Below are 72,089 nucleotides of genomic sequence, written 5' to 3'. Positions count from 1 at the left end.
CGGATCTGCTGAAGCATTTTTATGCTTGATTAGTGGTCTATCCAATGTAAACCATGAAGTTTGCTGAATAAAGTTTCTTATCAGGGTCATCACTTCTTCAATTTTAGCCGATTCCGGTCAAGTGGATAAGCGCCCAAAAACGTACTCCGAGTGAAGAGCGATCCTCACACTCGGGGGCTTAGCTGCGAACAAGATTCTCCTAAGTTAACAAACTCTTTTGAGTGGATTAAAACTATTCACACGGACACTTAGCTGCGAACCATTCTTCGCCTAAGTACAAAAACGTACTCGGAGTGAAGAGCGATCCTCACACTCGGGGGCTTAGCTGCGAACAAGATTCACCTAAGTTAACAAACTCTTCCGAGTTGATAAAAACTATTCACTCGGACGCTTAGTTGTGAACAAGTCTTCACCTAAGTACAAAAACGTACTCTGAGTGAAGAGAGATCCTCACACTCGGGGGCTTAGCTGCGAACAAGATTCGCCTAAGTTAACAAACTCTTCCGAGTGGATAAAAACTATTCACTCAGACGCTTAGCTATGAACCAGTCTTCGCCTAAGTACAAAAACGTACTCCGAGTGAAGGGTGATCCTCACACTCGGGGGCTTAGCTGCGAACAAGATTCGCCTAAGTTAACAAACTCTTCCGAGTGGATAAAAACTATTCACTCAGACGCTTAGCTGTGAACCAGACTTCGCCTAAGTACAAAATTGTACTCCGAGTGGAGAGCGATCCTCACACTCAGGGCCTTAGCTGCGAACAAGATTCGCCTAAGTTAACAAACTCTTCCGAGTAGATAAAAACTATTTACTCGGACGCTTAGGTGCAAACCAGTCTTCGCCTAAGTTAACAAACTCTTCCGAGTGGATAAAAACTATTCACTCGGGTGTTTAGCTGCGAACCAGTCTTCGCCTAAGTACAAAACATACTCTCAGTGAAGAAAAATCCTCGCACTCGGGAGCTTAGCTGAACACGATTCACCTAAGTAAAAATATAGTCCGAGTGAGAAAAAGATTTCACACTTGGAAACTTAGCGGCGAGCAAATCGCCTAAGTTAAAAACATTTTCCGAATGAATAGCGATCTATTCACTCGAAGGAAACCAAACAAATCTTGCAAGTATCAAAAGCAGATAGATTCAGAAGAGCTCAGCACCGATCAAAATTATTTGTGCAGCCATAAAGTACTCGGGATCAACACCCAAACGAAGTTTAAGAGATATATCGACCACTCGGCATACCGAGGCAAATTTAAAAGTTTTTAGGAATAACAGCAGTTTTCTCTTCAAGGACCTCCGGGACTTCCTGGCTCGACAAAGGTATCGAGATCGATTCCATCAGCCATACGAGTCGCAACACTGATGAAAGTCTCCATAAAATCTTCGAACTGGAGCTTCTCAATATTTCCTACTTGGAACATTTTCAGTTTCTCCTCCCTCGCCTCCTTAGAGTGGACCCTGACGAGAGAAAGAGTAACATCAGCCCCGCACCGAGCAGCGGATTTCTTCCATGCTTGGACTCTCTCAGGAACCCGACCCAGGCGCTCCATCACAGCTTCCAGATCGACGAGGAATGTATCTGCATGCCATAGCTCTTTGTCGATTCCTCCCACAGCAGCTCGCAGTCGAGTGAAGTATCCTTGAACTTTCATGAGGCGGAAGTTGAGGCGATACATGTTTACGGCCAAGTCATGAGGAACAGGAAACTTGATGGGGTCCAAGTATGGCTCCACCTCGAAGGTCTCTTTCTCGAAGTCAGTACAGAATTATGTGGAAGAAGAAAAATGAAGCATCGGCTGCATGTCATTCGACGAAAAATGTAAAGACTCACTCGGCAGAGAGAACATACCAATGAGGGACGCAAGCATCTTCGCTAGGAAATCTTTTACAAAACTTTCTATGGCATTTCCCCTCTTTGCCATAGAGTTAAGCTTCTTTGCTCACTCATCTCTTTCTTTCTTCATTTTTTCATTTTCTGCCATCAACTTATCAAAGTCCGCAAGCTTCAGTTCACCAGCTTCAGACTTCTCCTTCACCTTAGCAAGGACTAGATCCTTGTCTTCCAGCACCTTTTTCATTGCATCACGCTCCAGCTTCAGTTTGTTCTTCTCAGATTCCATGTGGGTATACTGCGACCCAATCTCGCAAGCCTTCTAAAAAAATCCGAGTGGAAAAGTAAGTTTCATTCGACACAATTGTTTTTCTACTTCCGAGTGGAAAAACACAAGTCATTCGACACAATCATTGTTCTACTTTCGAGTGGAGAAATACAAGTCATTCGACACAATTATTTTTCTACTTCTGAGCGGAAAAATAGAAGTCATTCGACAGTTGGATTAGCGGCTCGCCACACCCACCCAAGTTCTTAAGACTACTGCCCTTCGTAAACGATCGACACTAGTCTCGGGGACTACACCCAATGGGTGCACTTAGCGTGCCCCTACTGGATACAAAATTACTCGGTCAGACCAGTTTGCCCGGGTTGTGCATTTACTCATTCTCAATTAGACCATTGCCGAGGCAAGCACTCGACAACGATCTCGGGGACTACACCCAGTGGGTGCACTAAGAGTGCCCCCACTAGAATATAGAAACACTAGACCAGGTCCGACCTGCCCGAGTCAAAAATAGAGCATACATCTTAACTTCAGACTCCTGATGATGCAAGCATTCAACAGCAGTCTCAGGGACTACACCCAATGGGTTCACCAAGCGTGCCCCCACTGGAGTAAAGACAACCTACTATGCGGCAAACCCTGAGTGGGTGTAAAGCAATAAAGCAAGATTGACAAGATCGACAACATTCAATCGGATTGACAAACGAGATTCAATCGGAAAATAACTTACAGTGGAACTTACTCGGATGTTTGCTTCGAGTGTCGAGCTAGTGTCATACGCCTATTTGCTGGCCTAGAACACCTCCTTTGTGTGTTGCATCATCAGCTTGGCCTGGATCATCGCCTCTTTGGCAGCGCCAGTCTGCTCTTCCGGGACACGGTGCATGGAGAATGCAACTTATGAAGAAGTGGGCATCTCGACAGGGGTAGCATGGATTACCAAAGGCGCACTCTGCATAGTCGTCACGACAGTTGATCCAGTCGGAGGGGTCATCGCCACAACACCCAAACCGACTAGAGGAGCATTCAACACACGCGTCACAGGCATCCCCAGTGCAGATGTAACCGGATCAGCAAGAGTTTGTTCTGTAGTTGTATGTTGAGGCTCTCGATCGTCATCCAAGAAAATGACACCCGAAGCTGAAATGGTGATGGTCAAATCAATCCTGATCCAATATATAAAATGGAGTGAAGCTAATGTTTATCATACCTGGTCGAGGTGCGGGCTGATCTACTACGTCCAGGTCCATACAATCCTCTCCCGTCTCGACGGGAGTCGACACCGAAGTAGCAGCATTGGCAAACAAATTGCACTCGGTCCCCGGAAGTTTGAAAAGACACAATGATGACATGAAAAAGACAAACACTCACACTGAGGCAACTGGCACGGCGATTCTCATTCGCGGCAAAGTCTTCCGAAGTTTCGGCGCGTCAGGCTTTGGCTATTTTGCAGCCTTATCCGCACAGTCGGGTGCGACGGCTCGGTCCCGCTTCACACTTGTGCTGCTGGAAGCGACTATTCTACTCGGTGCAGCTGAGGGGTCATGGCGTTGCTTAGTTCGTGGTTCTCGGCGTGGAGGATATTGTTCTTCTTCCTCACTGTCTTCTGAAGCGTCTTCGCTCTCTTCGCTGTCATCCACATACTCACTATCGGCACTCCCACCTTCACTTTCTCCTCCAAGGTCGAACTGCTCCCCGTTGGGCACACGAGAGTGCAGGTTGGTCCATTCCCGCAAAGCACAAAGATAACAGAGTCAATCGGATGAATCTGCAGTCACTCGACGAAGGCATAAATACAATCAGAAAATATGTAACATACCAACTTCCACGGCTTATTCTCAGCAAAATATGGCGCGACTCGTCTAGATCTCACGGGGTTGTTGCAAGGACCAGTGATGCTTCTAATCCACTGGCTTACCGTCTCTTCATCGACATCCTCTGGATGCGACCGAGTGGAATCTTCAGAACCAAAGTAATGCCACATGGCATGGTCCCTTGCTTGAAGAGGCTGGATGCGCCGACTGAGAAACGTCTCCAGCAGGTCCAAACCAGTCACCCATTTCTAACCAAGTTAATCACTTCACGCGCCAACATCTCCACTTCTGCCTTTTCATCCTCGAATATAGTTAGTATCCTAGGAGCATTCGGATGATCTAAGGTGAAGGGGGGAAGGCTAGTCGACATGTTCGGAGATGCAATATCATTGCAGTAGAACCATGATGACTACCAGTTCCTAACCGATTGAGGGAGGGTCATCGGAGGATAAGTACTCCTATTCCTCTTCTGAATTCCTATGCCACCACACAACTGGATAACGTTGGTCCGAGTGTACCCAGGATTCGCTTTTTTCATTGTTTGGGATCGGGCAGTAAATATTTTCTTGAATAAACCCCAATGAGGAGGGCAGCCCAAGAAACACTCGCACAGAGTGATGAATACGGAAAGGTATGCAACAGTGTTGGGACAAAGATGATGAAGTTGAATCCCGAAATAGAAGAGGAAGTCGCGAAAGAAAGGGTGTGGAGGTAGAGAAAAACCTCGCTCGGCGTGAGTGAGGAGGAGAACCCGTTACCCCTCATGAGGTGCTGGTTCAAGCTCCTCCCCTGTAAGTCTCCATGATTTCTCCGCCACCATCCCGTGTTCAACGAGATCCAAGACATCCTCCTTCGTCACAGTGGACGGGAGAAAATCCCCCTGTATCCACCCTGGCGGCACTGTGGTCCGACCGGCTTTTCTCCCCTTGCTGCCCTTCTTGGCGCGCTCAAGCTTGGAGGTTTTGCCTTTCGTCATGGTTGTGGTGGCGAAGGGAAGATTGAGCAAGGCTGGCGAGACAAAGGAGGAGGAGAAGCAAGAAAAGATTGAGGCGCATTCGTAACCCTAGCCACGGCTGCATTTATATAAGAGACCGACTGAGCCATGATACGTCCATTTTGCATCATGCTTTTATGTTGATATTCATCGCTTTATGGGCTTTTATTGCACTTCATGATACAATACTTATGCCTTTTCTCTCTTATTTTATAAGGTTTACATGAAGAGGGAGAATGCCGGCAGCTGGAATTCTGGCCTGAAAAAGGAGCAAGTTTGAGATACCTATTCTTCGCAACTCCAAAAACAGTGAAAATCAACTAGGAATTATTTTGGAATTTATAAAAAATATTGGGCGGAATAAGTACCAGAGGGGTGCCACCAGGAGGCCACAAGCCTGCTAGGCGCGGCCTACCCCCCTGACCGCGCCTAGGGGGCTTGTGGGCTCCCTGTTGCCCCTCTGGCTCCCATCTTTTGCTATAAGGAGGGTTTCGTTCCAAAAAAATAAGGAGGAGGCTTTCGGGAGTAATCTCAGCCGCCATGAGGTGGAACTTGAGCACAACCAATCTAGAGCTCCGGCAGGGCCGTCCTGCCGGGGAAACTTCCCTCCCGAAGGGGGAAATCATCGCCATCGTCATCACCAACACTCCTCTCATCGGAGGGGACTCATCACCATCAACGTCTTCATCACCACCATCTCATCTCCAAACCCTAGTTCATCACTTGTAACCAATCTCCGTCTCGCGACTCCGACTGGTACTTGTAAGGTTGCTAGTATTGTTAATTACTCTTTGTAGTTGATGCTAGTTGGATTACTCGGTGGAAGATTATATGTTAAGATCCTTGATGCTATTCAATACCGCTCTGGTCATGAACATAATTATGCTTTGTGAGTAGTCACTTTTGTTCCTGAGGACATGGGATAAGTCTTGCTATAAGTAGTCATGTGAATTTGGTATTCGTTCGATATTTTGATGTGTTGTATGTTGTCTCTCCTCTAGTGGTGTTATGTGAACGTCGACTACATGACACTTCACCATTATTTGTGCCTAGAGGAAGGCATTGGAAAGTAATAAGTGGATGATGGGTTGCTAGAGTGACAGAAGCTTAAACCCTAGTTTATGTGTTGCTTCGTAAGGGGCTGATTTGGATCCACTAGTTTAATGATATGGTTAGACTTTGTCTTAATTCTTCTTTCGTAGTTGCGGATGCTTGCGAGAGGGGTTAATCATAAGTGGGATGTTTGTCCAAGTAAGGGCAGCACCCAAGCACCGGTCCACCCACATATCAAACTATCAAAGTAGCGAACACGAATCATATGAACATGATGAACTAGCTTGACAGAAATTCCCATGTGTCCTCGGGAGCGCTTTACCACCTATATGAGTTTGTCCAAGCTTGTCCCTTGCTACAAAAGGGATTGGGCCATCTTGCTGCACTTTTCTTACTATTGTTACTTTCTACTTGCTACGAATCATCTTATCACACAACTATCTGTTACCGATAATTTCAGTGCTTGCAGAGAATACCTTGCAGAAATCCAATTGTCAGATCCTTGTGCTCCTCGTTGGGTTCGACACTCTTACTTATCGAAAGGACTACGATAGATCCCTGCACTTGTGTGTCATCAAGCCACCGACTGATGGGACCTCTAGTTCTCAACATATCCCGATATCAATGGAGACGTGACGCGTGGCGATGATGACGGTGTAATAATCGAGGCGTTGTTGCTCCACTTGCCTAACAGTTGCGTCATCACCGCGAGGCACGCAGAAACCGAAATTCTGAATCCCGTAAGATTCGGACCTACCGCAGTGATTAGTCGTATCAAAAGATCCCGGTAGTCACTCGGAGTAAGCCCAAGCATCTGAAATCACTCGGGTGAACTTCATAACAGAATCGATCAAGGCGAATGACGAAGATTTCAGTCGACCCGAAGTTTTGTCAATCCCAGGAAAAGGACCAAGATCAGAACTCACGTCGACCTTTTCATCACTCGAACCCCGATCCATTCAGGGGCTAATGATGGGGATATGTACCTAGGGTAGGGTCACAGGCTTGACCTAAATTTCCTACCCAAGGGCACCTCATTATTAGGCCAAGGGTCAGACAGAAGATCCCGGCTGGATGCAGATGGTGCTTACAAGTCACTCGGTATGAAGGTACTCGGATTATATTTACATCCACTCGACAACCCGTTTACGCTCGGAAGGATTCCAGTCGGTATTGAAGATCAGAAGTCACCCACAAGTGCCAACGCACACACGTTCATCCAATGGTCTTTAGTAGCATTTATTGCCCACTTACGTTATCAGTAACATATTTCTTTAACTCATTTTGATCGAGCCCTTAGATGCTGAGGTATTGATGAGAGGTGGAGCACTCTATATAAGCCACCCCTCCCCTTTGGCACAAGGGTTCGCACCCCCTGTATTACACAAATCACACCACAAGAGCTCCCGAGCACCTGAGACGTAGGGTTGTTACCTCCAAGAGAGGGGCCTAAACTCATACATCTTGCGTACAATCTTATCGTAGCTAGGACTCTGCCCTCTCCATTCGTACCCTACACCTCTACTGTCAGGTTTATTCCCACGACAACGGGGACTGCGCAAAGTCTTGAAGGAGAAGCTTCTTGGACTTGCTTCACTTCAGCGCACGATCGCTCGCCGGAGATCGAGGATGCTGCAGCTGAAGGAGGGTGAGGAGAACATTGCCTACTTCCATCAGCAGTTGTGTCACCAGAAACGCAAGAATGCTATCTTGTCCCTGCAATCATACGGGCAAGTGCTTACTCCCCAATAAGAGATCTCTACAGCGGTGGAAAACTACTACTCCGTGTTATTGGGGGTGGCTGCTACCTCTTGAGCTTGCGTTGGTTTTCCCTTCAAGAGGAAAGGGTGATGTAGCAAAGTAGATAAGTATTTCCATCAGTTTGTTGAGAGCCAAGGTATCAATCTAGTAGGAGGAACAAGCGAGACTCTAATAGTAGTACCTACACAAATAATCAAACACTTGCGCCCAACGCTATAAAGGGGTTGTCAATCCCTTCAAAGTTATTTGCAAGGATGAGATCTAATAGAGATAGATATAAAATATTGATAGATCTGAAAGTAAAACTAAAGTAAATAAGTTGCAGCAAATTATTTTTGGTTTATAGATCTGAAAATATTATATGGAAAATAGACCCGGGGGCCATAGGTTTCACTAGAGGCTTCTCTCATAAAGGAACATAATACGGTGGGTGACCAAATTTCTGTCGAGCAATTGATAGAAAAGCAAATAATTATGAAGATATCCAAGGCAATGATTATGCATATAGGCATCACGTCTGTATCAAGCAGACCGAAATGATTCTACCACTACTACTATTACTCCACACATCGACCGACTCCTGCCTACACCTAGAGTATTGAGTTGATCAAGAATAGAGTAACGCATTAAGTAAGATGACGAGGGATAAACTCAGGCAATATGATGAAAACCCCATCTTTTTACCCTTGATGGCAACAATAAAATACGTGCCTCGCAACCCCTACTGTCACTAGGTGAGGACACCGCAAGATTGAACCCAAAGCTAATGACTTCTCCCATTGCCAGAATTACCAATCTAGTTGGCCAAACCAAACAAATAATTCAAAGAGACTTGCAAAGATACGAAATCATGCATATAAGAATTCAGAAGAGACTCAAATAATATTCATGGATAATCTGAAGATAAACTCCCAATTCATCGGATCTCGACAAACACACCGCAAAAGAGTATTACATCACATAGATCTCCATGAAGATCATGAAGAACATGGTATTGAACATCAAAGAGAGAGAAGAAGCCATCTAGCTACTAGCTATGGACCCATAGGTATGTGGTGAACTACTCACACATCATCGGAGGGGCAATGGAGTTGATGCAGATGCCCTCTGTGATCAATTCCCTCTCTTGCAGATTACCGAAAAAGGCTCCCAGATTGGATCTCTTGGGAACAAAGGCTCCCGGTAGCGTAAAATTATTTTTGTGGCTCTTTTCTGCGTTTCTGGAATATTTGGGATTTTATAGGCCAAGAATTAGGGTAAGGAGACCTGCATGGGGCCCACAAGCCAGGGGCGGGGCCACCCCCAGGGCGCGCCCTGCACTCTTGTGGCCTCCCGACAACTGCCTTGCCCCCTACTCCAAGTCCGTTGCGTGTCTTCTGGTCCAAGAAAAATCTTTTCAGAGATTTTATTCCGTTTGGACTCCGTTTAATATTCCTTATGTGCAATATTCAAAAAAATGGAGAAAACAGATCCTGGCACTAGGCTCTAGGTTAATAGGTTAGTCCCAAAAATAATATAAAACAGAATATTAATGCATATAAAACATACAAAACATATAATATAATAGCATGGAACAATCAAAAATCATAGATACATTGGAGACATATCTGTTGGATAACGTAGCATAAATTCAAAATTTTCCTACGCATATTCAGATCTTCCTATGGAGAGACCAGCAACGAGAGAAGGGGTAAGAGCATCTTCATACCTTTGAAGATCGCTAAGCGGAAGCGTTGCTAGAACGCGGTTGATGGAGTCGTACTCGCAGCGATTCCGATCTAGTGCCGAACTACGGCACCTCCGCGTTCAACACACGTGCAGCCCGGTGACGTCTCCCGCACCTTGATCCAGCAAGGAGGAGGAGGGAGAGGTTGGGGAAGAACTCCGGCAGCACGACGGCGTGGTGTCGATGGAGAGACGAGGTCTCCCGGCAGGGCTTCGCCAAGCACCGGCAGAGAGGAGGAGGAAGAAGGGCAGGGATGCGCCGAGGGAGAGGCAAAAGTCTGATTCCCAATGGCCAAAAGTGCCCACTATATATAGGGGGAGGGGAGAGGGGGTGCCACCCCTAGGGTTCCCACCCTAAGGGGTGCGGAAGCCCCCCAGATGGGAGGTGTGGCGGCCAGAGGGGGGAGGAGGGGGTGGCGCACCACCTGGTGGGCCTTAGGCCCACCTGGCTTAGGGTTTGCCCCCCCCCCCTTTCTCTCCCCTGTGCATTGGGCTGAGTGGGGAGGCGCACCAGCCCACCTAGGGGCTGGTTCCCACCCCCACTTGGCCCACCTTACCTCCCGGGGTCGTTGCCCCACTTGGGTGGTCCCCCGGGGCCACCTCCGGTGGTCCCCCGGGGCCACCTCCGGTGGTCCTGGTGGTCCCGGTACGTTACCGGTGATGCCCGAAACACTTCCGGTATCCAAAACCATCCGTCCTATATATCAATCTTTACCTCCGGACCATTCCAGAGCTCCTCGTGACGTCCGGGATCTCATCCGGGACTCCGAACAACTTTTGGTAACCTCGTATAACAATTCCCTATATCCCTAGCGTCACCGAACCTTAAGTGTGTAGACCCTACGGGTTCGGGAGACAGGCACACATGACCGAGACACCTCTCTGGCCAATAAGCATCAGCGGGATCTGGATAACCATGGTGGCTCCCACTTGCTCCACGATGATCTCATCGGATGAACCACGATGTCAAGGATTCAATCAATCCCGTATACGATTCCCTTTGTGTGTCGGTATAGAACTTTCCCGAGATTCGATCGTCGGTATACCTATACCTTGTTCAATCTCGTTACCAGTAAGTCTCTTTACTCGTTCCGTAGCACGTCATCGTGTGACTAACTCCTTAGTCACATTGAGCTCATGATGATTTTCTACCGAGTGGGCCCAGAGATACCTCTCCGTCAGACGGAGTGACAAATCCCGATCTCGATTCGTACCAACCCAACAGACACTTTCGGAGGTACCCGTAGTGCACCTTTATAGTCACCCAGTTACGTTGTGACGTTTGATACACCCAAAGCACTCCTACGGTATCCGAGAGTTGCACAATCTCACGGTCGAAGGAAAAGATACTTGACATTAGAAAAGCTTTAGCATACGAACAAAAAGATCTAGTGCTATGCTTAGGATTGGGTCTTGTCCATCACATCATTCTCCCAATGATGTGATCCCGTTATCATTGACATCTAATGCCCATGACCAGGAAACCATGATCATCTATTGACTAACGAGCTAGCCAACTAGAGGCTTGCTAGGGACACAGTGTGATCTATTTATTCACACATGTATTACTGTTTCCTGTTAATACAATTATAGCATGAACAATAGACGATTATCATGAACAAGGAAATATGATAATAACCATTTTATTATTGCCTCTAGGGCATATTTCCAATAGTCTCCCACTTGCACTAGAGTCAATAATCTAGTTACATTGTGATGTATCGAACACCCATAGCATTATGGTGTTGATCATGTTTTGCTCGTGGAAGAGGTTTAGTCAACGGGTCTGCAATATTCAGATCCGTGTGTACTTTACAAATATCTATCACTCCACTCTGGACATGGTCCTGTATGGAGTTGTAGCGGCGTTTGATGTGCTTCGTCTTCCGGTGAAACCTGGGCTCTTGGCTATGGCAATGGCTCCAGTGTTATCACAGAAGAGTGTCATTGGACCCGACGCGCTTGGAACCACTCCAAGGTCGGTGATGAGCTCCTTCATCCAAATTCCTTCATGAGCCGCTTCTGAAGCAGCTATGTACTCCGCTTCACATGTAGATGCTGCCACGACTTCTTGCTTGTTGCTGCACCAGCTCACTGCCCCACCATTCAACACATATACGTATCCGGTCTGTGACTTAGAGTCATCCGGATCTATGTCGAAGCTAGCGTCAACGTAACCCTTTACGACGAGCTCTTCGTCACCTCCATAAACGAGAAACATTTCCTTAGTCCTTTTCAGGTACTTAAGGATATTCTTGACCGCTGTCCAGTGTTCCATATCGGGATCACTTTGGTACCTCCCTACCAAACTTATGGCAAGGTTTATACCAGGTCTGGTACACAGCATGGCATATATTAGAGAGCCCACGGCTGAAGCGTAGGGGACAGAACTCATCTTCTCTCTATCTGCTGTCGTGGTCGGCGACTGAGTCTTACTCAATCTCATGCCTTGCAAAACTGGCAAGAACCCTTTCTTTGAGTTTTCCATATTGAACTTCTTCAATATCTTGTCAAGGTATGTACTTTGCGAAAGACCTATGAGGCGTCTCGATCTATCTCTATAGATCTTGATGCCTAATATGTATGCAGCTTCTCCAAGGTCCTTCATTAAAAACTCTTGTTCAAATAGGCCTTTATGCTCTCCAACATCTCTATAATATTCCCCATCAATAATATGTCATCCACATACAGTATGAGGAAAGCTACAGAGCTCCCACTCACTTTCTTGTACAGACAGGCTTCTCCGTAAACCTGTATGAACCCAAACGCTTTAATCACCTCATTAAAGCGAATGTTCTAACTCCGAGATGCTTGCACCAGCCCATAGATGGAGCGCTGGAGCTTGCACACTTTGTTAGCACCCTTAGGGTCCACAAAACCTTCTGGTTGCATCATATACAACTCTTCCTTAAGGTTCCCGTTAAGGAACGCTGTTTTGACGTCCATTTGCCAAATTTCATAATCATAAAAGGCGGCAATTGCTAACATGATTCGGACTGATTTCAGCTTCGCTACGGGAGAGAAAGTCTCTTCGTAGTCAACTCCTTGAATTTGTCGAAAACCCTTTGCGACAAGTCGAGCTTTGTAAACGGTTACATTACCATTTGCATCAGTCTTCTTCCTGAAGATCCATTTATTTTCTATGGCTCGCCGGTCATCGGGCAAGTCCACCAAAGTCCATACTTTGTTCTCATACATGGATCCTATCTCGGATTTCATAGCCTCAAGCCATTTGTTGGAATCCGAGCCCGCCATCGCTTCTTCATAGTTCGAAGGTTCACCGTTGTCTAACAACATGATTTCCATCACAGGGTTGCCGTACCACTCTGGTGCGGAGCGTGCCCTTGTGGACCTTCGTGGTTCAGTAGTAACTTGATCCAAAGCTTCATGATCATCATCATTAACTTCCTCTTCAGTCGGTGTAGGCGCCATAGGAACAACTTCCCGCGCTGCGCCACTATCCAATTCGAGAGGGGGTGTAATTACCTCATCAAGTTCTACCTTCCTCCCACTTACTTCTTTCGAGAGAAACTCTTTCTCTAGAAAGGATCCGTTCTTGGCAACAAAGGTTTTACCTTCGGATCTAAGATAGAAGGTATACCCAATAGTTTCCTTAGGGTATCCTATGAATACGCATTTCTCCGCTTTGGGTTCGAGCTTTTCTGGTTGAAGTTTCTTCACATAAGCATCGCAGCCCCACACTTTAAGAAACGACAACTTAGGTTTCTTTCCAAACCATAGTTCATACGGTGTCGTCTCAACGGATTTAGACGGTGCCCTATTTAAAGTGAATGCTCCAGTTTCTAATGCGTATCCCCAAAATGATAGCGGTCAGTCGGTAAGAGACATCATAGATTGTACCATATCTAATAAAGTGCGATTACGACGTTCAGACACTCCGTTGCGTTGCGGTGTGCCAGGCGGCGTCAGTTGTGAAACGATTCCACACTTCCTTAGGTGTGTGCCAAACTCGTGACTCAAATATTCTCCTCCACGATCAGATCGTAGACATTTAATTTTTCTGTCACGTTGATTCTCAACCTCACTATGAAATTCCTTGAACTTTTCAAACGCCTCAGATTTGTGCTTCATCAAGTAGATATACCCATACCTACTCAAATCATCGGTGAGAGTGAGAACATAACGATAACCACCGCGAGCTTCAACGTTCATTGGACCACACACATCAGTATGTATTATTTCCAATAAGTCGGTTGCTCTCTCCATTATTCCTGAGAATGGAGTCTTAGTCATCTTGCCCATGAGGCATGGTTCGCATGTGTCAAATGATTCAAAGTCAAGAGACTCTAATAGTCCATCAGTATGGAGCTTCTTCATGCGCTTAACGCCGATATGACCAAGGCGGCAGTGCCACAAGTATGTGGGACTATCATTATCAACTTTACATCTTTTGGTACTCACACTATGAATATGTGTAACATCATGATCGAGATTCATCAAGAATAAACCATTCACCAGCGGAGCATGACCATAAAACATATCACTCATATAAATAGAACAACCATTATTCTCTGACTTAAATGAGTAGCCATCTCGCATTAAGCAAGACCCTGATACAATGTTCATGCTTAAAGCTGGTACTAAATAACAATTATTAAGGTTTAAAACTAATCCCGATGGTAGACGTAGAGGTAGTGTGCCGACGGCGATCACATCGACCTTTGAACCATTCCCGGCGCGCATCGTCACCTCGTCCTTGGCCAGTCTCCGCTTATTCCGCAGTTCCTGCTTTGAGTTGCAAATGTGAGCAACAGCACCGGTATCAAATACCCAGGAGCTACTACGAGCGCTGGTAAGGTACACATCAATAACATGTATATCACATATACCTTTAACGTTGTCGGCCTTCTTGTCCGCTAAGTATTTGGGGCAGTTCCGCTTCCAGTGACCCTTTCCCTTGCAATAGAAGCACTCAGTCTCAGGCTTGGGTCCGTTCTTTTTCTTCTTCCCGGCATCTGGCTTACCGGGCGCGGCAATAGCTTTGCCGTCTTTCTTGAAGTTCTTCTTACCCTTGCCTTTCTTGAAACTAGTGGTCTTGTTGACCATCAACACTTGATGCTCTTTCTTGATTTCTACTTCTGCAGACTTGAGCATCGAGTACTACTCGGGAATGGTCTTCTCCATCCCTTGCATGTTGTAGTTAAGCACAAAGCCTTTGTAGCTTGGTGGGAGAGATTGGAGGATTCTGTCAATTATAGCATCATCCGGAAGTTCGACTCCAAGTGAAGTCAGACGATCGTGTAACCCAAACATTTTGAGTATGTGCTCACTGACATAACTGTTCTCCTCCATCTTAGAGCTAAAGAACTTGTCGGAGACTTCATATCTCTCGACACGGGCATGAGCTTGAAAAACTAGCTTCATCTCCTGGAACATCTCATATGCCCCGTGTTGCTCAAAACGCCTTTGGAGCCCCGTTTCTAAACTGTATAACATGCCACACCTAACCAGAGAGTAGTCATCACTCCGCGTTTGCCAGACGTTCAGAATGTCCTGGGCTGCTGCGGGAGCGGGAGGGTCACCTAGCGGCGCATCAAGGACATAAGCCTTTTTAGCTGCTTCAAGGATGAGCTTCAAGTTGCGAACCCAGTCCGCATAGTTGCTACCATCATCTTTCAGCTTGTTTTTCTCTAGGAATGCGTTGAAATTGAGGTTGACATTGGCCATCTACAATATTTATAAAGACAATTTTAGACTAAGTTCATGAAAATTAAGTTCATTTAATCAAATTAAGTATGAACTCCCACTTAAATCGACATCCCTCTAGTCATCTAAGTGATACATGATCCATGTTGACTAACCCGTGTCCGATCATCACGTGAGACGGACTAGTCACCATGGTGAGCAACTCCATGCTGATCGTATTCAACCATACGACTCATGTTCGACCTTTCGGTCTCTTGTATTCGAGGTCATGTATGTACATGCTAAGCTCGTCGAGTCAACCTAGGTGTTTCACGTGTGTAAATCTGGCTTACACCCGTTGTATGCGAACGTTAGAATCTATCACACCCGATCATCACGTGGTGCTTCGAGACAACGAACCTTCGCAACGGTGCACACTTAGGGGAATACGTTCTCGAAATTTTAAGAGGGATCATCTTATTATGCTACCGTCGTTCTAAGCAATAAGATGTAAAACATGATAAACATCACAATCAATCATATAGTGACATGATATGGCCATTATCATCTTTGCTCTTTCGATCTCCATCTTCAGGCATCGCATGATCATCATCGTCACCGGCGTGACACCATGATCTCCATCATCGTGTCTCCGTGAAGTCGTCACGCCAACTACTACTATCACTACTACTATAGCTAACTGCTAGCAATGAAGTAAAAGTAGTAAGCACATGGCGTTGCATCTCATACAATAAATTAAGACAACTCCTATGGCTCCTGCCGGTTGTCATACTCATCGACATGCAAGTCGTGAAACCTATTACAATAACATGATCATCTCATACATCATACATGCAACATCACAACTTTGGCCATATTACATCACATGTCAAACCCTGCAAAAACAAGTTAGACGTCCTCTAATTGTTGTTGCAAGTTTTACGTGGCTGATTTGGGTTTCTAGCAAGAACGCCTTCTTACCTATGTGACAGCCACAACGATGATATGCCAAAGCTATTTACCCTTCATAAGGACCCTTTTCATCAAATCCAATCCGACTAGAGTAGGAGAGACAGACACCCGCTAGCCACCTTTATGCACGGTGTGCATGTCTGTCGGTGGAACCAGTCTCACGTAAGCGTACGTGTAAAGTCGGTCCGGGCTGCTTCATCCCACAATACCGTCGGAAAAGAATAAGACTAGTAGCGGCAAGCAAATTGACAAATCATCGCCCACAACTTTTGTGTTCCACTCGTGCATAGAATCTATGCATAGAAAACCTGGCTCTGATACCACTGTTGGATAACGTAGCATAAATTCAAAATTTTCCTACGCATATTCAGATCTTCCTATGGAGAGACCAGCAACGAGAGAAGGGGTAAGAGCATCTTCATACCTTTGAAGATCGCTAAGCGGAAGCGTTGCTAGAACGCGGTTGATGGAGTCGTACTCGCAGCGATTCCGATCTAGTGCCGAACTACGGCACCTCCGCGTTCAACACACGTGCAGCCCGGTGACGTCTCCCGCACCTTGATCCAGCAAGGAGGAGGGAGAGGTTGGGGAAGAACTCCAGAAGCACGATGGTGTGGTGTCGATGGAGAGACGAGGTCTCCCGGCAGGGCTTCGCCAAGCACCGGCAGAGAGGAGGAGGAAGAAGGGTAGGGCTGCGCCGAGGGAGAGGCAAAAGTCTTATTCCCAATGGCCAAAAGTGCCCACTATATATAGGGGGAGGGGAGAGGGGGTGCCACCCCTAGGGTTCCCACCCTAGGGGTGCGGCAGCCCCCCAGATGGGAGGTGCTGCGGCCAGAGGGGGGAGTAGGGGGTGGCGCACCACCTGGTGGGCCTTAGGCCCACCTGGCTTAGGGTTTGCCCCCCCTTTTCTCTCCCCTGCGCATTGGGCTAAGTGGGGAGGCGCACAAGCCCACCTAGGGGCTGGTTCCCACCCCCACTTGGCCCACCTTACTTCCCGGGGTCGTTGCCCCCCTTCGGTGGTCCCCCGGGGCCACCTCCGGTGGTCCCGGTACGTTACCGGTGATGCCCGAAACACTTCCGGTATCCGAAACCATCCGTCCTATATATCAATCTTTACCTCCGGACCATTCCGGAGCTCCTCGTGACGTCCGGGATCTCATCCGGGACTCTGAACAACTTTCGGTAACCTCGTATAACAATTCCCTATAACCCTAGCGTCACCGAACCTTAAGTGTGTAGACCCTACGGGTTCGGGAGACAGGCACACATGACCGAGACACCTCTCTGTCCAATAACCATCAGCGGGGTCTGGATACCCATGGTGGCTCCCACTTGCTCCACGATGATCTCATCGGATGAACCACGCTGTCAAGGATTCAATCAATCCCGTATACGATTCCCTTTGTTTGTCGGTATAGAACTTGCCCGAGATTCGATCGTCGGTATACCTATACCTTGTTCAATCTCGTTATCGGTAAGTCTCTTTACTCGTTCCGTAGCACGTCATCATGTGACTAACTCCTTAGTCACATTGAGCTCATGATGATGTTCTACCGAGTGGGCCCAGAGATACCTCTCCGTCACACGGAGTGACAAATCCCGATCTTGATTCGTACCAACCCAACAGACACTTTCGAAGGTACCCGTAGTGCACCTTTATAGTCACCCAGTTACGTTGTGACGTTTGATACACCCAAAGCACTCCTACGGTATCCGGGAGTTTCACAATCTCACGGTCGAAGGAAAAGATACTTGACATTAGAAAAGCTTTAGCATACGAACAATACGATCTAGTGCTATGCTTAGGATTGGGTCTTGTCCATCACATCATTCTCCCAATGATGTGATCCCGTTATCAATGACATCTAATGCCCATGATCAGGAAACCATGATCATCTATTGACTAACAAGCTAGCCAACTAGAGGCTTGCTAGGGACACATTGTGATCTATTTATTCACACATGTATTACTGTTTCCTGTTAATACAATTATAGCATGAACAATAGACGATTATCATGAACAAGGAAATATGATAATAACCATTTTATTATTGCCTCTAGGGCATATTTCCAACAATATCAGTAGCCCCGAAGTGGGATTTTGCACTGGACATGGAGGCCCTAGGTCTTTCCATGTGTGATCTCACGCACTTTGAGGTCCCCTTCTCAAGCGAGGAGGTGGAGAAGATGGTGAAAGGTACGTCGCTCTATAAGGCACCGGGGCCGGATGGGTTCACGGGGCGTTTCTACGCATTTTGTTGGCATATCATTAAGGACGACCTTATGCGGGAATTGGAGCACTTCTTCCACGGAGATGAGCGTGGAATGGTCGCGGTTAACAAAGCGATTGTCTCCCTGTTACCTAAGAAGAGTGGGGCAATGGAGCTCAAAGACTACAGGTTTGTGAGCCTCATCCATGGCGCGATTAAGATCTTGGAGAAGGTGTTGGCAACGCGGTTGGATGCGGAGCTGTCGCATCTTGTAGGCAAACAACCAAAGCGCGTCTGTGAGCGGGAGATCTCTCCACAACAATTTCATGCTCGTGCAATGCACGACGCGCCGCCTCCATGTGCTGCGAGACCCTGCGGTACTACTAAAGCTGGACATATTGAAGGCGTTTGACACCATCCAGTGGCCTTTTCTTCTCGAGGTTTTGAAACAGATGGGCTTCGGTGCAAAATGGCTCCATGGATTTGTGGGATCCTAGCAACATTATCGACTAGGATTGCGGTCAACGGAGTGCCGGTAGAAGCCATCTTCAACTGTTGCGGCTTGCGACGAGGGGATCCAATATCCCCAATGATGTTCATCATGTGCATTGAGCCCCTCCACATGTTGTTCCACAAGGCAATGGCTTCCGGCATACTCAAGCCCCTAGCACGCTCGGGCCTCAAGCAGCGGCTATCAATGTTCGCGGATGACATCACGATATTCCTCAAACCCACTATGAGTGATCTAGCTGCTTATGATGCCATCCTTCACGTCTTTGGTGAGGCTTCCAGCCTCCAAGTCAGTATGACGAAGAGCGCGTCCCTACCCATCCGGTGCTCCCAGAAGGATCTAGTCCAAGTGTGCGCCACCCTTCGGTGTCCGAGCACCGCATTCCCATGCAAGTATCTTTGCCTCCCTCTCTCCATAAGGAAGCTCACGACAGTTCAGTGTCAGGGCCTCATGGATCAGCTTGCAGCACGTCTACCGCATTGGAAAGCGGCAACTATACCCAAGAGCAGTCGATAATTACTAGTACAATCCGTCCTCTCAGCAATGTCGGTCCACTCAATGTTGGCACTTGATCTGCCCTCGAAGACTCTGGCTGCCCTAATCAAGATTTGTCACGGGTTCTTTTGCGAAGGCAAGGCGGATGCGCGAGGAGGTGCGTGCGCGGTGGCCTAGGAGAGAGTGTGCACTCCTAGGTGGGCCAAAGGCCTAGGTATCCTTGACTTGTGATGGATGAATGTGGCCCTCTGGGCCAAGTAGCTCTGGTTGAGTAGGGCTGATCAAGATAAGCCTTGGTTAGAGTTTATGTTCTCTATACCAAAGGAGTCCAGGAAGATATTCCTAGTGGCGACACGAGCAATGGTCGGTGATGGGAGGAATACACTGTTATGGGAGGATCGATGGCTCAACGGCTATCGAATGCAGGAGCTTGCACCGTGAATCTATAAGAGGATTCCAACCAGAACATGGAGGTCGAGAACATTATATGAAGCAGTCACTATGGAGAGATGGGCCATAGATATTGAGCGAGCGCTAGGCGAGGACACCCTCGCGGAGTACTTGGAGGTCTAGCCAAGGGCTGCGGTGGTGCAACTGGATGAGCGGGCTGATCGCTTCATCTCGTCCTGGAAGAGCGGCGACACGTTTTCGGCCAAGTCTGCCAATGCGGCCAAATCCGCAAGCGAGAGGTCTCCCCAACCGCGTAATTCACATGGCACTCGCGGACCCCGCTTAGGTGCAGATTCTTCGCATGGCTTGTGATCATGAACCGGTGTTGGACTTCTGATAGATTGGCGCAAAGAGGGCTGCCGCACCAGGCCATGTGCCCTTTTTGCCACCAGCACGATGAGACGATCAACCCTCAACTCATCGAGTGCCCGCTCCCGAGGGAGGTATGGGCAAAGGTCTTCTTTGCCCTAGGAATACCGCACGGTGAGCCGTAGCCAGGGGAGACACTGCAGTGATGGTGCACTAGGCAAGATATGCACGGGCGCAGCATAGAGATGGTTTGGACCGTGTGCCTCCTCGCCATGTGGGAATTATGGAAGCATAGAAATGCCATTGTATTTGATGATGCGACGGCATGTCTGCAGCAGGTTTTGTGCCGGATCGCGAGTGGGAGTAGGGTGTGGATGCAGGCGGGCCTAATCCGAGGGAACCTAGAGGCGTTCTTTGGGGTGACGTTGGAGTGGGCACATAGCGAGTAGTCCGTGGAACGCATTTGAGGTGGAGGGAGTCGTAACGCCATGTAACACCTAATGTAATGAAACCGCGGAGGGCTCTTCCCCCTTTCCTTCTTTAATATATGATATGCACACTCGTGCGCATATGAGAAAAAACTTAACTAAAATTGTGGAGGGCGCTCCATAGTATCCCTCTCGTGCTCCAAATATGGAGCGTGGAAGGTTAGATATGTAGCTCCTTCCATAAATTATGGCAATTCTAACGGATATGACGACTCTTTTAGAATAAAATTCTGCACCTCTATCATAATACTGACAGTTATTATGCAGCTCAAGGGGCTTTTGATGATTATGCTACCCACACTCTAAAAACATATAAGCAGTTTTAACATGCTTCCTCTTGTCCTTTTTTTCCAAAAAACTATTTTTGTCCCACTATATATATAAAGCAACAATCCACAACAACACGATACAAACTCACACCAAGACAACACATGGACACGCCCAAAACATGATACATAAGTTTTTATCGCAGCAACATCATCCCTAGCACTACAAGAGCAATCACGGACAAAGCCCCATACGATGAATGAACCGTGGGCTTTAAGGCGGCGCCTTCAGGAAGGAAACAACACCAAAGTGTCGCCACCGCCCGATCCGGTGATTAGAGTTTCCCCTGGAGCAGCACGACGAGCGATGAGAGCTGCGATGACGCCTTCAAGAAGGGAACGCGATGACGCCTTCAAGAAGGGAACGAGCTTCATCGCCGCCAGTTCGTCCGAAGATAGAGCAGGTTTTCACACCGACCAACACTTACCGCGATTGATCGCCACATCATGTGTGCTACGCCGCCCACATGACCATGGCCATTGGGCGGCACCAAGCCACGGGCTCTTCCCATCAGCACCGCGCAACCACCTCACCCAAGATCTGCCGCTACCCCAACCAAAGACATGAGCGAAAAGGAGCCGCCTTTTCCACCCCTGGGCAACCCCCAACACCGAGACCCAAAGGCCGGCCAGACTGGCCTCCGTCGACTCGTCCTGCAGCATTGGGCGTGAGACGAGCGTGGTCCAGCGGCACTGTGTGCGAGACGAGGTCGGTCTTGCTGCACCATGCACGAGACGAGCTCGGTCCTACACACTAGGTCCTGCCACACCGGACGCGGGATGGGCGATGGACCACAGCCGGTAGCGACCCAACCCTTCGATAGAAGTAGTGCCTGAGAGACAAGGAGATAAAGCGAAGGTCGACATGGTCCAACCGCAGACGAGCCAACCCCGCAGTAGAAGTCGGCCATCACAGCGGGCAGAGCCTCGAGCCACCGTGTAGCGTCGTGCCACCCGGGAGGCCACCGCCCATGCGTCGGGCCTCCCCGCGCCGCCGCCCATGGCCGGAGCAGCAGCCAAGCCGGGCCGGTGCCCCAACCCGCGTGGCACGGCGAGGTCCAAGCATCGGAGCCACTAAGCACGCACCCGTGCGACCAGCCGTCGTTGCCAACCCTCAAGAGAGGAAGGGGAGAGATGCCATCCACACCCCCAAACCTGGCTGATCCAGATCGAGGAAGGAGAGGCCCAATCTCCCCACAAGCCCAAGCCACCACGGGGCCGCCACCACGCCACGCCCACATACCCAGACAATCCGTCGGCTGCCTCCCGCATCGCGCACAGCTGGCCCGGAGCCAAATCCTGTTGGATCTGGTCAGGAAACCATACGTGCGCACGCCACCACCTGAAGACACCACCAGCGCAGTCGCCATGCCACGTGCGAGCTGCAGGCCGATGCTGCGCCGTAGAGGCCAACCACCGACGTCGTCCCGCGCGCCCGTTGCTGCGCCGGAAGGCCCCGTGCTAGCCCGCTATCCCTACCCGAGCCGTCGTCCCGCGCCAACAGAGCACCGCGCACAAGGGAAACAGAGCCCCGTCTCCGCCTACGTTGGTTGGGCTTTGCCCGTCGGCTCCCTGCGGCGGCGGCGGGGGGGAGAGACGGGAAGGGAGGAGGAGGGGTCGTCGCTAGGGTTTGCATCTGGTCGCCTGTAGGGACGACACGGGAGGGGTGGAGGGAGGACTTTTCGCCTGTTTTCACATGAAAGGTAAGAGTGTATAATAAGATGTGAACCATATCAACTAGTTGCCTAATTAACTCTTACTTTTTTACCACAATGTAAAAAGATAAAGTAAGAGGCAACATGTTAAAATTTGCCAAAAACATATAGACCGGCTGGCCGACTCGTGTAAGGGGATAAGGGGTAGCGATGAGTGGTGACCATGGTGGGCTTGTTTAGATAATAGTATGTCAAGCTTCTTTACTAATTAAACATCAAAATTACAGCTTAATTCATCTAGCAAACATAGTTGGTCCCTCCTTGATTTTGTCCAAGCTTTGCCACTGTCACATACAACACTCTTTTCATATCACCATGCTAAGATAATCAAGACGAAACTTGAACAAATGAAAATGAAAATGTGGACCAAATTGAGGTTCACAACAATACTGTATAATCCTTGAAATTTAATAAACCAACTTCCCAAATAAATATATCGATATTTTTCCACCAAAAATCTGTCTGGGTTCAATGAACTTGATTTTATGGTGCTATTTGCAGGAAAGCAGACGACCACCGGTTGGTGATCACAATGTATCTCACAGGACAAACAAATACATGTCTCGAAGTTCTAAAACCAGGGTAAGCGACAAGATTCTCTCTTAAGCCAGATAAAGCAAATATGCAAGAATGTATGTGGACTCACATTGATATGGCAGTTTTTTAATTAAATAGATCCAGTTAATTTACTGTCAGTAGTTCAATCATAGAGAACCCTCTATCTAGCTAACCATGAATATACAATATCTTAGTGAAAGAGACGTGTGAATAATAAAATATATTCTGTCTCAGTCCTAAAAGTTGACAAAATTGCCAACTTACTATCACCTCATGTTGTCTATTCACCCGTTGTTTGCCTTTCAAAAAAGAAAATAATAATATTGCACAATTAACTATAACCCTGTGAAAAAAGAATCTAGTGAATATAGGCACAACTATACATGGGCATATGTCCGGCCAGGCTTCAGGCCGGACCAAAAAAAACCGATGCTGAAAACCCAGCCCGAGCCCGGCCCGGCCCAACTGTCGGGTTTAAATATTGGGCCCAAGCCCGACAAAGCCCGACAATGCCCGTTTGGCCTGGCCCGTTCACGACTTAATTTTTGTTTTCTATGGGCCAGAGCCAGGTCGGCCCGACTATAGGGCTTCATTTCTAGGCCCGTGCCCGACCCGATGGCATGGCTAGGCCCGGCCCAGCCTCGGATTTTTGTGTCGGGTCGGGTCGGGCCGTCCAGGCTAGGCTGTCCATGACCAGGTATAGGCACAACAAAGTAAACTGACTTCTTGGAGCGTAACAAAAGAAAAGAACATGGTATCCTCTCGCTTTCCACAAAATTTATGGAATCTCCAACTTTTGTTTACTAGAAAAATTATGGAATCTCCAACTTACTTTCCTTTACTGTTTCGAAAAATAAATCACTTTTTCTGTCTGTACTTACCATTTTAAAGGGATATAAAACCCATTAGCTAAATCCAGACTAAATAAAAATCTGAACACCGGCAATATATGGTCAGTACTAAGGGCAGATTTTCCCCCATTATGCATCCATTTGCAATGCCTATACACAAACTTCAATAATATTGCAATGGTGCCCAATCAGTGCGCCAACCTTGGTTTGGCCCGCATCACCCAGGGGTTGCCAGCTATCAAGGCTTCCTTTCCGCTCCGATATTTTGGGGCTCCCACTCTGGGTGTGGAAGTTGCAGCTTGTTGACCTGCAATTTCTTGTAGACAAGGTGGCAAGCAAATTGACAACTTATTAGGGCCAAAACATCACCACCATCGGGCGTGCAGCGTTTGTCAAGTTGGTGCTCGCTTCTCAAGTGATCTACTCCCTCCGTAAACTGATATAAAAGCATTTAGATCACTATTTTAGTTATCTAAACACTCTTATATTAGTTTACAGAGGGAGTACTTCATTACGCCCCTTGTCGTCCAACCTACGATCCTGCAGAACATTGACAAACTTAAGCGGACCTTCCTGTGGTCAGGGTCCGAAAAGACAACAGAAGCAAAATGCAAGGTCAATTGGGACATGGTTAGTCGTTTGCTTATGGTGGACATGGGGTCCTCAACACCAACAAGTTCGTACGGGGCCTGCGCTTGCGGTGGCCTTGGTACGAGTGGAAGGATCCCACAAAGTTGTGGATAGGGAGTGGGAACCCGTGCGACATGGAAGACCTTGAGTTCTTCTATGCTTGTACTACCGTTACGGTCGGGAATGGTGCAAGGACTCCATTATGAGACTCTCCTTGGCTTCTAGGCCGCAAGCCTAAGCATATCGCTCAGCTCATTTTTCAGTCCTCCTCCCGTTAGCGTTGGAAGGTACAGGAGGCCCTTAAGGAAAGCGTGTGGATCCTCAAAATCAAACCGCCTTCATTGGTTTCCATTGAGCATGTCACACAATTCTTTACCCTTTGGATGCTTTTACATGAGGTGCAGCTTGATGAGCGTTTGGAAGGTGTGGGCACCACCGGAAGTCAAGTTCTTTGTCTGGCTTGCACTTCAAGACAGGCTCTGGACGGCTGGCAGATTGGATAAGCGAGGATGCCCAAATTGTGGCCCTTGCCCCCTCACAGAAATGTGGTTCACATCTTTTCTTTAGATGTCGTTAATCTCTCAGGCTTTAGAACTTGGTGATTCAGAAAATTCGCATCCACGACCTCGACACATCCGCCTGGCACTTGTTCGACTCCGTTGAGGCGTGGTGGTCGAGCGTGAGCGTCGTGGGCATCGTCGACCGAAAAGCAAAGGCATCGATCACCATGTTAGTGTCATGGGTCATATGTAACGAGCGTAATGCAAGAGTGTTCTAGCAAAAGAGCGCACCTCCACAAATCTTGCTCAACCTCATTGTCGATGAGGCCAATCTTTGGATGAAAGCCGGGGCAAAGAAGCTAGGGTCTTTCTTATTGCGCGAATAAGGGCAAGACTTGTAAATTCTCGTACGAGAAAAACCTTCCTCCTCCCTCCCGAGGCGCTCCAACGGGTGCCCCCAGGAGGCAACCCTAGATCTGTCGCCTCCCCCTCCCCTCTTCCCCCCGCCGCCGCCTAGGAGCACGCGCGGGCAAAGCCCGTGAGTCACCAGCGGCGATGGGCCCCTTCGTCTCCTTGCTTGGCGGTGCGGCACGGGTCGGCCCTCACGATAGGGATGCAACGCTGGTGGTCGGGCGCGGCAGCTCATCGGCGCTCCGGCGCGGGCCGGCAACGAGGGCATGACGATGGTGCGACTGGCGGCTTGGTGGTGGTGCAGGCCGGCTCGCGTTTGACGGCGGCGACGACTCCATGCGTCTGGATCCACCTTTGGCGATGCGGGTCGCGGGCGGCTTTTCTCGCCATGGCGTGATGGTGTGAGGGCGGCGCGACAGCGATGGATGCGGGCGATCCCGTTTAGTCAGGCCCTTGCGACTCGATGGCGGCGCTTGACGCGGGAGGGCCTCCCTAGTGAACTACCTCGATTGCGGCGGCAGGTCGATCTGATCTCCCTCATCGGCTGGCACACGTTTGCGGATGGCCTCATGGAGAGTTGTGCCAGCTACCATGATGGGGCGACACGAGGGTGATCCTCCCCCCTTTTCCTCATGCTCGGCGGGGAGCTCGGTTGGAGGGATGGGTGGCCTTGATGTGGTCGCGTCACCTGTCGTCGATGCGTTGTCGGTCTGGATTCGTCCGCTCCCCTTTCTCCCTCATTCCTCGGCCACGGGCGGGTTGGTGCAGCTCTACCAATGGAGCGTCTGCGGGTATCTATATCGGTCGAGGGTCGTTGGTTGATCGAAAGCCGGGGCCTTTGTGCAGGTCTCGTGGATGTCTGCTTGTAGGGCGGTGGCTCTAGCGGTGGGAGGCGTGGCGTTTGTGGACGGAACCTGCGTCCCAGGTGCGGGCGAGCAACCATGGCCCCGCAGGTGGCGTGGTTGCGAATGGTTGATGGAGTTAGGGTGCGCTGGTAGGGGTGAGTGTCGGAGGTACACCATTTGGTGGCTGCAGCTGTGGTCCTCTGACTGACCGATGGTGGCTGCAGCCGTGGTCGTCATACCCTTCCTGAAGGCTCCGTCGCGGCGCTCCCCCTCATGGCGTCTTCCTCCGTGTGAAAACCTGATCTTCGTGGATCGGATGATGGCGGCTATCTTGGTCGTACCCTTCTTGGAGGCACCACTTTGAAGGCCTGGCTTCGTTGTTGTCTGACTCACCTCTCTATTGTTGTTGGTGAGGTTGTGTGTAAGTGCTCAGCACCTTTGTATCTTGCCTTGGGCATGTGTGTTGTGTGCGTTGTTCTCTCGGTTGTACTCAGTAATGGTTGTGCCTCCGTTTCAAAAAAAAAAAATAGTCTGCATACATCTATGGGTAAAGTCAAAACATCCAAAGCAACATGTTATCCCCTAAGAAAAACAAGTAAATTTGCTGATGCTTCAATTTTAATCATAATAGATAAAGAAAATATTGCGACTTCCTCAGTAATTTGTTGCCATGATTTCTCAAGCCAAATGCAACAAAAGTAGTTGCAAACTCCGCCGATCATCAAAAAACTGTCTCCAGAACATTATATGATGAATCTGAACAACTTCGATTTGATTAAATTTTGTGCTAATCAATGAGCTTATTTGTTATCCTTGAAGCTGCTTGCTGCTTAGAAAGGATTTCTGCTATCAGTTGTTTTTGGCCAAAGAATTGTGCATTTTTCAAAAGCAAGTTCCTTGATGATGAGTCCACGGAATAGCCTTGACCAGTCATCCAGTCCAAGAGGCATAACAATAGTTGCTTCTTATCAGGCTTCTGGATGTATCGCTGAATTGCTCTCCCAAAGATTTCCTGCATGTGGAACAATCATGTTCACCATTGGATTTTATATTAGTTTACGGAGGGAGTAGATTTTAGGAGAGGGGGAAGGAAACTGATGAACTCATATGTAAATCACACAGCTGAGATGTATGTCAGATTTAAGAATATCAAGTGTATGTATATACAAAGTTGCAAAATTGAAATTTTAGTTAACTTTCATCGTGTGATTTTTGGAGCACCCCCCTTGTCCTAGTCAGGTCTAAGATTTTACCAGTTTTCAGTTTCCAGCCATCCAGGGTTCAACTCCAAACTATACTTAGAAAGTACCAAGTACAAAACAGTCACCTGGCTTATACGCCATCCTGAATGGTTTAGGGCTTTCATAACATCGTTAATCAAATTTATGTTGCCAGAGATCATGAATTGTGTAGCAAATTTCTCTAAAGAGCGTGGAGATATCGACTCTCCATTGTCCTGTTAAATCAGCATTTTGTTAGTGAATATACACAAAATAAACAATAGAGATACCAGTAGTAAATGCCAAAAGCGTAGTACCTTGATAACTATATAGGCATCCTTCAGAAGTCCTGCTGGAACTAAGATGCCTAAAACCTTCTCATGAAGAGATTTACAAATTGTTCTCTTACTGTATCTCATCATATTATACACAGAAAACGCTTCAGAAGGAAAACCTGCTTCTCCTAGCTGTATCATTACCTCAGAACAAAGCTCCTGGACAAGGTTTATAGAAATTTTAGTTACTATACACTGCATCGCAACAAATATGTAATGCCCCACACTCGGTTCAGCAAGCATGTCATAATTCCAATAAACCGAAATTACCAAGAATGTAACAATTGGGTTTATCCAGAATGTAGCTTAGTAAAAATATACTCCCTCTGTACATAAATATAAGACGTTTTAGAGACTTGTGCCAAGATACAAGAACCAAAATACCTCATTCAATTGATGGCCCTTCGAATGCATATCTTCAATCGTCTTGTATGCTAGGTGATAGACCTTTGCCTTGCAGAAGTACCTTATTAAGGTATTAAATGTGATATCATCAGGTGATATATTCAACTCATCCATTTTCTTCAGCATTCTCATTACACTTTCTGTATCATATGTATTGCAGTAAGCACGAAGTGAAGTGTTAAGCATAACAAGATCATATGTGACATTCTGATCCTCAAATTCTTTTGCAAGCTTTTTTGCTTCTTCACGATAACCACCTCGATGTAATGCTGAAATCATGATACTAAATGCATAGCCATCTGCAGAAACCAGAGGATAAGGTCATCTGACAAGATCAAGAAAACGCAAATAGTAATAGCACCCCACTACGAGATACAGAAAGTCAGAGCCATGCAATCAAATGAATTTTACAAAAGATGTTGGCACATAATCAAAGGTGACTTGTTACCTATGGTTCAAGACTTATTCGACGGAAACTTGCAGCTATTCCATCTAAATTTTGAAACAGTAACACTGTTGCCAAAGAAGGAAAGGGCGGTGCGTATCGAACAATTTAGACCTATTTGCCTTCTGAATGTCAGCTTCAATTTTTTTACAAAGGTAGGAACGAATAGGCTAACGTAGATTGCACATGAGGTGGTGCAACCTAGTCAGACGGCTTTCATGCTGGGCAGAAACATACTAGAGGGTGTGGTAGTCCTTCATGAAACGCTGCATGAAATTCACTCGAAGAAACTAGATGGGGTTATCTTCAAGGTGGATTTCGAGAAGGCTTATGATAATGTCAAATGGCCTTTCCTACAACAGGCATTACGTATGAAGGGGTTCGATGAAATATGGAGGAGACATGTTGAATCCTTTGTACAAAAAGGGAGTGTTGGCATTAAAGTCAATGATGACATTGGCCATTTTTTTCAAACACTCAAAGGTCTCAGGCAGGGAGATCCAATGTCATTCATCCTATTTAACGTAGTTTCCGATATGTTGGCGATTCTAATAGGAAGGGCTAAACAGGAAGGCCAGGTAGGTGGACTGGTGTCGCATCTGGTGCAGGTGGACTGGTGCCGCATCTGGTGGATGGTGGTGTGTCTATCCTGCAATATGCTGATGATACTATCCTGTTTTTGGAACATGATGTAGCAAAAGCCAGAAATATGAAACTTATACTCTGCCTTTTTGAACAATTGTCAGGCTTGAAAATTAATTTTCAGAAGAGTGAGCTGTTTTGCTTTGGGAAAGCCAAAGAGGAACAAAATGTTTATAAACAATTGTTTGGATGTGAACTGGGGAGCCTACCGTTCAGTTATTTAGGCATACCTATTCATCATCGGAAGCTTTCCAACAGTGAGTGGAAATGCATCGAAGATCGATTTGAGAAAAAGCTAAGCTGCTCGAAGGGTAAGCTGCTATCATATGGAGGAAGATTAATTCTGATAAACTCGGTACTTACAAGTATGCCGATGTTCCTCCTGTCCTTCTTTGAGGTACCAGTGGGGGTACGCAAAAGGTTAGATTTTTATCGATCCAGATTCTTTTGGCAGAGTGATGATGATAGGAAGAAATACAGATTAGCTAAATGGGATATTATTTGTAGGCCCAAAGACCAAGGGGGTTTGGGAATTGAGAATTTAGAGGTAAAGAATAGATGTCTGCTGAGTAAATGGTTGTTCAGACTTTCTGTAGAGACAGAAGCTATGTGGGTACAAATTTTGCGTAATAAGTACCTACATTCTAAAACCTTAGCCCAGGTAAATGTCATGTCAGACCCAATGATTCACCATTCTGGAAAGGGTTGATGAGAGTAAGGTCAGCCTTTTTCCATAGAACTAAATTTATTATTGAAAATGGTGAGGGAACGAGATTCTAGGAGGATTCTTGGTTGGGGGAGCCGCCTCTAGCCATCCAATATCCAGCTCTCTATAATATTGTGCAACGCAAGGATGCGTACGTAGCCACAATTTTATAGTCAAATCCTCTAAATATCCAATTCCGACGATCACTGATTGGACATCCCTGGGAGGATTGGCTCCACCTTGTGAGGAGACTCATGGATGTCCAGTTGTCAGAAGAGTCTGATAGGGTGCATTGGAAGCTTACGAATAGCGGAATATTTACGGTCAAATCTGTTAGAGTATATATAATATAGCCATGTACCCCTTTGTATTTATCCCATTGTATAAGGGGTTCTCTGCATATAGTCCACACCTGTACATGTATATATATCGGCCTATGGCCTCATGGGAATACAAGTTGCTTTCCTAGCATGGTATTAGAGCTTTAGGTTATTTTTTTCGCACGCGCAACTCGTGTTGATCCAATCCCACGCCGCCGCCGTTTTCTCTCGGCCAACGTTTCTTCTCCTGCCCAGATCGAGCTCATCCCTCCCGCTCGGTTCCAGGTCTCCTCCCGCCCAGATCCAGGTCTCCTCCCGCTGGTGCCACCAGGATCCGCGCCGCCACCAAGGGACCGGCGACCCGCCGCCGCTGTCCGCGTCAGATCGGATCCGCTCCGCCACCAAGGGACCCGCCGCCTGCCGCCGCCGTCCGCGTCGGATCGGGCCCGATCTGCCACGCGTCCCCGTTCTGCCTTAGAACACGAAGACCTCCAGCCGCCACCGCCTTCGTTCCACAGCCCCTGCTGGATCCCACCGTCCCGTTCGATCCCGCAGATCCTCTGCCAGATCCTGTAGGCTCGATCCCGCGTCTCGCCGGATCTGCCAACCGCTGGTTCCCGTGATCCCTGCTATTTCCTAAAAAAATGTCTGCTGCATCAGGCTACGTTGTTGTTCCTCGTTGTCCGGTGATTTTTTATGGCACTAACTACACCGAGTTCATTGGCTTCATGCGCATTCACATGCGTGGCATCCGTCTATGGGGCGTTCTTTCTGGCGAGGTCCGTTGTCCGACACGTCCGTTGTCCGACACGTCCGTTGTCCGACACGTCCGGTTCCTCCTGTGGCCCCCACTCCGCCGACGCCACCGGTTCTTCCTGCGGATGCTAATCAGGCTGCGAAGGATGCAGTTAAGCTTGCTGATGAGGCTGTTGTTCGTACTTATGATGAGCAGGTTTTGATTTATAAGGAGGCTCTTCAGGCGTATCATGGTGCTCTGTCTGTTTACACCCAGTGGCTTGATGATGATGCTCGTGCTGCAGCTGTTCTCACTGCCAGTGTTCTGCCCCAGTTTGCCTCTGAGTTTCTGGGTCTTCCTACTGTCTTTGAGATGTGGACCCGTCTTCGTCAGCATTATGAGCCCTCTGGTGATGCCTTATACCTCTCTGTGGTTCGTCAGGAGCATGCTCTTCAGCAGGGTGACTCCACTGTTGATGATTTCTATGCACAGAGTTCTGCTATCTGGCGCCAGCTTGATTCTCTCCGCAATGCTGGTTGTCGTACTTGCCCATGTTGCCAGGCTGTACAGGCCAATTTGGAGTTTCATCATGTCTACGAGTTTTTGTTTCGGCTCCGTAAGGAGTTTGAGCCCCGACGTGCTCAGTTGTTTGCTCATGGCCGTATTTTTCTCATGGAGGCACTTTCTGAGATTCGTGCTGAGGAGACTCGCTTGCGTGGTGCTGGTTTACTAGAGATTCCCTTTGTGCTCGCTGCTCGTGCCCTTGCTACGCCACATTTTGCACCGACTTCGTCTCGCTCGAGTGCTCCGCCGCTCTTGTCCACTCCTCCTGGCGGCTCGGGCCGCCCCCGTCCACATTGCGGCTACTGCAACATGGATGGTCGTGTTGAGTCTCAGTGCTTCCGGAAAAAGAAACACCTGTATCAGGCGCGATCATCATCTTCAGGGACTTCGTCTACTACCTCGACATCTTCAGCCACCGCTTTGATTGAGCAGGATATTTTGAGACTTAAGCGTCTGCTTGCTGCTTCAGGTTCTTCCTCGACGGGTACTGTTGGTTATGTGATTGATGCTTCTTGCACTGAGCAACCACCTTCTACACAGTCAGGTACATCCCCATGGGTTCTGGACTCTGGAGCTTCTTTTCATATGTCTTCTCATTCTTCCACTCTGTCCTCTCTTCGATCGCTTGATTCTCATGTTTATGTCCTCACTGCTGATGGTACTCCTCTTTCTGTCGTTAGTAGAGGCCATTTTACCACTCCTTATTCTGTCCCTGATGTTGCACATGTTCCTGGACTTACCATGAATCTGTTTTCTGCTGGCCAACTTACTGATTCTGGTTGTCGCGTCATCCTTGACGTTGACTCTTGTTCTGTCCAGGACCGTCGCACGCACACTCTGGTTGGGGCTGGCCCTCGCCGCCGTGATTCTCAGGGTCTTTGGGAGTTAGACTGGCTTCATGTTCCTTCCGCTACCACCACTATCGCCAGTTCCTTCGCTTCGATCGCCTCTGCTACCGGTTCCTTCCAGCAGTGGCATCATCGACTAGGTCATCTTTGTGGTTCTCGTTTGTCGTCTTTAGTTCGTCGAGGTCTTCTGGGGTCTATCTCAGGAGATGTCTATTTAGAATGTCAAGGTTGTCGTCTTGGCAAGCAGATTCAGTTACCATATTCGCATAGTGAGTCAGTGTCTAAGCGTCCTTTTGATTTAGTCCATTCTGATGTATGGGGTCCGGCTCCCTTCGCTTCGAAAGGGGGTCATAAATACTATGTTATTTTCATAGATGATTTCTCTCGTAACACATGGCTTTATTTCATGACTTCTCGTAGTGAGGTGTTGTCTATTTATAAATGTTTTGCTGCCATGGTTCACACTCGGTTCTCTTCGCCCATTCGTGTGTTTCGTGCTGACTCCGCTGGCGAGTATATTTCTAAGATGTTGCGGGGTGTTCTTGCTGAGCAAGGGACTCTTTCTCAGTTCTCTTGTCCTGGTTCTCATGCTCAGAATGGCGTGGCTGAGCGAAAGCATCGTCATCTTCTTGAGACGGCTCGTGCATTGATGATTGTTGCCTCTCTCCCGCCTCATTTTTGGGCTGAGGTCGTCTCCACCTCCACCTATCTCATCAATCTACAACCTTCCGCTGCTCTACAGGGTGGTGTTCCTTTCGAGCGTCTTTTTGATTGTTCTCCTGATTATTCGATGCTTCGCTTGTTTGGTTGTGTTTGCTATGTTCTTCTTGCCCCTCGCGAACGCACCAAACTGATCGCTCAGTCTGTTGAGTGTGTCTTCTTAGGCTATAGTGATGAGCATAAGGGCTATCGTTGTTGGGATCCTATCGGTCGTCGGATGCGTATCTCTCGGGATGTGACTTTTGATGAGTCTCGTCCCTTCTACCCTCGCCCATCTTCCTCGACCTTTTCAGTGAAGGATATCTCTTTCCTCACTTTTCCTGATACACCTCTCACCCCCATCGAGCCTTTGTCTATTCGTTCTACTACCTCTGCTTCTCCAACTCTTGCCGATCTGCCACCACCATCTCCCACGGTTTCCTCTCCTAGCATGTCACCGGATTCTACACCTTCATCTCCGGTGACTTCTTCGTCTTCAGCCCCCGATTCTACCTTGTCGATCCCTCCTTGCATTGTTCCATCTTTTCCTCAGTGTTACACTCGTCGTTCACGTCATGTGGATGCCTCTACGGATGTGTCGTCATTCTCATCTCAGCCTCCCTATGCCTTGCGTTCTCGCCCTCGTCCGCCTGTTGATCGTCTTGGATTTCCCACCGTTGGTGCTGCTGTTCTTGAGCTGACTTCCTATCGTCAGGCTGTTTTTTTTTCGAGAAAGCGCAAAAGACTTTTGCGGTTCATTGTATTGAAAATAAGGGGTTTAGTACAATTCTCCTAGGAGGCACATTTACAAGGTGAACACATGCACACTAGTGGACATCCCATGTCTGTGGCAAGATGGCCCGAAGCCCCAAGGTGCCCGCTCTGGCCCATAGGTCGGCCTCTTCCTTAATCGTAGCCGCCAGGGAGGTAACCGACGGTGTTGCACCCTCAAACACGCATCCGTTGCAATGCTTCCAAATCATCCAAGGGACGAGCAAAGCAACGGAAGCCAATCCCTTGTGCATAGGCCTAGGGGTGTCGTGCCTTGCAGAGCACCACCAGTCGTGTAGAGTGGCATCGTTGTTGGGCAGCGGGCAAGAGAGGCGCAGCCATGAGAGGATCTCGTGCCACACTTCGCGGCTGAAAGGGCATTCCAGGAGAAGATGATGAATCGTCTCCGGAGCCTGATCGCAAAAAGGGCAGCGCTGTGGGTGCGGCAGGTTGCGCCTCGCGAGGCGGTCGGCCGTCCAGCACCGATCGAGGTTGGCAAGCCAGTGGAAGAAGTGCACCCGAGGCGGTGCCCAGCACTTCCAGGTAAGTTTCCAAGCCTGGCATCTCGCGGAGCCTTGAAAAGTGGCGAGGTATGCGGACTTGGCGGAGTACTCGCCGCTCGCGGTCCACTTCCATCGAATGTTGTCTGGTGCGTCAGTGAGGACAGTTTCGGCGATCATGTGCCAGAGGCGCAGGTATTCTCCAATCTCCGGGATGCCAATCATGCCGTGGATGTCCGCGGCCCATTGGTTCTCGTGAAGGCCGTCCGCAACAGTTCTTGATTTGCGACGCCCTTTGGGGATGAGATCAAAAAGGAGAGGCGCGATCTCTCGGATTGCACGTCTGTTGATCCATCGGTCCTCCCAGAACAGGGCGCGCTGGCCATTGCCGATAGCCATGGTGGTCGAGGCGAAGAAGAGCGCGCGCTCCTCGGGCGCGAAGTGCAGGTCTAGGCCGCTCCAGGCCCTGCCAGCATCGACTCGGCTGAGCCACTGCCACCGCATGCGAAGGGCGAGGCCAGTGCGCTCGAGGTCGTGGACGCCGAGGCCCCCAAACTGGATAGGCCGGCAGACGCGCCGCCAGTTGACATGACAATTGCCGCCGTGGGCCTCGGCGCGGCCTCGGAGTTTGATGGTCTTCTTTGGCGGCGCAAGCACAAGGAGCTGATGAATGGGAATCGCGTTCAAGACAGCCTTGGCGAAGGCAAGGCGGCCGGCTTTGTTCATTAGCCAGGCCTTCCAGGAGGGCAGCTTCCCAGCGACCTTATCGACGACGGGTTGCAGTTGGGCAGCCGTGGGGCGACGCGGCGTGAGCGGGATGCCCAAGTAAGTAAGCGGGAAGTCGACGATGGGGCAGCCCAGGTGCGCGACAACATGAGCAGCGTCCTCGGTGTCGCAGCGGATGAGGGCCGCAGCGCTCTTCTGGAAGTTCACGTGCAGGCCCGAGGCACGCCCAAAGAGCTGCAGAATCTCCTTCACCGCCGCGATATCGTCTGGCGATGGGTGGCATAGAAGAATTACGTCGTCGGCGTAGAGGGATATGGTGGGGATGGCACGGCGCGGATGCAGCTACTGCATGACTCGGAGCTCGACCGCGCGATGGAAGAGCCTGCCCAACGTATCCACAGCAAGGACGAAGAGCTGCGGGGAGACGGGGTCACCTTGGCGCAGTCCACGGCGATGCCAAATCGCTGGTCCAGGGTTGCCGTTGAGGAGAACCCTGGTGCTGGCCGACGACAGGAGAAGGGCGATCCAACCAAGGAAGCGGTTGTCGAAGCCATGGCATCGCAGCACCTCGAATAGGAAGGGCCACGAGACGGAGTCGAAAGCCCGTGCTAAGTCAAGTTTCAGAAGCACGCGAGGGGCACCCAGCTGATGCAATAGCCGTGCGGATTGACGCACTAGGATGAAGTTGTTGTGAAGACTTCGCTCGGGGATGAACGCGTTTTGGACGTTGCTGACGAGGTTGTTGAGCCTGGGGGCTAGGCGGATCGAAAGCAGCTTGGCCAGGACCTTGGCAACGATGTGAATTAGGCTTATGGGCCTATAATCCCCCAGGCCAGTGGCCTCGGCGCGCTTGGGGAGGAGCGTGATCAGTGCCTGGTTAAGGCAGCTAAACCCTCGTCCACGCAGCGCGTAAATCTGGTTGAAGAAGCATCGGAGGTCATGCTTGATGATCTGCCAGCAGGATCGGAGGAACTCCGCAGTGAAGCCGTCGGGGCCGGGCGCCTTGCGGGACGGCATGTTTTTGATGGCTTGCCAAATCTCATCTTCGCTGAATGGCGCGTCAAGATCTTCCAGGTTTGAGGGCTCGATGAATTGTGACAGGTTAATGGTGCAGTCACGCTGCATGTCCGTCCCAATCCGGCTATCAAAGTGCTCGAAAGTGGCCACGGCCATGCCGGCAGGATCGGTGATAGCGTCGCCGTCGACAGAGATGCCATGTAGCCGGTTCTTCTGCTTGCGGTATGCGCACTGGCGGTGGTAGAATGTCGTGTTCGCGTCGCCATCTCTGAGGGAGGCAATGCGAGCGCGCTGCCGGGCGATCGTCCGCTCGAGGGAGGCAAGGCCAAGGTAAGAGAGCTTGAGTTGACGACGCAGCCAGTCCTCCTGTGGTGATAGGGCCCGTTGCTCTTGCGCGGCGTCGAAACGGAGCAACAGCTCACGCGAGATCGCGAGCTGGTCTCGCACGTTGCCAACGGAGCGCGCGCTCAAGCTGGTGAGCTTGCGCGCTGTGGCCTGCATGCGCCGCATGAACCGCTGGAACGGGTCGGCATCATCCACCGAATGCCACGAGGCCGCTACGATCTCCGGGAAACCGGCGAGACGAGTCCAGTACTCCTCAAAGTGGAATCATCGACGCGTTGCTGGGAGTGGCGAGCAATCGAGCAAGAGGGGGGAGTGATCCGAGACGACCGAGGCCAGGCAACGCAAGTGGCATTCGCCGTGCCGCTCCTCCCAGTCCGTGGAGCACAGCACCCGATCAAGATGGACCAGGGTGGGCGGGTTCTGCTCGTTGGACCATGTAAAGCGCCGGCCGCTGAGATAAATCTCCTTGAGCGCGAGGTCGTTGAGAACGCAACGGAACCGCCCCATCATTCTCCGATTGAGATTGCCGTTGTTCTTGTCTTCGTCGCGATAGATCATATTGAAGTCCCCGTAGATGAGCCATGGCCCGGGGCATGCGTCGCGGACGTCGCGAATCTCCTGCAGGAAGGCTATCTTGGCGTTGTTGTCCTGGGGGCCATAGACGATAGATAGCCACCATGGCAAGCTCGTGCTACCAGTTGTGCGAACCCGGGCGGAGATGGTATTGGTGGTGAACATCGGGTCCGTGATCGTCACGTCCCGGCTCTTCCACGCCAGTAGTATCCCGCCACGGGTGCCGTTCGCTGGGAGATAAACGTATTCATCAAACTCAGAGCCCAACGTCTCAAGGACAGTCGACGAGTAGACGAATTCCATTTTAGTCTCTTGAAAGCAAGCGATCGAAGCGCTGGAAGTTACAACAAGCGAGCGAACTGCCGTACGTCTGGCACGGGCGTTGAGGCCCCGAACGTTCCAGTTGATGATTTTGAGGCCGTGATCCATTAGGCAGAGGTCGACAGATGGGCACGCGACGGCTCAGCTAGGCCTCGATCGGGCTGCCCGATATCACCGTGGTGACAGGCGTCGTGGACGGGTCGGCGGGCAGCGTGCGACCAACGAGCACGGCAATGGCCGTCAACACAGCATGCGAGAGGGGCGCAACAAAGACCCCATCATAAGCCTTCATGGCCTCGGCGGAGATCACCTGATCAGTGCCGATGATGCCGAGGGTGCGCAGTATCTGAACCTGCGCACGGCGCTCAGCGGTGGGTGGCACGCCGGGTTTGGTCTTCACAGCGGTGGCAGATCGTCCTCTGCGCGGCGAGAAGTTCAGGGGCTGTCGGCGACGTTTGCATCCGGGGTTGGGAAGGGCAGAGCAAGTTTGCTTAGTTGCCGCGGCGAGGAAGTCTCCAAGGGTCCAGGAGCTGACAGAGGCCGGCTGCCTGGCACGTCGCAGGGTGATTGGCGGCGTGGCAAAACGCCCTGCGCTACGCACGAGAGGCGCATGGGACGCAGGGGTGGATTGTGGCGTTGACGGGCTTGGTGAAGCGGGCGTGGGCCTTCGCAGAATGCTCCTGGGCTCCTGGGCCGCGGGGGAGGGGCAGCCCAAGTCAGCGTTTCCGATGGCAGCGGCAGGAGGGGAAGGCGCGGTGGAAGGCGCGATGCATGGTGTCCCACCACTCGCGTCCCACGATGGCGAGGAGAGGGGGCCATGCAGATCCGGCCGGGCCGCAGGGGTGGACGTGGGCACTGCATCCTGTGTAGTAGTGGCGGGCCGGCATGCAAAGCAGTAGGTGATAAATCAGCCACAGGAGCTGACGAGGGCGAAGCATCGCTTTGCCCCGACAGCGGATCAGCCTCGGGAGCCACAGGTGGTAAGGATGGGCCGTCCTGATCCCCAGACGCGAAGACATTGGACGTGGTGGGTCCATCGCCCGAGGGGGTGTCTCCCTGTGTGCTAGGCGACGCGCACGACCGGGGCTTTGCGGGCCCGGCTGCAGGAGGAGGGCGGGCGGGCGCCAATAGGCAGGTGCCAGCTGTCGGGGTGGCAAGGACCAACGGTGGGGTGGGCGACCCGGTCGGCCTGGGATCCGCTGCAGCTGCAGCTTTGGCCAGTGCCGCCTGAATCCTGGCGCGCTTTTTCGTTCCCCCACGCTTTCCTCTTTTGGCTTTGCGACGAGGCAGGTGGGTCCCAGCCTGGGGCCATGCATCCATGCATCTGGCACGGGATGGTACGGGCGGAGGCGCATGCACAGCCGCGGCGGCGCGGGGCACCGACCAGCCAGGGTCGACCGCCTCGCCATCGGCCCGTAGGCGGCCCCTGGAGCAAGTCCAGCCGGCAACGTCAACTGCCATGCCGTCGGCGCGTCCATCAGTGGCGGAGGTTGGTCGGCGACGTTTCCGGCCACGGCGGCGTTGCTGCCCGCGTCCACGACCCTGGCCTGCAGGGTCATGCATGCTGCCATGAGCCTCTCCATCTCCAGTGCCATCGCCATTGGTAGCATCATCAACCACCCTGGGAAGGGCAGCGGATCTCACCAGCCGGATGGAGATAGGATACTCCAGGGTGCGGACGGCCGGAGGCAGGTCAGGCCGGTCGGCGGGGACGTGCTCGACAATCTCCAGGATGGCATCTCGGCGAATGGAGGCCAGGTCTCGCACGCGCCCGGTGAGCCGGAATACGGCAAGGTCCGCGCGGGAGCGCGTGTATGGGTGCAGCCGCTCAACCCAACAGCCAGTCCCGAGGATGTGCTTGGCCGTGGACAGGTGCCACGCCTGCGCCGGGATGCCGCGGAGCTCGAGCTGCACAGAGTATGCAAAGCTCCCAGCAGTGGCATGGGCGAGTTTGCACCAGGGGCGGAGCAGCAGGGAGAAGCGGGCGGCGTTGATGAGGTGGTCGCGGGCCATCCGGCCCATGATCAGCCGCGAGGAGAAGATGATGAGGAAGTCCTCCGAGGCGTGCTTGTGTACGGTGAAGTCGCCGGGCTGCAGGTCGAACATAGCATGCAGGGAAGCCTCCACGTCGGCCGGAGTGACGGAGGGCCTGGTGCCGGTGATGGTGGCCACCATGCCACGCGCGAGCACCTCCTCCGCTTCCTCCATCTTCGATGGAACGAGCGATGGTGATACGCGCTGGCGCGGGGGCGGGCGGCTGGGGCGGTGCGGCGTTACGAGGCTGCGCGGCGTCGCGGGGGAGTCGAGGAGGAGGGTTGCGTGGCGGGGAGTTGGACACCTACCGGTGAACCGCCTGAGGCTGCGCATGGTGGTCGCCAGGCAGCCGCGTCTCGCAGCAGTTGGACTCGTGGCCGGAGATGAGACAGCGGCGGCAGCGCACGGGGTTGGTGCAGGCACGCACCCGGTGTCCGCCTTCCAGGCACCTGAAGCACGGGCCGGCGACCACCTCGGGCGACGGGCTGCGGCGGCGGCGCTGGGAAGGAGGGGTGGCCGCGCGACGCACGCGCGGGTGACGGTTCCTCCTCCGCGGCTGCTGGAATCCATCGGCGTCGAGTACAGGGCCTCCAGACGCACGGTGGACTTCCGAGCACGGTCCCAGGCGGGCGGCGGCAGGAACGCGGGCGGCCGGCGCGGTCGAGTGGAGCGGCACCAGGGCCGAGGAAGCAGGGGCCGGGCGCGGCGCGACCGGCGACGGGGGGCCGTGCGGGGCCGGCGGGGTGCTGGGGACCTCGCGGTAGGAGCGCGAGTCAGAGGATTCGCCGGCAGAGCCGCTCCAGCGGATGCGACCGTCGGGGCTGGAGTCGCCGGAGCGGGTGTCGGCGGAGGCCATGGCCGGAGGGAGGGGGAGGAGGGCTACCGGCGGGGATTCGACGGCGGCGAGGCTGGTGGGCTAGGCTAGGCTAGGGAGCGAGCGGGGAGCGGGGAGCGGGGAGCCATCCTCAGAGAGTACAATCAAAGTAGCCATGTTTTCCAGAAGTATCGCCAGGCTGTTGTTCATCCTGAATGGCAGTTTGCGATGGCAGAGGAGATTGCTGCTCTTGAACGCACTGGTACATGGGATCATGTTTCCCTTCCCCCTGGTGTCCGTCCCATCACTTTTAAGTGGGTCTACAAGGTTAAGACTCGCTCCGATGGTACTCTTGAGCGTTATAAAGCTCGTCTTGTGGCTCATGGCTTTCAGCGGGAGCACGGTCGTGATTACAACGCGACTTTCGCTACTGTGGCCCATATGACCACTATTCGTACACTTCTTACCGTGGCCTCTGCACGCCACTGGTCTGTATCTCAGCTTGATGTTAAGAATGCCTTTCTTAAGGGTGAGCTGCGTGAGGAGGTGTACATGCAGCCACCACCTGGGTATTCTGTTCCTCATGGCATGGTATGTCGTCTTCGTCGCTCTCTCTATGGCCTTAAGCAAGCCCCCCGCGCCTAGTTTGAGCGATTTGCCTCTGCTGGTTTTTCAGCCAGTGCTCATGATCCAACATTATTTGTCCACCTTTCTCCTCATGGTCGGACTCTTCTTCTTCTCTATGTTGATGACATGATCATCACTGGTGATGACCCCGAGTATATTGCCTTTGTAAAGGCCCGTCTTAGTGAGCAGTTTCTTATGTCTGATCTTGGACCTCTTCGTTACTTTCTTGGGGTTGAAGTCTCTTCTACCTCTGATGGCTTTTTTATATCTCAGGAAAAGTATATCCAGGATCTTCTTGCTCGTGCTGCTCTTACTGACGAGCGCATTGTTGAGACTCCCATGGAGCTCAATGTTCACCTTCGTGATACTGATGGTGACCCCCTGCCTGACCCGACGCGTTATCGTCATCTTATTGGCAGTCTTGTCTATCTACCTGTCACTCGTCCGAATATCTCTTATCCGGTTCATATTCTGAGTCAGTTTGTCTCCGCTCCCACCTCGGTTCACTATAGTCACCTCCTTCTTGTTCTCCGATATCTTCGGGACACGATCTCTCACCGTCTATTCTTTCCTCGCTCCAGTTCTTTACAGCTTCAGGCCTATTCGGATGCTACGTGGGCTAGTGATCCTTCAGATCGCCGTTCACTTTCTGCTTACTGTGTTTTTCTTGGTGGTTCTCTCATTGCCTGGAAGACGAAGAAACAGGCCGCAGTTTCACGTTCGAGTGCAGAGGTTGAGTTGCGAGCGATGGCTCTTTTGACGGCAAAGGTGACTTGGTTACAGTGGTTACTTCAGGATTTTGGTGTTTCTGTCACTACACCTACTATGCTCTTATCTGACAGTACAGGTGCTATCAGCATTGCGCGCAATCCTGTGAAGCATGAGCTCACCAAGCACATTGGTGTTGATGCTTTTTATGTGCGTGTTGGTGTGCAGGATCAGGTTATTGCTCTTCAGTATGTGCCTTCCGAGTTACAGTTGGCGGATTTTCTGACGAAGGCCCAGACTAGAGCGCAACATGGCTTCTATCTCTCCAAACTCAGTGTTGTTCGGAAACTATGTTGCACTCTAGTCTCGGAATACAGTTTACTATCTCTCCAACCTTTAGGGTTTAGCGCAACATGGCTTCTAAAAATAAAAAAATGCAATCAAATGAATAAGTTATAAGAGGCAGACAAAAGAAAATCAAATGCTTAAGACTGGCCAACACAGTTTACTAATCAGGATTCAGGGAACTGCATCGTTGCATTTAGAACGAGAAACTCATAGAGGTATTTCAGTAGGATGATATCATACCAGATTTGACACCTTTTTCTTTCATTTCATTAAACACCATTGTTGCTTCCCATATCTTTCCTGCTTTTGCAAGGGCATCAATCAATATGCAATATGCCATCTGTACACAGCATGCAATAAAGCATATTTTCGGTCAATTTATAGGACCATACAAACTTGGATATGAGCAGTGTTGTGTGTAAGACCACATGTTTTACCTCATCCTGTGCAAAGCCTGAGGCTTCCAATTCAGTTAGCAACTCCTTAGCCTTCTCAAACAGACCACCTTTAGAATATACCTTCAACAAAGTGGTCAGTATAACCTGCAAAGGCAATTTAATGAGAAATTAGATTGACATCCGTAGCAGCACCATTTTCTTGAGCATCCAAAGATAATTTCGAAATGTATAAGGTTCAATTGCATGAGTACAGCATTCAAACAGAGAAATAGATAGTAGGTACTCCCTCCAATTCACAAAAATCTGTTATTTTGGACATGGTTTTAAAGAGAGTTTGGATTGGAACATAGGAATATTAAAAAAAATTGGGAAAGCTACTACAATGACAATACTGTGGCAGAGATGTGATGCTATCATTGCAGGAGCACAGGCTGCACATGCCTATTTCTTGGACCAAGCCCACGGCAACCAAGAGTTATATCACATGGTATCATTATTTCTGTGCAAAAATGAGCTTGGACCCAATGTTTTTGTTCCCGTAAAATCAGAGGAATCCAATAAGGTTCCTCTGGCATGCTACAGTTCATCTGAGTAAATTCCTGTGAAGTAAATGGCACAACTAGATTAACTCCTATGGATTGGCTGTTCCCAGTGGCGGAGCCAGGAATGAAATGGAGGGTGTGCACATCTAAATTTTTTTTCCTACCTAATCCAAGTGTCACACAAAAGTTGGCAACAATATAATACATATAGCTCAAAAGTCAGACAACATTATAGTTCCCACATGTAGCAAATTTGCAACGTTGCAAATACAAAGTCTTACATGGATACAAATATGTAGCAAACTACTACACTAAGTAACTCTACGACGTTCCTTTGCCATGAAAGCTTCAACAATGTCGTCCTCGCTTACTTTCAAGAACACATCTCGTTCAATGAATGTCACTAAGCAATCATTCAGGAGATCATCACTCATACTATTTCTCAATTTATTTTTCACTAGATTCATTGCCGAGAATACTCTTTCAACACTCGCTGTGGCGACCGGTAAGATCAATACCAATTTGATAAGCATGTAGACCAAATCATAGAGAACATGTTTGTTTGTACAAACAAGCATAACAGATAGTTCACCAATAGTATGCACAGATCTGAACCTAGCATCTTGTCTCATATCATCTATAAAAGTAGCAAGTTGGAATTCTAGCCTTACCAAATCAATGCTTGATATGTCCTGAGGGTAGAATTCAGCAAGTTTCATTACCTTGAGTGCATCATAAGAAGCAAATGAATTGGCGGGATTCAAAGCAGACATGCAAATCAACAACTCCATATTAACCTCGTCAAACCTATTGTCAAGCTCTTGAATGATTTGATCAAGGATACCAAGATATACTTCTCTTCTATAACGATCATCATTTGTTTGCACTTCATAATACCGAGGTGATCTTCCATGAGGCACATAACTATCCTCCGGTGTAGGAACTTGAATGCCATGTTTGTTGCAAAACAATGTTACCTTTGCAAGAAATTCTTCCCAACCATGAGACCTCACATGCCGCATTTTATTCTTTGCCAAACTAACAAGTGCCATTGCATTAACAATATCTTGATCCCTCTTTTGCAATGACTGAGATAACTCATTAGTGTGGCCAAGAATAACAAGCATCACATGAAGATTGAAAACAAAGTCATATGATTCCAAGGCAAAAGTCACTGCACGTATTCTTGTCCACTCACCCCTTTGTGAAGGATCTTTTCCAATAGCATCAAGTACTTCTAGTATTGTGGGATACATGGTAACAATGTGCAAAATGGTTCGAAAATGAGAACCCCATCGAGTATCACCGGGTCTAGGTAATCCCATCTCTTGATTTAAACCACTTCCACTTTCAATTTCACCCATTTCAAGTGCTTCCAAAACCTTTTGAGCTCTAACATCTCGAAGCATGTCATGGCGCTTGCAAGAAACTCCAACAATATTAAGCAAGTAAGAAACATGATCAAAAAACCATTTACATGGTTCATTTCCCTTTGCCACGGCAATAAGAACCAATTGAAGTTGATGTGCAAAGCAATGAATGTAATAAGCAGAGGGTGACTCATTCATGATCAAAGTTTTCAACCCTTTTATCTCCCCTTTCATATTGCTAGCCCCGTCATATCCTTGCCCACGGATTTGAGTAAGAGACAAATGATGATCAATAAGCAAAGATTCAATTGCAGCTTTAAGTGACAAGGAAGTTGTGTTGGCAACATGAACAACACCAAGAAATCTCTCACACCCCTTTCCAACTTTATCAACATAACGTATGCAAATAGCAAGTTGCTCTTTGTGAGATGCATCACTAGACTCATCAGCTAGGATTGCATAGTGCTCATCACCAAGATCTTCAATAATTTGTTTTGTAGTTAGTACAGCACAACATTGAATAATCTGTTTTTGTATCGTTGGACTAGTCAATATGCAGTTTCCAGGAGCATTGTGCAAAACAATCTTATCAACTTCTTCATCATTTTCTGCAAGCCATTTTAGAAGTTCAAGAAAGTTCCCCCTATTACTAGATTCTTCACTCTCATCATGTCCACGAAATGCCAATCCTTGATTCAAAAGAAACCTCAAGCATCTAAGTGAATAGGTTAGCCTAGCCTTGTAAAGACGCATATCCTCTTTAGACACCCTCACAATGATATTATCAATTGCCATTTGAGGTGTCACAAATGAATTATACTTCTCTTGAGCTTGGTTGTGAATGCTACCAATACCACCTACATGCTTGTCCAATGCATCAGGTTTGTTCCAATTTCTCCAACCATTTTTAACAAAGGCATCACCCCTAGGCCCCCCATTAGTTTTCTCTTTGAACAAATAACACACAAAGCAATACGCCGCTTCCTTTGAGACACTATATTCTAGCCAACTATACTTTTCAAACCAAACAAAACTAAAGTGTCGGTTTTTACCATAGATTTTCCTAACTTCAAAAGCATGTCCATATGGACGACATGCTGTTTTTGCAATATATCTTCTCCGAACACTATCTTGATCATTAAAATCATACTCTGAAATAGGAGTTCTTTTCGCTGGATCACCTGAAAAGACATGTGCACTTGGTTGTTGAGGTGATGGAAGACTTGGCGTTGCCTCCTCGATTTCAGTATCCGAATGGATAGGAGATGGGGAATTAGGACACCCCGCATTTTCAATATCTTCCGTGTGATGTTCAGTAGCAATCTTCCTCACTTTCTCTTCATGTTTTTTAAAAAGATCCAGAATGGCACTTTTCCTCTTCATGTTCTGCTTTGCAAGTTGCAACTGCAAGTCTGCAATTATATCCAATCCAATGTGAATGTGTGATTATATCACTGGCTCCAATGAGAAATCCTACAGGCTAGAAAAAATATGTTCCCACTTCCCAGTGCTTACCACTTTACCAGACGACAGAGGAAGGGAGGGGCGACCGCAGCGACCGGCGGGAGCAGGGGCGCCGCGGGCGCGGCGACCGGCGGGAGGAGGGGCGACCGCAGCGACCGGCGGGAGCAGGGGCGTCGCGGGCGCGGCGACCGGCGGGAGGAGGGGCGTCCGCAGCGACCGGCGGGAGCAGGGGCGCCGCGGGCGCGGCGACCGGCGGGAGCAGGGGCGACCGCAGCGACCGGCGGGAGCAGGGGCGTCGCGGGCGCGGCGACCGGCGGGAGGAGGGGCGTCGCGGGCGCGGCGACCGGCGGGAGGAGGGAAGCCGCGGGCGCGGCGACCGTCGGGACTCGGGAGAAGGGGAGCCGCGGGCGCGGCGGGCGGCGGGAGGAGGGGAGCTGCGGCCTGCGGGCGCGGCGACCGGCGGCGGCGGGAGGAGGGGAGCTGCGGCCTGCGGGCGCGGCGGCCACGGGATGACGGGAGCTGCGGGCGCGGCGACCGGCGGGAGGAGCGGAGCTGCGGCCTGCGGGCGCGGCGACCGGCGGGAGGAGGGGAGCTGCGGCCTGCGGGCGCAGCGACCGGCGGCGGCGGGAGGAGGGGAGCTGCGGCGTGCGGGCGCGGGCGCGCGGCGGCCACGGGATGATGGGAGGAGGGGCGAGCAGGCGACGGGAGGGGAGCTGGCCAGCGACGGCTTGGTCAACTTTAATTTTTAATAAATAATAATAAAATATTTCAGATTCTGGGTGGGCCACGGCCCACCGTGCCTACACGCTGGATCCGCCAGTGGCTGTTCCCACACTTTTCCTCTGGAAAAACTCCATCCCGGCCGGGGCCTTAGTCAAACTTCAAATATTTGACTATCAATATCCTTTTAAGCATCGACATTGAATACTTGGAATGACATGTGTGGTCTTGTCTGAGTACTTCTGTAGTATCATAATCCATTGGGTTTTGTGAATACAAATTAGTGGTCATAGTAACATTTTGCAGACTGCCGACATACAAAATAACAACATTTTGTGGATGGGATTGGTCATAGAGAGGCTATATGTTAGAGTACGTGATGGGCCTGGGCCCATTAGTCTTAGGGTTTGCTTAGGGGTCAAGTAAGCCTTACTTGGGAGTCAAGTAAACCTCTCTATATATGGAGAGGAGATGTATCAATCTAATCAGGCAAGAATTAAGAAGGAAAACCCTTTTCCCTCTTGCCCGGCCGTGAGAAAGGACCCCCACGGCCGGCTCTCTCGCGCCCTCGCAGCTCTCTCTCTCCCGCTCAAACCCTAGCAACCATAACATCTGGTATCAGATTGCTCAGGCTCGATCATGTTCACCCTATCGCCGCCGCTTCCTGTCGCCCTCACCCCGGAGGAGATCGCCAGAGCAATCCGCGATCTCACCACCGCCGTCCAAGGGATCTGCCTCTTCCTGGCCGGTCCTTACGGACCGCCGCCGGCCGCGCCATCAGTCGCCGCCTACGGGCCGGCGCGGCTGCCGCCGCACCAGGCGGCCTCCGCCGCGATCGCCGGGCCGCGGCAGCCGACGATGCTGCTATCGTCGCCGCCACTCGACGTTAGGCTGCTGCAGCCGCCGCTGCCGCACCCCGTCTCCGGGCCGATCTATACGGCGGCCTGGGCGCCGCCGCACATCCAGTCGCCACCGGCGCCACCCCAACAGTACGGCGGGCCCTCCCGCTTCGCCGGTCCCGACGGTGCGCCATTCCACGGGGGGTCCTCCATGGTCACAGCACCGGCGGCGACCCCCGCACGGCCGCCGCCGCCGCCCTCGGCTGCGACCACGGCCCCGGTCATCACGTTCCAACATGGGATGCCCTACGACGGGACTGCGACGACCTCGTTCCCAGCAGCGCCACCGCCTTCCCAGGACAATCCCATCCAACAGATCAAGTTCCAGCCGTCGCCGGCACCGCTTCCGGCTTGGATCACAACCCACCACGTGTCGGCAGCGGTGAGGCTGCAGGCTGCTGCGCGCGGCCTCCTAGCGCGTCGGCATGTGCGGGAGATGCGTGATTTGCAGCTGCAGCTCCTCCAAGTTGCGCTTCGCGGTGCAACGCACCTCGATCTCGTCCGCTGCGTGGGGGATCTTGGGCATGCGGTTTCCCCCACGGGCGGCAGGCATGCTATTTTTTCCCACGGGCGACGACCTCCAAGTCTGCGACATTGACAGTCAGCCGGCGGGGAGAACACATGGTGTCACCGACAGGACCGCACCGCTTAGCACCACTGCATTCCGCCGTCGGCCGCCGCGAGGGCTCCCTTGGTCCCAATGGTGTCCTTGGGATCCAGGGGGCTGCAAACGGACAAGTTCGGCGCGCGGAGGAATCTCGCCTTATTGTTCGAAGTCAAAAATAAAGAGTCGGAGTCTCATTGGGTTAGCTTATTTCAGGTCAATACAATAGGCCGAGATGTAAAAGGCTTGTTTTTTAGGCGTTAGGGTTGTGTGGGGTCGAATCGTAGTTAGGTTGCAGCTCGAGGACGAGCTGCATGTCCAGGTGGGGTGTAGTGTTACAGTACGTGATGGGCCTGGGCCCGTTAGTCTTAGGGTTTACTTAGGGGTCAAGTAAGCCTTACTTGGGAGTCAAGTAAACCTCTCTATATATGGAGAGGAGATGTATCAATCTAATCAGGCAAGAATTAAGAAGGAAAACCCTTTTCCCTCTTGCCCGGCCGTGGGAAAGGACCCCCACGGCCGGCTCTCTCGCGCCCTCGCAGCTCTCTCTCTCCCGCTCAAACCCTAGCGACCATAACACTATATTATAGAAGATACATGAGCACTAGTGCCCTCACTTTTAAGTTTTAACCCAGGCCATCCAACTGGAAACCGTATTCAGCAGATCATATGGAAAGCAGCAAAAGAACATTTCAGCACCTAGATAGAGTATGCAGTAGACACTTCCTCCAAGTAATTCAAGAATAGACGCCGCAAAAATAGTGTTAGTTATGCATTTGCTACCAAGCAGATGGATGAACGCTGTTCACTGATATGCTACATGACAGAAGTTGTAAGTTATAATATAGTTACACAGGATACCTTAACAACGAAACACAAATGATGCAGCTGAAAAACCAAAGTTGCATAGAAGTCTAAAGCACCATGAACATGACCTCTGAAAGCTACACCCCTAAGTGTCACCTAGAATTTCTCAATATTGATGCAAAACAATTGTCCAACTTGTCATAGGGATGTGTCATGTCTACTGAAAAAACAGACTCAACATGGCAAGTTTAGAAATGAGACTGACAGGATAACGGACTTCAGCAGATCAGAAAGCAGATCATAAAATGATATAATAAGGGACAAGCAAAGAAAACAGACCTTATTTGGTGTTAAACCAGAAGACTTCAAATCTTTCATCAACAGCTCAGCTTTTTCATAATAAGAACTTACTGAATATGCGTTCAACAGGGAACTGTAGTGAAACAGATTAGGATTATGGCCTTCATCCTTCAATTTCTGGAAGTATACCTCAGCTTCCTTGCAGTAGTTATGAGATGCACATATTGCCAAGAGGGTACCATATATTACACTATCCATCTGAAGACCGCGTGAATTGAGCTCATTGATCAACTCCATTGCCTTAGCGTAGCCGTGCTTCAACTTCATGCACCCTGACAGCAGCTGGAGGGTGGATAGGAAAAAAGAATGTAAAAAGCTATTCATCCAAGCGAAAAGAGGTGGTGTGAAAGCCTAAAACAAATGCTAGTGTGGAAAGATGGGGTTCAATGTCCCATACAGTACTGTAGGTGAAGAGATCAGGTGATAGACCTCCTCGTATCATCTCATCATAAAGCTTGAAGGTGCTGTCGGACCTCCCGTTCTTCACCAAGCACCAGAGAAGAGAATTACAAACAGAAACGTTGACTCTGGTCGACTGGTCCTGGATGGAACCGTACACTTGCAGCGCTTTTGCAGCATTACGGCTCAGCCCCAGGTACTTGAAATAGCTGCTGTAAGACGCAATATTGAGCATCTCATGCTCCTGCATCCACCCGAAGACCTGAAACAAAGTTCAGAGTGACTCATGTCTACTGATGCTTGTTGGTATTTGATCTAAGGCCCAACGGGCTGTAGAGAAAAGAAAGAAAGAAAAATAAAGATAAAAGATAAACAGAAAGTAACGTGAAAGAGAGGGGCCACAGTCTAACGAACGTTTCCCTCGTCACAAAAGAAACGCCCTAATCGGGGGCACCCTAACCAACGTGGTTTTGGTCCCCTGTCGCCAGCGCACATAAAAGGGTGGGGAGCAGCCGGCACCTGCGTGCGAGATTGATTCACGTACGGTCCACTACAACTCCCTACATCCCTAAAACCCTAACCGATCTGGGGGAGCGCTGCACGACGGGAAGATCATCTCCAAGCTCTGCCCCTGTTCCAGGGCAGTGTCGGTGGCGCTCGGAGGGACGCCGCTACCCGGTACGACTGTCTGCTGCCCCGAGCCTGCATCACGCCTGCATCGAGCAGGCACGGGACTTCGCATCGACTACACCAATGGCCTCTTCCATTGGTGGTAAGAACCCCATCTTCCCTTCTGTTTTATCTTATCTTCAGGTGATCTAAATGACTGGGCTAATTGTTAAGTCTATCAATGGTATCTTGAGCCGGTTAAGCCTAGATTAGATCCCTAAGATTGATCTGCTTATGATTAAGTTCATGATTATTGGTGTCTTAATGCCACGGCACAGTGCTAATTATCCTAAGAATGATTAAATCACGTTCTGTTAATGTGTTTATGCCACGTTTCCGCTCTACGTTTTGATCTTTAGGCACTGTTTCCGAATCATGATTAAGAAAATAGAAGGAGGGGAGTCAAATGTTCCAAAGAAATCAAGCAATTTCCCCATTTTCGGAAACCCTAGATTTTTTCCCCATTTTTGTTCATGTCAAAATCCCAAATCAGAGGCAAAAAAATGGAATTTGGGACAAAATAGTTTCGGTCTCACCAAAATGACGCTGCGCCGGTGCTTCCTCTTATGGATTCCACCGTCGGCGACGCCGTCGTCTCTCCGGACGATGCGCGGAAAGCAATAGCCATCGATGGCTGCACCTATGGACGCGCGCGACGGCAGGGCTGCCTGCGCCCCGCAAGTCACAGCCGCCATCGTCTTCATGGTGCAAGAGAGCACCGGCAGCCGCCGGCGAACCTGCGTCACCGGAGCCACGCTCGACGGAGAAGCACGCGGAACGAAGTCCCCTGCACGCTGCCCCGGCGAGCGCAGCTGCCGCGTCGACCTCTCCGGCGTGCTTGCCGTCGCCGTCGCGGACGAGCTCCGCTCGGGAGTGAGGCAGATGGGGGGGGGGGGAGGGATTTGGGGGCTAGGGTTTCCCCCCGTCCCGGTTTTCCCTCAGCTGGGAGAAACCCGAGCCGCTGGCTCGATCGCACGGTCCAGCCGAAGCGGCGCCCAGACAGGCCTTCAGCCGCCTAACGAGCCGATTTCACGAACAGGCTTCGGCCAAAGTTGTTTTAGCCCACAGACAAGAAAAAACCTTCTGTTTATTTTTCTTTTTACGTTTTGTCTGCCGGGCTAGAAATTATAATGGGCCACAATAAGATTCTATGCATTTTCTTTTTTTATTCAATGCATTTCCTGAAGTTGTTCTAAAAAATGTTTTGCACTGTTATAAATAGAAAATTAACAGAAAAATAAGGTTGAAAAATCATGTCTTAGTTTTCTGAATAAAATGGAACGAACGAGAAATTTTATTTGGAAAAACTTTTATGAAAATAATGTTTGTGTCATTTATGGCATATTAATGTGATGTTTTTGTAATACAACCAACGTTGTTTTACAATTTTGATTCATAAATTTTTTTTAATTCCTTATTATTTTCTGCCCAACGGTGATATAATTCGGAATTAAATTTTGCATGAAAATTGATCAACCAACGTAGGTTTATTTTTCCTGCAATTTAATTTTAGTTATGATGTTATTTTCCTTTACTTGTGATATTTTGAAATCATGACAGCTTCCGGTCCTCGTGGTTTCGAAAACATCGAGCCACTAACGGGAAACAACTTGCAAACATGGAAGGACTCGTTGCTATTGCCCTTGGGTTGGCATGAGGTTGACCTCGCGCTTAGGGAAAGTAAACCAGAGGAACCTGCAAAGGGTGCAACTGGGTATGTTGAGCTTAAGAAAGCCTATGATACTAAAGTTGAGCAGTGGGAGAGGTCGAACGGAATGGCACTCCTAATTATGAACTTCTCCATCTCGACTGAGATTAAAGGGGCTATTCTCACTAAAGAAAATGCCGCCGAATATTTGAAATCAGTGGAAGAACAATTTAAGGGCTCAGAGAAAGTGTATGCTGATGAGCTTTTGCACAAGCTGCTTGCAAAATATAATGGGCACGGAAGTGTGAGGGAACACATATTAAGTATGAGCAATGTCGCGGCAAAGCTTAAAACCATGAAGTGTGACTTGAACGAAGAGCTTCTTGTGCTCCTTGGTTTTAGGTCACTACCCTCAGAGTTCAATCCATTCAAGATAAATTATAACTCTCTTGAAACTAAATGGAAACTACCTGAGCTCATTGCACATTGTGTTCACGAGGAAGAGAGAATGAGAAGTGAACAAAAGGATCAAGTTTTCCATGTTAACTCTCGAAAAAAGAAGCATGAGAATAATGCTCCTAGCAACAATGTGCTCAACAAAAAGCAGTTTTTCAAAAAGACTCCTCCAAAGCCTAAGCAATGCAATGAGGCAAGCTCTTCAAGTCCCGCTCCTCCAGCGGCTGCTCCACTCAATCTCAAAAATGCCGCTAGAGAAAGGATTTGCAACTTTTGCAAAGAGCCAGGTCATGTCAAGGCGGACTGTCCAGGTTTTCTTAAGTGGCTGAATAAAAATGGTAAGGATGAGATCACTCTCGTAGATGAATCTCTTTATGTTGATTTTTCTGAATCTACATGGTGGATTGGCTCAGGAGCAACTGGTCATGTCGCTAATTCCTTGCAGCGATTCCATACAAGCCATACCCTAAGAAGGGGTTCAAGAAGACTTAATGTCGCAAATGGGAAGGAGGCTGAAGTTGAAGTTGTGGGCTCCCTCACCTTGAAGTTGCACACTGGTTTCCTACTTCAGCTCAAGGACGTTATTTATGTACCTACATTGAGTAGGAATTTGATTTCAGTTTCATGTTTAGATGATTATGGTTTTCATTGCACCTTCGGGGAGAAACAATGTTTTTTAAAATATTGTAATAAGGATGTTGGTCTTGCCGTTCGACGAGGCAAACTTATATGTTGAATCTTTCCGAATATCCTATATGTGTGAATCTCTGTGAACTGAATGTGAATGAATGCAATCATGAAAAAAATGGGAGAAGTACCAATCCTTCTTCGAAATTGTGGCACCGTCGCTTAGGCCACATTTCGAGGGGGGGATGGAACGATTGATTAAAGTGGAAATACTTCCTCCACTAGATTTCTCTGACGCGGGCAATTGCATTGACTGCATTAAGGGAAAGTATGTAAAAACAATTAAGAAATGAGCAGTAAGAGCCACAAGGGTCCTTGAACTTATACATACTGATATATGTGAACCTTTTAACGTAAAATCTATGGATGGTTTTGATTCCTTCATTACCTTCATGGATGATTTCTCTCGCTATGGCTACATTTACCCTATATGTGATCGGTCTGAAGCTTTGGACAAATTTAAGATTTATAAAGCAGAGGTTGAAAACCAACTCGATCTAAAGATCAAAGTAGTACGGTCTGATCGCGAGGGAGAATATTATGGCAGGCATGCTCCTTATGGGCAAATTCCAGGACTGTTTGCTAAATATCTTGCTGAAAATGGAATTATTGCCCAATATTCAATGCCCGGTGAACCTCAGGAAAATGGTGTAGCTGAGCGTCGCAACCGCACTCTGATGGATATGGTGCGAAGCATGCTTAGTCATGCAAGCTTACCAGTAAGCCTTTGGATGGGGGCACTGAAAACAGCTGCACACTGTTAGAGTTATAATATAAGTCATGTACCCTTTTGTATTTATCCCAATATATAAGGGGTTTCCTGCATATAGTCCACCACCTGTACATGTATATATACTGGCCTATGGCCTCATGGGAATACAAGTTGCTTATTCCTAACATGGTATTAGAGCTAGGTTAACTTTTGCACGTCGCAACTCGTGCCGTTGATCTGCTCCGCGCAGCTGCTCTCCTCGTTCCCGTCTCCGCGCAGCTGCTCTCCTCGTTCAGCCGCGTCTCCCAGATCGGTCTCCAGAAGCTGCTCGATCCCTGCAAGCTGCGTCCGCGTCCTGGCGCCTCAATCCCGATCCGACGCGAGTCTGGACGTATATACGCCAAGTTCTTGGGCGACGCGAACTCGGCCGATCGATCGAGTTCCTGGCGCCTCAAATCCGATCCGGACTCCTGCAGGTCTTCATCACGCGGCGGATCCTCCCCTGATTCTTCCTGCTGTCCCGATCCTCCTGCTTTCCTGGCGCATCACGTGGCGGAGTGAACCAGCCGGCTGCTCAATATATTGCTGCCTGCTGGATCCGTTTTGACCAGCAGCCAGCCTCTGCGCCCGATTCGATCCCAGATCTCCACCGGCTCAATCCATTGCTACCAGATCCCGATCTCGTCGCCCCCCGCTGCTGAATTCGTCGGATTTCGCCGGATTCTCCTGTCTCGACGTGATCTCAAAAAAAAAAATTCTGCTGCATCCGGCTACGTTGCTGTTCCTCGTTGTCCGGTGATCTTTGATGGCACCAACTACACCGAGTTCATTGGCTTCATGCGCATTCACATGCGTGGCATCCGGCTATGGGGTTTTCTTTCCGGCGAGGTCTGCTGTCCGCCATGTCCGGTTCCTCCCGTGGCTCCCACTCCGCCGACCCCACCGGCTCTTCCTGCGAATGCTTCTCAGGCCGCAAAGGATGCGACTAAGCTTGCTGATGAGGCCGTTGTGAGTGCTTATGATGAGAAGGTCTTGGCTTATGAGGAGGCTCTTCAGGTGTATCATGGTGCTCTGTCCGTTTACACCCAGTGGCTTGATGATGATGCTCGTGCTGCCGCTGTTCTCACTGCTAGTGTTCTGCCTCAGTTTGCTTCTGAGTTTCTGGGCCTTCCTACTATATTTGAGATGTGGACCCGCCTTCGTCAGCGCTATGAGCCCTCTGGTGATGCCTTATACCTCTCTATGGTCCGTCAGGAGCATGCTCTTCAGCAGGGTGACTCTACTGTTGATGACTTCTATGCACAGAGTTCTGCTATCTGGCGCCAGCTTGATTCTCTCCGCAGTGCTGTTTGTCGTACTTGCCCCTGTTGCCAGGCTGTCCAGGCCGACTTGGAGTTTCATCGCGTCTACGAGTTCCTGTCTCGGCTCCGTAAGGAGTTTGAGCTCCGGCGTGCTCAGTTGTTTGCTCGTGGCCGTATTTCTCTCATGGAGGCGCTTTCTGAGATTCGTGCTGAGGAGACTCGCTTACGTGGTGCTGGTTTGCTGGAGGTTCCCTCGGTGCTCGCTGCTCGGACTTTTTCTACGCCACCTGCTGCACCGACCCCTTCTCGCTCGAGTGCTCCGCCGCTCTTGCCCACTCCTTCTGGCGGCTCAGGTCGCCCCCGTCCACATTGTAAGTACTGCAACAATGATGGTCATATTGAGTCCCACTGCTACACGAAGAAGAAACACTTGCGCAAGGCGCGGTCATCATCTACAGCGACTTCGTCATCTACCTCGACAGCTTCAGCCATCGCTTTGACTAAGCAGGATATTCTGAGACTTAAGCGTCTGCTCGCTGCTTCAGGTTCTTCCTCAACGGGTACTGTTGATTCTGTGACTGAGGCTTCCCGCACTGAGCAACCACCTTCTACACAGTCAGGTACATCCCCATGGGTTCTGGACTCTGGAGCTTCCTTTCATATGACTTCTAATTCTTCCACTCTGTCCTCTCTTCGATCGCTTGATTCTCCTGTTCATGTCCTCACCGCTGATGGTACTCCCCTTCCTGTCGTTAGTAGAGGCACTCTTACCACTCCTTCTTATTCTGTTCCTGATGTTGCTCATGTTCCTCGACTTACCATGAATTTGTTTTCCGCTGGTCAACTTGTTGATTCTGGTTGTCGTGTCATCCTTGACCTTGACTCTTGTTCTGTCCAGGACCGTGGCACGCACACTCTGGTTGGGGCTGGTCCTCGCCGCCGTGATTCTGAGGGTCTTTGGGAGTTGGACTGGCTTCATGTTCCTTCCGCTGCCCACTCTACCGCCAGTTCTTCCGCTTTGGTCGCCTCGGCTACTGGTTCTTTCCAGCAGTGGCATCATCGACTTGGTCATCTGTGTGGTTCTCGTTTGTCGTCGTTAGTTCGTCGAGGTCTTCTGGGGTCTGTCTCAGGAGATGCCTCCTTAGAGTGTCAGGGTTGTCGTCTTGGCAAGCAGATTCAGTTACCATATCCACACAGTGAGTCAGTGTCTAAGCGTCCTTTTGATTTAGTCCATTCCGATCTATGGGGTCCGGCTCCCTTCGCTTCGAAAGGGGGTCATAAATAAAATATTATTTTCATAGATGACTTCTCTCGTTACACATGGCTTTATTTCATGACTTCTCGTAGTGAGGTGTTGTCCATTTATAAGCGTTTTGCTGCCATGGTTCATACTCTCTCCCATTCGTGTGTTTCGTGCTGACTCCGCTGACGAGTATATCTCTAAGATGTTGCGTGGTGTTCTTGCTGAGCAAGGGACTCTCTCTCAATTCTCTTGTCCTGGTGCTCATGCTCAGAATGGCGTGGCTGAGCGCAAGCATCGTCATCTTCTTGAGACGGCTCGTGCATTGATGATTGCTGCCTCTCTCCCGCCTCATTTTTGGGCTGAGGCCGTCTACACCTCCACCTATCTCATCAATTTCCAGCCTTCCGCTGCTCTACAGGGTGGTGTTCCTTTCGAGCGTCTTTTTGATCGTTCTCCTGATTATTCGATGCTTCGGTTGTTTGGTTGTGTTTGCTATGTTCTTCTTTCCTCCCGCGAACGCACCAAACTGACCGCTCAGTCTGTTGAGTGTGTCTTCTTAGGCTATACTGATGAGCATAAGGGCTATCGTTGTTGGGATCCTATCGGTCGTCGGATGCGTATCTCTCGGGATGTGACTTTCGATGAGTCTCGTCCCTTCTACCCACGCCCATCTTCCTCGACCTTTTCAGTGGAGGATGTCTCTTTTCTCACTTTTCCTGACACACCTATCACACCTGTCGAGCCTTTGCCTATTCGTTCCGCTCCCTCTGCTTCTCCACCTCCAATCGATTTGTCGCCACCATCTTCCACGGTCTCCTCGTCTAGCATGTCACCGGAGTCTACACCTTCCTCTCCGGTGACTTCTTCGTCGTCACTCCCCGATTCTACCTTGGCGATTCCTCCTTCCATTATTCCATCTTTTCCTCAGTGTTACACTCGTCGTTCACGTTCTGTGGATGCCTCTGTGGATGTGTCGTCATCCTCATCTCAGCCAACTTATGGTTTGCGTTCTCGTCCTCGTCCGCCTGTTGATCGCTTTGGATTTTCCACCGCTGGTGTTGTTGTTCTTGAGCCGACTACTTATCATCAGGCTGTTGTTCATCCTGAATGGCAGTTTGCGATGGCAGAGGAGATTGCTGCTCTTGAACGCACTGGTACGTGGGATCTTGTTTCCCTTCCTCCCGGAGTTCGTCCCATCACTTATAAGTGGGCCTACAAGGTTAAGACTCGCTCTGATGGTTCTCTTGAGCGTCACAAAGCTCGTCTTGTGGCTCGTGGTTTTCAGCGGGAGCATGGTCGTGATTATGACGAGACTTTTGCTCCTGTGGCTCATATGACCACTGTTCGTACACTTCTTGCCGTGGCCTCTACACGCCACTGGTCTATCTCTCAGCTTGATGTTAAGAATGCTTTTCTTAATGGTGAGCTACGTGAGGAGGTGTACATGCAGCCACCACCTGGGTATTCTGTTCCTGATGGCATGGTATGTCATCTTCGTCGCTCTCTCTATGGCCTTAAGCAAGCCCCCCGTGCCTGGTTTGAGCGTTTTGCCTCTGTGGTGACTGCCGCTGGTTTTTCACCCAGTGTTCATGATCCAGCATTATTTATTCACCTTTCTCCTCGTGGTTGGACTCTTCTTCTTCTCTATGTTGATGATATGGTCATCACTGGGGATGACCCCCAGTATATTGCCTTTTCAAGGCCCGTCTTAGTGAGCAGTTCCTTATGTCTGATCTTGGACCTCTTCGCTACTTTCTTGGCATTGAAGTTTCTTCTACTTCTGATAGCTTCTTTATATCCCAGGAAAAGTATATCCAGGATCTTCTTGCTCGTGCTGCTCTTACTGATGAGCGCATTGTTGAGACTCCTATGGAGCTCAATGTTCACCTATGCGCTACTGATGGTGATCCCCTGCCTGACCCGACGCGTTATCGTCATCTTGTTGGCAGTCTTGTTTACCTGGCTGTCACTCGTCCGGATATCTCTTATCCGGTTCATATTCTGAGTCAGTTCGTCTCTGCTCCCACATCGGTTCACTATAGTCATCTCCTCCGTGTTCTTCGATATCTTCGGGGCACGATCTCTCACCGTCTATTCTTTCCTCGCTCCAGTTCTTTACAGCTTCAGGCCTATTCGGATGCTACGTGGGCTGGTGATCCTTCAGATCGCCGTTCACTTTCTGCTTACTGTGTTTTTCTTGGTGGTTCTCTCATTGCCTGGAAGACGAAGAAACAGATTGCAGTTTCCCGTTCGAGTGCAGAGGCTGAGTTGCGAGCGATGGCTCTTTTGACGGCAGAGGTGACTTGGTTACGGTGGTTACTTCAGGATTTTGGTGTTTCTGTCACTACACCGACTCTACTCTTATCTGACAGTACAGGTGCTATTAGCATTGCGCGCGACCCTGTGAAGCATGAGCTCACCAAGCATATTGGCGTTGATGCTTTCTATGTGCGTGTTGCTGTGCAGGATCAGGTTATTGCTCTTCAGTATGTGCCTTCCGAGTTACAGTTGGCGGATTTCCTGACGAAGGCCCAGACTAGAGCACAACATGGCTTTTATCTCTCCAAACTCAGTGTTGTTCATCCACCATGAGTTTGAGGGGGGGTGTTAGAGTTATAATATAAGTCATGTACCCTTTTGTATTTATCCCAATATATAAGGGGTTTCCTGCATATAGTCCACCACCTGTACATGTATATATACTGGCCTATGGCCTCATGGGAATACAAGTTGCTTATTCCTAACACACGCATCCTGAATCTTGCTCCAACTAAGTCAGCACCGAGCACACCTTATGAGATGTGGACGGGAAAGAAACCGAGCATGAATTACTTGCGTGTGTGGGGCTGCCCAGCTGAAGCTAAAGTATTCAATCCACAAATTAAGAAGTTGGACCCAAAGACAATTAGTTGTTTTTTCATTGGGTACCCTCATAGAGGAAAAGGATACCGTTTTTATTGCCCAGGTCACACCACCAAGTTTGTGGAAACCAGGCAAGCGGTATTTTTTGAGGATAATGAAGTCATTGAGGTTAGGGCAATTGATCTTGAGGAGAAGCGGGTGTATGTCCCATCCCCGACTATCCGAGAGAGCTTTATCCCTATGACTATCACGCACGAGACACCTGTTGGTGATCCCGAACCTGAAGTGGATCCTCAATCTGACGAGGAGCCTCAGCATAATGAAGATCCTCCTCATGATGAGGACTCCTAACCAAATGATGATCCTCAACCTTCTCGGGCAAGAAGAAATACGCATACTAATGAGCCCGTGAGAAGATCACAACGAGATAAGAAAAAGGTCATCTCCAATGATTATGTCACTTTCATGTGTGAGGATGAAAATGACATTGGGAAGGCACATGATCCGACCTCATATAAAGAAGCCACTAAAAGTGAAGACGCGTCCAAATGGATGGTTGCCATGGAAGATGAATTGAAGTCTGTGAGCTCGAATGATGTTTGGGACTTAGTAGAAGTTCCCGATGGAGCCAAAAGGGTAGGCTACAAATGGGTCTACAAAACCAAATATGACTCCAAAGGGAACGTTGAAAGGTTCAAAGCGAGACTTGTAGTAAAGGGTTTTACACAGAGAGAAGGGATCGATTATAAGGAAACCTTCTCGCCTGTGTCGGCAAAGGATTCTTTCAGAATAGTCATGGCACTTGTAGCTCATTATGATTTAGAGCTGCATCAAATGGATGTCAAGACGGCATTTTTGAATGGTGACTTAAAAGAAGAAGTCTACATGACTCAACCTGAAGGTTTTGTCATGGAAGGAAAAGAACATATGGCATGTCGTTTAAAGAAATCCATATATGGCTTGAGGCAAGCTCCAAGGCAGTGGTACCTAAAGTTCGACAAGGTTATTAGAACTTTCGGTTTTAAAGAAAATGAAGTGGACAACTGCATATATGTTAAATTCAAAGGCAGTAGGTTCACAAATATAGTCCTATATGTGGATGGCATTCTGTTGGCTTGCAGTGATGGAGATATGCCGCAAGAGATCAAGAGATTTTTGTCCTCAAATTTTGACATGAAGGATCTCGGTGAAGCCTCGTATGTCCTTGGCATTGAGATTCATCGAGATAGGTCCAACGGAACAATAGGACTATCACAGAAGGCATATTTTGAGAGAGTACTAAAGAAATACAATATGTATAAGTGCTCTTCCACACCTGCCCCCATAGTCAAGGGTGATAGGTTTGGGGCATTCCAATGTCCAAGGAACCAAAATGAAGCTGATCAGATGAAGACGGTTCCCTATGCTTCGGCTATCAGAAGCATCATGTATGCTCAAGTGTGTACACGCCCTGACTTAGCTTTCATAACCGGGATGCTTGGCAGATTCCAATCTAATCCAGGACAAGACCACTGGAAGGCCGCAAAGAAAGTCTTGCGTTATATGCAAGGTACTAAAAATTTCATGCTTACATATAAGAAGTCCGATAACCTGGAAGTTATTGGTTACTCAGACTCTGATCTTGCCGGGTGCATGGATAGCAAGAAATCCACGTCAGGTTATATATTCACACTCGCTGGTGGAGCCATATCGTGGAAAAGCTCCAAGCAAACGATAGTTGCCTCATCTACGATGCAGGCAGAGTTTATAGCATGTTTTGAGGCCACTGGGCAGGCTGTATGGCTAAAGAATTTCCTTCCCGGACTTAAGGTGGTTGACAGCATTTCCAAACCACTCACATTGTACTGCGATAATTAACCCATAGTTTTCTATGCCAATAACAACAAGTCAAGTGTTGCTGCCAGGCACATTGACCTAAAGAATCGTGTTGTTCAACATAGAATCCAGGATCAAACTATTAATGTTAAGCATATTAGTACGACACGTATGCTTGCTGATCCGCTCACTAAAGGCTTACCACCCAATATATTTCGTGAGCATGTAGCCGGCATGGGATTATTGGAAGCCTCTTAATTCTGGAGTTATGGGACCACTAATATAACCACTCCCCATTAAGTAATATGTATTCCGCTTCGAAATAGGATGAGTGCTATGAGTATGGCGGTTCAATGGCATTTCATTTGTCGTTGTAACACCCTACTCTGGTATATCATTCCTATGGAGAATGGACAAAAGTTAATGAGCCTAACGATCAAGGGGGAGAATGTTGGTATTTGATCTAAGGCCCAACGGGCTGCAGAGAAAAGAAAGAAAGAAAAATAAAGATAAAGGATAATCAGAAAGTAACGTGAAAGGGAGGGGGCACGGTCCAATAAACGTTTCCCTCGTCACAACAGAAGCGCCCTGATCGGGGGCACCCTAACCAACGTGGTTTTGGTCCCCTGTCGCTAGCGCACATAAAAGGGTGGGGAGCAGCCGGCACCTGCGTGCGAGATTGATTCACGTACGGTCCACTACTGCTCCCTACATCCCTAAAACCCTAACCGATCTAGGGGAGCGCTGCACGATGGGAAGATCATCTCCAAGCTCTCCCCCTGTTCCAGGACAGTGCAGGTGGCGCCCGGAGGGACGCCGCTACCTGCTACGACTGTCTGCCCCGAGCCTGCATCACGCCTGCATCGAGCAGGCACGGGACTTCGCATCGACTACACCAATGGCCTCTTCCATTGGTGGTAAGAACCCCATCTTCCCTTCTGTTTTATCTTATCTTCAGGTGATCTAAACGACTGGGCTAATTGTTAAGTCTATCAATGCTGGCATAATTCACGTTTGCCGACAACTGGAGTACCTTGGAAAGCACATCCCATCGCCTGATTTCTCCAAAGTGGCGCAAGATTACGTTGCAGTCCTGTGTCTGCAGCACATCCTCAAATCTGTAACAGAATTCGCAGGGTTTAGGTTCAACTCTGATTAGCAGTAGCCCATTTCTATTGCCCATAGTACGCAAGTGGGATAATTCAAATGGTACAGCAGCTGAGCTTAAAGTGGGGAATCACTACAACGACAGGAAACGAATGCTGCCGGTATGTGTACCTGGTTAGGGCGGCGACGGGTTCGGGAGCGGCCTTGACCTCAGCGACGGCGTTGCGCCGGGGGGACGGCCGCTGGGCTCTAGGGACTTTACGTGCTTCCAGTGCCTGATTGGCGGTGCGGGCAGAAGGGACGCTACGCGTGCGGGAGCAGGACGCCGCAGTCGCTGGCGGGGAGAGGAAGCGGGAGGTGGCTAGCGGCAAGGACGCGGCTTCCATCTCGCCTGAGTACGAGCGAGCAGAGCGGAGTGTCGTCTCGTTCGCCGGTACGGGAGGGTGGGATGTGTCCGTCCACACCAATATCGTCTGAGTTTCTCCATGGGCTCCATTCCTGGCGTCAACACTTTCGGCCCAGGAGTTTCCGTGGAATACTGCAGCCCTGGCTACACCCCCCAAAACAAAAGTATCTCAAATCGACTTATTGGTAGGAGAAAAATTCATTGTAGGTGTTCATAGTTTGTTTTAATGGTTACTTTAGTTTATATAGTTGTAAATATTTGAAATACGGTCTTCATAATTGTCCTAGGGGTTCACATACGGTCCATAATATAATTTTGTATATGTATTTGCTAATTGGGCTCTTGACTAGCCTCTCCACACGTGCGTTAACTGCTAACTCAGCTACGGTCAGTCGTACAGCTGCTATACACGAGGAATCGAGTGGTGCTTTTGCAAAATCACACGAATCACCAAAAATCACCCATTCTGGTGGGGATGTCGCGGATCACAAAATCACATGACTACGCCCCCACAGCCTTCACCTCCTCGCTCTACGCGTTCGGCATGGTGGGGACGCTCGTGGCGAACACCTCTAGTCGTCCGTCCGTCCACCGCACTCTGGTAGGGGCTTCTTCTTCTTCTTCACGTCCGATTTCAACAAAAAGGAAACCAAGAAACCAAAACAAAGATCACGGTCGTTGATCGTCGTTCCTCGCCGGCACCATCATCAGAAGCGCGCTTTCTCGAACCCGTGCACGTCGCTCACCCGGTTCATGGACTTGCGCACGATGGTCGCCTTTGCCTGATGCTCCGCTGTGCGCCATGCTGATGTTGGGGTCAGCGGCTCGCTCCCCATCCTCCTCCGCCCGACGATGCCCGCGGCGTGCCCGAGGGCGTCGCTGACGGGACGTGAGCGTCGTCGGCTGCTGCTGGCTGCGCCGCCACCGCATGTTGCTCACCTCCGTGTCCAGCCCGCCCAGCAGGTCATGTTGCTACTGCGTCGGCGGGGACTGCACCACCAGCCTCTATGCCGACGATAACAGATGTGTCACCGTCGAGAAGTCGCTCAGCTCCGCCAGCCGCCGCGACTCCGCCACGACGTGGGTGGCCACAAACAGGTCATGGTGCCCCTACTACGAGGAGGTGGCGGTGGAGCCACCGTCGCCGCCGTCGTCGTGGAGCAGGGAAACGAGCAGCGGATGATCGGCACCATGCACCATCTCCTACGATGTCGTGTTGCAGTAACCGCACCAGACGAACAACGAGTGCGGGTGGCCGTGTTGCACGCCCAGCAGCCCCCGTAGCTCCACCAGCAGCTCCCGCTCCTCCTCTGCGTACATCTCACCGAGCCGCACACTGACTCGTTGAGGACAGACCCGCCATTGTTGCCGGCGCCGCCAGCCCCATAGTACACCGCCATGATTTCCCCTGTTGGTAATATGCCCTAGAGGCAATGATAAAATAGTTATTATTATATTTCCTGTTTCAAGATAATCGTTTATTATCCATGCTATAATTGTATTGAATGAAAGCATAGATACATGTGTGGATATATAGACAAAACTACGTCCCTAGTAAGCCTCTAGTTGACTAGCCAGTTGATCAAGGATGGTTAAGGTTTTCTGACCATATGCAAGTGTTGTCAGTTGATGACTGGATCACATCATTAGGAGAATGATGTGATGGACAAGACCCAAACTATGAACGTAGCATGTGATCGTGTCATTTTGTTGCTATTGTTTTCTGCGTGTCAAGTATTCATTCCTATGACCATGAGATCATGTAACTCACTGACACCGGAGGAATACCTTGTGTGTATCAAACGTCGCAAACGTTAGTGGGTGACTATAAAGGTGCTCTACAGGTATCTCTGAAGGTGTCCGTTGAGTTAGCATGGATCAAGACTGGGATTTGTCACTCCGTGTGACGAAGAGGTATCTCAGGGCCCACTCGGTAATACAACATCACATATAAACCTTGCAAGCAATGTGACTCAAGTGTTAGTCACGGGATCTTGTATTACGGAACGAGTAAAGAGACTTGCCAGTAACGAGATTGAAATAGGTATAGAGATACCGACGATCAAATCTCGGGCAAGTAACGTACCGAAGGACAAAGGGAATGTTATACGGGATTATATGAATCCTTGGCATAGAGGTTCAACCGATAAGATCTTCGTAGAATATGTAGGATCCAATATGGACATCCAGGTCCCGTTATTGGATATTGACTGGGGAGTGTCCCAGGTCATGTCTACATAGTTCTCGAACCCGCAGGGTCTGCACACTTAAGGTTCGGTGAAATTTCGGTATAGTTGAGTTATAGGTGTTTGTGACCGAAGGTTGTTCGGAGTCCCGGATGAGATCACGGACATCACGAGGGTTTCTGGAATGGTCCGAAAAAGAAGATTGATATATAGGATGGTTTCATTTGGTCACCGAAAAGATTTCGGGCATTACCTGTAGTGTATCGGGAGTGACGAATGGGTTCGAGGTTTTCACCGGGAGGGGCCCACCCACCCGGAAGTGAGCCCAATAGTCCTAGGGTGGCGCACCGGCCCTTAGTGGGCTGGTGAGGCCAGCCAAAGTGGACTATGGTGCTAGAAGAAGAAAACCAAAAGAAAAAAAAAGAGGGAGGTGGGAAGGGAGAGGAGGACTCCTCCTTCCCTAAACCGAATTGGAGTTGGAGTCCTCCTCTCCACTTCGGTCGCCGCCCTTGGGGCTCCCTTGAGCCCCAAGGCTATCCCCTCCCCTCCTCCTATATATACTAGAGGGTTTTTGAGACACAAATTTGCCACGTGCAACTCAAACCTATACCTCCTAGTTCTTCCTCTAGATCGGATTTCTGAGGAGCTCGGGCGGAGCCCTGCAGGAATAGACCATCACCATCACTGGCGTGCCCTCACGCTGCCGGAGAACTCATCTACTTCGCCGTCTCTCTTTCTGGATCAAGAAGGCGGAGATCGCCATCGAGTTGTACATGTGCTAAACGCGGAGGTGTCGTCCGTTCGGTGCTAGATCAGGACGGATCGTGAGACAGATCGTGGGACGACGGTGATTTGAATCATGAAGCTGTACCACTACATCAACCGCGTTCCTTAACGCTTCCCTCTTAGTGATCTACAAGGGTATGTGTATCCGATCTCCCTTTCGTAGATGAACATCACCATGATAGGTCTTCGTGTGCATAGGAAATTTTTTGTTTCCCATGCAACGTTCCCCAAGAGTGGCATCATGAGCTAGGTTCATGCGTAGATGTAATCTCGAGTAGAACACAAAAGTTTTTGTGGGCGTTGATGTTTGATTTCCTGCCCTCCTTAGTATTTTCTCGATTCGGCGGTATTGTTGGATTGAAGCGGTCCCGGACTAACATTACTCGTACGCTTATGAGAGACAGGTTTCATCGACCAACATGCAACTCATTGCATAAAGATGACTTGCGGGTGTCGGTTTCTTCAACTTTAGTTGAATTGGATTTGACCGAGGCGGTCCTTGGAGAGAGGTTAAATAGAAATTTACACATCTCCATTGTGGTTTTTGCGTAAGTAAGATGCGATCATACTAGATAACCATAGCAGCCACGTAAAACATGCAACAACAAATTAGAGGACGTCTAACTTGTTTTTGCACGATATGCTTGTGATGTGATATGGCCAAAGACATGATGTGATATATTGGATGTATGAGATGATCATGTTGTAATAGTTAATATCGACTTGCACGTCGATGCTACGGCAACCGGTAGGAGCCATATGGTTGTCTTTAAACTAACGTTTGTGTTTGCAGATGCGTTTACTATATTGCTAGGTTGTAGCTTTAGTAGTAATAGCATAGATAGCACGACAACCTTGATGGCGGCACGATGATGGATACCATGGTGTGGCGTCGGTGACGATGAAGATCATGCTAGTGCTTTGGTGATGGAGATCAAGAAGCACAAGATCATGGTCATATCATGTCACTTATGAATTGCATGTGATGTTAATCTTTTTATGCACCTTATCTTGCTTAGAACAATGGTAGCATTATAAGGTGATCCCTCACTAAAATTTCAAGATAAAATTGTGTTCTCCCCGACTGTGCACCATTGCAACAGTTCGTCGTTTCGAGACACCACGTGATGATCGGGTGTGATAGACTCAACGTTCACATACAACGGGTGCAAAACAGTTGCACACGCGGAACACTCAGGTTAAACTTGACGAGCCTAGCATGTGCAGACATGGCCTCGGAACACAAGAGACCGAAAGGTCAAGCATGAATCGTATAGTTGATATGATTAGCATAGAGATGTTTACCACTGAAACTATACTCAACTCACGTGATGATCGGATTTGAGTTAGTGAATTTGGATCATGCCACACTCAAGTAACTAGAGGGATGTCTATTTGAGTGGGAGTTTATTAGTAATTTGACTAGTTAAACTCTAATTGTCTTGAACATAGTCTAAGTCCACTTTGCAATATTTTATGTTGTAGATCAATGGCTCACGCAGTAGCAACCCTGAATTTCAATACGTTCCTAGAGAAAGCTAAGCTAAAAGATGATGGTAGCAACTTTGTAGACTGGGCTCGTAATCTTAAGCTCATCCTACAAGTTGGGCAAAAGAATTATGTCCTTGATGCTGCGCTAGGAGATGAACTACCTTCTACGTCCGACCAAGATGTTTTGAACGCTTGGCAATCACGTAAGGAGGACTACTCAGTAGTTCAATGTGCAGTCTTGTATGGCTTGGAACCGGGACTTCAACGACGCTTTGAGCGTCATGGAGCATATGAGATGTTCCAGGAGTTGAAGTTTATCTTTCAGAAGAATGCCCAGATCGAGAGGTATGAGACCTCCGATAAATTCTATGCTTGCAAGATGGAGGAGAATTCGTCTGTCAGTGAACATGTGCTCAAAATGTCTTGGTACTCAAACCATCTAGCTGAGCTGGGGATTGAACTCCCGCAAGATGCTATCACTGACAGAATTCTTCAATCACTGCCACCTAGCTATAAGAGCTTTGTGTTGAACTATAACATGCAAGGAATGAACAAGTCACCCGACGAGTTATTCGCGATGCTGAAAGTCGCAGAGTCAGAACTCCGGAAAGAGCATCAAGTGTTGATGGTCAATAAGACCACTGGTTTCAAGAGAAACGACAAAGGCAAGAAGGGTAACTCCAAGAAGAGCGGCAAAACTGTTGGCAATTTGACGAAGAAACCCAAGGTTGGACCTAAGCCGGAAACAAAGTGATATTATTGCAAGGGGATGGGTCACTGGAAGCGCAACTGCACCAAGTATTTGGATGATAAGAAGGCGGCCAACGCTAAACCAGGTATATGTGATATGCATGTTATTGATGTGTACTTAACCAACTCTCGTAGTAGTGCCTGGGTATTTGATACCGGTTTTGTTGCTCATATTTGCAACTCGAAGCAGGGACTACAGAAGAAACGAAAGCTGGCAAAGGATGAAGTGATGATGCGCGTGGGAAATGGTTCCAAGGTTGATGCAATCGCCGTCGGCACAGTCTCACTTCCGTTACCATCAGGATTAGTTATGAACTTAAATAATTGTTATTTAGTGCCTGCGTTAAGCATGAACATTATATCTGGATCTTGTTTATTGCGAGACGATTACTCATTTAAGTCAGAGAATAATGGTTGTTCTATTTTTATGAGTAATATCTTTTATGGTCATGCACCCAATGTGAGGGGTTTGTTCATATTGAATCTTGATTTCACGACACACATATACATAACATTGAGACCAAAAGATGTAGAGTTAACAATGATAGCGCCACGTTTTTGTGGCACTGCCGCTTAGGTCATATTGGAGTAATGCGCATGAAGAAACTCCATACCGATGGGATTTTGGAGTCACTTGATTTTGGATCACTTGACACGTGTGAACCATGCCTCATGGGCAAGATGACTAAGACTCCGTTCTCCGGAACAATGGAGCGTGCAAGTGACTTGTTGGAGATTATACATACTGATGTGTGCGGTCCAATGAGTGTGGAGGCGCGTGGTGGATATCGTTATTTTCTCATCTTCACTGATGATTTGAGTAGGTATGGATATATATACTTGATGAAGCACAAGTCTGAAACGTTTGAGAAGTTCAAGCAATTTTGAAGTGAAGTTGAAAATCATCGTAACAAGAAGATCAAGTTCCTATGATCTGATCGAAGGGGCGAATATCTGAGTTTCGAGTTTGGTGCTCACTTAAGACAATGTGGAATCGTTTCACAGTTGACACCACCTGGAACACCACAACGTAATGGTGTGTTTGAACGTCGTAATCGTACTTTGTTAGATATGGTGCGATCTATGATGACTCTTACTGATTTGCCATTATCGTTTTGGGGTTATGCATTAGAGAGAGCTGCATTCACTTTAAATAGGGCACCATCAAAATCCGTTGAGACGACACCATATGAGCTATGGTATGGCAAGAGGCCAAAGTTGTCGTTTCTTAAAGTTTGGGGATGCGATGCTTATGTCAAAAAGCTTCAGCCTGAAAAGCTGGAACCCAAAGCGAAAAAGTGCGTCTTCATAGGTTACCAAAGGAGACAATTGGGTACACCTTCTATCTAAGATGTGAGGGCAAAGTGTATGTTGCTAAGAACGGAGCTTTTCTTGAGAAGGAGTTTCTCTCGAAATAATTGAGTGGGAGGAAGATAGAATTTGATGAGGTTGTAGAACCTCTGCTCCGTCTAGATGGTGGTGCGGGGCAGGGGGAAACCTCTATCGAGGCGACGCTGGTTGAGGAGGAAGCTAATGATGATGATCATGAAGCTTCAGATCAAGTTACTATCGGACCTCGCAGGTCAACAAGATCACGTACTGCTCCTGAGTGGTACGGTAATCCTGTCGTAGCTATCATGTTGTTAGACAACAATGAACGTGAAAATTATGAAGAAGCAACGGTGGGCCCGGATTCCAACAAATGGCTGGAGGCCATGAAGTCCGAGATATGATCTATGTATGAAAACAAAGTGTGGACTTTGGAAGTATTACCTGAAGGTCGCAATGCTATTCAGAACGAATGAATCTTTAAGAAGAAGAGGGACGCGGACGGTAATGTGACCGTTTATAAAGCTCGACTTGTGGCAAAGGGTTTTTCACAAGTTCAAGGAGTTGACTACGATGAGACGTTCTCACCGGTAGCGATGCTTAAGTCCGTCCGAATCATGTTAGCAATACCTGCATTTTTCGATTATGAAATCTGGCAGATGGATGTCAAAACGGCGTTCCTTAACGGTTTTCTTAAGGAAGAGTTGTATATGATGCAACCCGAAGGTTTTGTCGATCCAAAGAATGCTAACAAAGTATGCAAGCTCCAGCAATCCATTTATGGACCGGTGCAAGCATCTCAGAGTTGGAATAAGCGCTTTGATGAGGTGATCAAAGCATTTGGGTTTATACAAGTTGTTGGGGAATCTTGTATTTACAAGAAAGTGAGTGAGAGCTCTGTAGCGTTTCTAATATTATATGTGGATGACATATTGCTGATTGGAAACAATGTGGAGTTTTTAGAGAGCGTAAAGGATTACTTGAACAAATGTTTTTCAATGAAAGACCTAGGAGAAGCTGCTTACATATTAGGCATTAAGATCTATAGGGATAGATCAAGGCGCCTAATAGGACTTTCACAAAGCACATACCTTGATAAAGTTTTGAAGAAGTTCAAAATGGAGCAATCCAAGAAGGGGTTCTTGCCAGTATTACAAGGTATAAAGTTGAGTAAGACTCAGTGTCCAGTAACTGCGGAAGATAGAGAAAAGATGAGTACCATCCCCTATGCTTCAGCCATAGGGTCTATCATGTATGCAATACTATGCACAAGACTGGACGTCAGCTTGGCCATAAGTATGGTAGGCAGGTTTCAAAGTAATCCAGGAGTGGATTACTGGACGACGGTCAAGAATATTCTGAAGTACCTGAAAAGGACTAAGGAAATTTTCTCATTTATGGAGGTGACGAAGAGCTCGTCGTAAAGGGTTACGTCGATGCAAGCTTTGACACTGATCCGGATGACTCTAAGTCTCAAACCAAATACGTATTTATTCTTAATGGGGGTGCGGTAAGCTGGTGCAGTTCCAAGCAAAGTGTCGTAGCAAATTCTACATGTGAAGCAAAGTACATTGCTGCCTTAGAGGCAGCTAAGGAGGGTGTCTGGATGAAGCAGTTCATGACGGATATTGGAGTGGTGCCGAGTGCACTCAATCCAATAACTCTGTTCTGTGACAACACTGGTGCCATTGCTTTAGCAAAGGAACCAAGGTTTCACAAGAAGACGAGACACATCAAACGACGCTTCAACCTCATCCGCGACTACGTCGAAGGAGAGGATGTAAATATTTAGAAAGTGCACACGGATCTGAATGTTGCAGATCCGCTGATTAAACCTTTTCCACGAGCGAAGCATGATCAACACCAGAACTATATGGGTGTTAGATTCATTCCAATGTAAATCGCATAGCGATGTGAGACTAGATTATTGACTCTAGTGCAAGTGGGAGAGTGTTGGAAATATGCCCTAGAGGCAATGATAAAATAGTTATTATTATATTTCCTGTTTCAAGATAATCTTTTATTATCCATGCTATAATTGTATTGAATAAAAGCATAGATACATGTGTGGATATATAGACAAAACTATGTCCCTACTAAGCCTCTAGTTGACTAGCCAGTTGATCAAGGATGGTTAAGGTTTTCTGACCATATGCAAGTGTTGTCACTTGATACGTCTCCGTCGTATCTACTTTTCCGAACTCTTTTGCCCTTGTTTTGGACTCTAACTTGCATGATTTGAATGGAACTAACCCGGACTGACGCTGTTTTCAGCAGAATTGCCATGGTGTTGTTTTTGTGCAGAAATAAAAGTTCTAGGAATGTCCTGAAAATTTATGGAGAATTTTTCTAGAATTAAAGAAAAATACCTGCGTAAAGATCCACCGAAGGGGGTCTGCGAGTGGGCCACAAGCCCCTGGGCCGCGGCTACCCCCCTAGGTCGCGCCATGAGGGCTTGTGGGGCCCACGTGGCACCACCGCCTCCAAACTCAGCTCTATATATTCCGTCTCGCCCGGAAAATAAATCAGAGAGAAGGTTTCATCGCGTTTTACGATACGGAGGCGCCGCCACCTCCTGTTCTTCATCTCGAGGGCAGATCTGGAGTCCGTTACGGGCTCCGGAGAGGGGAAATCGTCGCCATCGTCATCATCAACCTTCCTCCATCGACAAATCCATGACGCTCTTCACCGTTCGTGAGTAATCTCATCGTAGGCTTGCTGGACGGTGATGAGTTGGATGAGATCTATCATGTAATCGAGTTAGTTTTGACGGGGATTGATCCATAGTATCCACTATGTTCTAGATTGATGTTGCTACTACTTGGCTATGCTTAATGCTTGTCACTAGGGCCCGAGTGCCATGATTTCATATCTGAACCTATTATGTTGTCGCCAATATATGTGTGTTTTAGATCCTATCTTGCAAGTTGTAGTCACCTACTATGTGTTGTGACCCGGCAACCCCGGAGTGACAATAGCCGGAACCACTCCCGGA

General features: G+C 49.1%; 1 protein-coding gene across 1 annotated transcript; it reads right to left on the bottom strand.

Annotated features, from left to right (window-relative positions):
• Positions 1-26,979: 26,979 nt before the first annotated feature.
• Positions 26,980-62,620, bottom strand: LOC123443707 (pentatricopeptide repeat-containing protein At1g10910, chloroplastic). Its single transcript, XM_045120207.1, has 10 exons — positions 62,318-62,620; positions 62,073-62,157; positions 49,645-49,908; positions 49,227-49,529; positions 42,521-42,625; positions 42,324-42,423; positions 28,319-28,638; positions 27,917-28,093; positions 27,707-27,835; positions 26,980-27,391 (listed from the first exon to the last, which is right to left on the bottom strand). Exons 1-10 carry the CDS (start codon positions 62,530-62,532, stop codon positions 27,167-27,169), a joined length of 1,923 nt encoding a protein of 640 aa, XP_044976142.1. The 5' UTR covers positions 62,533-62,620; the 3' UTR covers positions 26,980-27,166.
• Between the last annotated feature and the right edge of the window lie 9,469 nt (positions 62,621-72,089).

The sequence above is a fragment of the Hordeum vulgare genome, chromosome 3H (assembly GCF_904849725.1).
Source record: "Hordeum vulgare subsp. vulgare chromosome 3H, MorexV3_pseudomolecules_assembly, whole genome shotgun sequence".
Taxonomy (NCBI): domain Eukaryota; kingdom Viridiplantae; phylum Streptophyta; class Magnoliopsida; order Poales; family Poaceae; genus Hordeum; species Hordeum vulgare.
The sequence above is the reverse complement of the archived record's forward strand: the minus strand, read 5'-3'. Positions and strand labels throughout refer to the sequence as shown.

Coding starts and splice junctions, on each gene's coding strand:
- LOC123443707 (XM_045120207.1), bottom strand. CDS start 62,532: ATGGAAGCCGCGTCCTTGCCGCTAGCCACCTCCCGCTTCCTCTCCCCG. Junction 42,424..42,520: donor CAGGCTTTGCACAGGATGAG/GTAAAACATGTG, acceptor TGCTGTGTACAG/ATGGCATATTGCATATTGAT. Junction 27,836..27,916: donor ATGCCTATATAGTTATCAAG/GTACTACGCTTT, acceptor CTGATTTAACAG/GACAATGGAGAGTCGATATC.